We start from the raw sequence: 71,270 nt of genomic DNA on the forward strand, positions 1-71,270 counted from the left end.
AACACCAAGACTTTGAAATCTTTCCTGCCCTGCCGTATCCCATATCTAACAAAGAAAACGCGTATTAATGGTTTCTACTTGTAGAGACAATGTAATTTAAACAACAATCAAAAACCTACTTGCAAAGTTACAAGTCTGTCATCCAACTGAATTTCCTTGGTCACAAAATCAGCACCGATTGTAGCTTTGTACTGTTGACTAAACTTGTTATGTACATATCTAAACAAAAGTTAATTCCTCAAAATTGCAATCATTTTTTTTTTCTTTCTCTCTCTCAAAGAATAATGTATAATCTAATTGACCCATTATTATTTTCTATAAAATAAAGTGGGAAAAGACTACATTGTCCAGCAACAATCTAGAACATAAAACATTTGATTAAGGATACTGATTCATCAAACAAGTTTTCCCCACCCTGTCATTCACAATTCCAAAACATAAAATGAGTATATTCAACAAAACCCTAGATCATCATCATCATCATCATCATGCTACTATAATAATAATAATAATAAATAATAATATTAATAACGAGACGAACCCACTATCACCAAGAATGACAACTTTGAGAAGTGTTCGCCTACGCATCACAGACATGCTTCTTTGCCCGGAACCAGCGTTGTTCTAAAAACTAAAAGAGAGAGAGAGTTAGTTATTTGTTATGTGTCACCACTTTCGAGGTCGTGACTGTTTATTTCTTTTTCCAATTTTCTCTCGTGATTATTTTTAGCCGACCGTCTACTTTAATGCGCGCCATGTTTGCCAGCGAGGTTTCTTTTTCAAGATGTTGGGTTGGGCCCAACAGTAATCAGGCCCATAGGGGTAGCTTGGGAATTACGGTACGAAACCCACGTGTAATGCAGACTGATAGTTCAACTGAGAAGTGAGAATTGAATCGAACATGGGTCACGTTAGCCCATTCTTGATGGGCTAAAACCGAATTTTTGTTGGTCTTGGGCTAATATTTCAGATCCGTGGTCCGGACTTTGTCTTGTAAAATCAAAACTCAACTCAGTTTCAGGTTGGGCTCGGGTTTGAATATCAAATAACCAAAAAACCCGAGCGTATATATTTCATTCATTCTATTTTGTTATATTGTTTTCTTATAATGATTTATTATTGTCAAAAATAAAGTTGAGAATATCAAATTTAGAGAGAATAATTAAATCAATCAGATTAGTTTCCATTTCAAATAATCAAATCTCTTTGATTTAGTTAGAATATTAAATTTCGGTGTTATTTACATTTTAATTTATCTATTTAACAGTGAGAATACGTTGAGTTTTTCACTGTTTAACATGGAAGTCTGAGAAACTTGACCAATCCGAACTGGACTTGGGTTGAAAATTTAAAGACTTATTAAAGCTTAGTTCTAGAGACTTATTAAAGCTTATTTCTAGACTCAGATTAAATCTCAACCCGACCCAACCCCCAAGTTCCACCCCTAGGAATGAGGGGACAGATGAAAGTTCCTTACTGTCTACTTTCAGTCCAAGTCAGTCATTATCAATTTGATACGTTACAAACTTTATTACAATTTTAACATGGCAACTTGGGCAGGTACATTGAATACTTGAAAGCGCATGTTTACGGGGACTGGGCTTCGGGGATAAGTCATAAGAATATATAGAGAAGAAAACCATGTAAACCTCAAAAACAAGGTCAGCATCCCAATGAGTGGTTAATGTCTCACCTTAGGTTCGACACAATTGCTCATTCGAGCTGCCCACGAACTTTGACCAGCTGGTACTGTTTTCATGCAAATCTCGGTCGTCTCCAAGTTCCATCGCTTCTTTCTGTTGGAATCTTGAATGAAACTGTGTCCTCATGGGTTTGAACCCATGACTTTATGTCTCTACTACTCTCTAATGTGGGGGGCTTTAGTCCCATATTGGTTACTAAACTTAAGTTACTTGAGTTTATATTGTTTTGTGTCCTTATGGAGGGATAGTGTAGAGAGATATAAGGAGGTGCTCGCGCGCATACAAGGCCACCTTGGTTTGGGGGCTCTCAGGAGGTGGGAGCTCCAAAAAACCTTATATTGCAAGGATGAAAAAATATATCTGATTTCTCTTCTCAAAAAACCATGTCTAAGAGTAGTGAGAATTTCAGGGGTTGTCATTTGCTGGTGACTTATACCCTTCTATTGTTGTATCTTGGGAGGCTGGCAGCTACGTTACCAGCGCCGTTTAGTAATTAGTATTAGTAGTATTTAACTGCGCTCGTCTGAGGTTTATTTTTATATATATATGCATGTGTATTGTGTACCAATAAGTTGAGGTGTACGTACTTAATCATTTTGATATGAAGCCAGAGAATTTTGAGGTGGGGCCATGGGGATATATAGAACCCGCCGCGATTTGTGTACTGTTTACCGTCTCCTCAAGTGCATCGATCAACATTATCTGTTTCTTCTAATAGAATATATATATATCATTTTGTCACTATTGAACATCAAGTTTAATTATAAGAAAATGTGAAGTTCAACCGTTGTATGTCGTAAAGTGGTAAGATAATAGAGGTTCGTTGACATTGGATTTGAATTTACCAATGACTTCAACCCCAAATTGTTCAAAATAATTATACTTATATGGCGCTTATTACTTGATAAATGAAGTAGTTGTTGAGACTCATTTTCAGTTGAATTTATTGAAAGGCTCACTGGAAGATTGTACGTCTTCTCTAGAAGCATGTTAATTACACCATATGCAAATTAAATTATCGAGTATTTAATCCTACTATACAATCAGCTCTAGAAGCAACAATGTTTACATATATAAAACACAATATGCAATTTAGGACCTTCAAGGCTACGATCAGTTGAATATATAATAATCTCTGTAGTAGGCGTCAAGGTCAAACAGCACGAGGTTTTGTTGGTTTTTTGTTTTTTGTTTTTTTTTGGATTAAAGGTTGTATACAACTAACTATAATTGCGAAAAAAGACATCTTTTTTTTAATATATCAGAGATCTATCAATAACCGGTATTGATCAATAACATTGTTGATTTTAAAAATAGGCAGCAATGAAAAAACCTCGCGCATGAGGGCCTTGACGTACATTTTCTTATTAATTATTTCTCATTTTAAACTCAATAGTATGTAAAAGAATGAATTCGAAAGGCATAGAATGGAGTCTGGTTTTGCTGTCACAATTTATGGTATCCGGTGTCCCAGCTGTCCATCTAATGGGAGAAGAGCAATTAGGGACTCATCAATTGCAATTAAAATTTTCTTACAACATCCTTCAAATAATTATTAAGAACTTGCATTGGCTTATATTAAACGGAAAAAGATTGAAGAACATCACGAACGCTGGAAACTCCTTATGATTTTGCTAGTTCAAATCAAATTCTCACAAGAGATATGAATATGCATCGACCAAGCTTCAATAGTTTTTCATTTGTATAGTTGAGGAATTTCAAGTTATATTGGAGACGCATATACATGCATGGTTTGATTTTTATAAAAGATTTACAAATTTTGAACGTGTAAAGAAGAATGAGTTTCTCTGCGATTCTACATGCCAATATATCAACAGATGTTGCACAAGAATTCCAAGTTTAAAACAGCAATGCCGATTAATAATGCTACGAAGTAAATTTCTTCAATCACTCCCCATTAAATTTCTAATATTCCCATACTATTTGTTGTGATGAATATAATTGATGCATAATTAATCCCTTTTTAGGGAAGAAGAATAAGTTTAATCGGAAAGTTTTCATTTTTTTGGAGGACTCTCAAATAGAAAAATACGCTAAACAAACTAATTAGATATTTAAAGATATTCCTAAGAATATTTTAATTGCAAATGAGTCACTAATTGCTTTTCTCCTATTGGCCTGGACAGCTTGGACACAAAAAATTGTGAAGCAAAACTGGACTCCATAGAATGCTAATCCCACTCCAATATGCATGCATTCACACCTAATTTAGTCTAAACAGTTTTATATTATTATCTGAACAACAATATATCTTTCGTAAAGCTTGAACTGTTGAAGTCCCCCACCAACATCAATTTTGAAAGTTATTTGTTTTTGTGGATGGCAATTGCTACCAGTGAAACTTCCTCCTCGGTACGCCTAGTTAACTAAAGGACAATGCTATGTATCACATGGTCTTTGATGGAGTCAAGTTCTAATATGTAAACACCTTTCTTAGAACTTTCCTGTCACTCTCTCCCCAACCAAATTCGATGATAAGTGAGTGAAGGGTACGTTTGGAGTCAATAAGATGGATTTCCTATATTTGCTAGTTATGCATACATGACACATATCAACCTACCTTTATGGCTCCATGCCTCCATATGATTTAGAATCAAAATTCACTTAAGATCTTATATTTGCAGTGCCCAAGTCAGTTTACTCAGTTACATGCATCTTATATCTAACTTCTTTAAAAAAAACGTCCAACTCTATAGTAATTTTTCATCACGTCATTAATTTTATTTGCCTTTTTTGTCCTTACTTTATTGCTGTAATTACATATTTTGTCCGGTCAATTGGATTTTTTAATTCCAATATTGCCCCTAATAATTTTCGATTATTTCAAATATTCTAAAAACAAAAGGGTGTAATAATGGATGGTATGGAAGGGTTAAAACGTAAACATACTATATCTCATATCACATCATCTCATTTCTTTTCTATTTCCCATCAATATCTCATTTCTCTTTCTCTCTTTCTCTTTCCTTATTATCACATCTCTTCTCTTCACTATTTCTCCTTAATATCTCATATCTCTAATCTCTCTCTCTCCTTAATATCTCATCTCATTTCATTTATTCATTTTTTATCCTCATTATCTCATCTCTCTCTAATCCGAAATTTCGACAATTCCATCAGAAATTCCACACAAAATTTCAATATACTTTAAAATTTAGAACTTATTTTTTATTTTTTTTTTTTTTTTTATCCCGAACACATTTAGTCTAAATTAGTGTGTTAGTGGGACTTTTTTACATCTAGAGCAACAAATCGGGCCAGGAAATTAGATTTTTATGTTCGATTCAAATTTGAATTTTGGAATCGGGTTTTTTTTATTATCATGATTGATTTCAGTTTCGGATAGGTAGTATAAAGTAAGTGCAAAAAAAAAAAAAACAGTCGCATCGCGCACGCCAGAAGACAATTAAATTTCGACAATTCCATAAAATTCCAATATGTTTTAAAATTCGGAAATTATTTCATATTTTTTTTTATTCCGACAAATTTAACACGTTTAGTTTAAATTAGTTAGTGGGACCTCTTTACATCTAGAGCAACAAATCGGTTGGGAATTAAAATTTTTATGATCAATTCAAATTTGAATTTTGGAATCGGAGTTTTTTTTATTAACCCGATTGATTTCAGTTTCGGATAAGTAGCATAAAATAAATGCGAAAAAAACAGGCGCATCGGTTGCAATTTGGTTGGTTGGCTTATTTTGACTGAGATTCGGTTGCAATTTTTTAAAATCAACATTGCCACATAGATTGGGCTTTTGGTGGGCTTGCTTTCATGATTTGGTTGATTGTGCAACTCTCAATTTCACGCTCATAGAGCGTGCCCAAAATACTAGTTATATATAACGCCGGACCCACTTGATAGATAGAGTGAGACCTATTGATTTTTGCGATGATAATACCTTTCAATTTAAAAGCAAATTCTGTTATGTTTCCTTGACCCCTTTCAGTCCAAACATTCTAAGAATAATTTTGGTAATTTTGTGATTCATTTTGGCAGTACGCATAATATAAAACTACATTTCATTAATGAGGAAGCTATTTAATTTGGAATTTTAATGCTCATTTTAGTTGGAGCAGTTTTAGTTATGTTCATTTTGCTGCTCAAATCATGCTTTGTGTGCTGCCAACTTAGCAAAAATTCACATGTCTAAATAAAAGTAAAAGAAGTCCGAGGGCTTTGGATGTCTTAGAGGGTGCTTCTTCTGCCAATATATCCCTATATAGAGAGTTAACTACCTAAAAATGTAATGAACTACGGCAAAAATTCGCAACAACATTTATAGGTGGAGGCATCAACTTCAAATTTGCCTCCACCATTCAGAATTTTGGAACAAATATAAATTTCTAAGTGGAGGCAAATTTGCAGTTTCGGATGCGGATGCGGATGCGGCGTGACACTACCACTGTCGTGCGCCACTTCTAATGTCACCTGAATTTTTTTTTGACTTTGACCAGAACCACCGCGACACTACTAATGTCACGTGACATTTTCACCATCACACGACACTCCCACGTATTGTCACGTGTTCCAATGGGAAAAAAATTGGCAAAAAATGACCAGAATTATATCTCCATATATCTACACTAATTTCCTTCTTAATTTTACATACACTCAATACTAACATTCTACTCAAACAACTCAACCATTTCACATCAATTATCAACAAACAATACACACATTTCCAAAAAAATAGATAATCAGTGTATGAGTTTTTTTCTCTTTAATCTTCATCTTCGTCTTTTCCGCATGGAAGACTAAGTAGATAGTTTTGATGAGGACTTTGTTAATGTTATTCCTCTTATCAGGTACAGTTTGGCTTTACTTGCACAAGCGCATGCTTCGAAAGAACCACACGGTGATTCAAAGAAAGTCGAAAAGTGAAGCATATAAACTATGCTTTGACTTTGGAAATTTTGAAGGCCAACTACTTCATTGATCGTCCTATTTTTCTAAAAGAAAATTTCAAACTACGCTTTTGTATGAAGAAACATTTATTCCTTCACATCTTCAACGATCTCCATACTCATTTTAACTACTTTTGGCCTAAAGTTAACAATGTTTGTAAACCTGAGATAGATCATTTGATCAAAGGGGCTGCGACTTTGCGTATTTTTGGTTATGGTACGGTGGCTGATCAAGTTGACAATCAATTATATATTTCCAAACAATCTGGAAACCGGGTTCGAGGCATTTCTGTGACACAATTATCAAATTGTGCAGTCCAGTATATTTGCGAAGGTCAAACATTACAGACACATAATGCTTGCTTGCACAATTTGTCGAACATGGATGGCACGGCCTAGTATGTTGGGAAGCATTGATTGCATGCATTGGGGATGACATAATTGTCCAACTAGATGGCAAGGTGCTCACAGTGGTCGTTCTGAAAAACCATATGCTATATTTTACGTTCTTACAACTGAAGACCTATGGATATGACATTCTTTCTTTGGGATGTTAGGGTCACACAATGACATCAATGTGTTGGATAATTTGTCGGTGTTTGAGCATATGATCAATGATACTTCCTTACCCATTTATTTTGATGTAAATCACTATAGCTACAGTATGGATTAGTATTTAGCTAATGATATATATCTTGGTTATGCGACACTTTACCAACAATTTCAAAACTTAATGCTCCAAAGACGAAGTGGTTCGCAACGATGCAAGAAGCTACAAGAAAATATATTGAAAGAGCTTTTGGGGTATTACAATCTAAATTTGGGATTTTGGCAAAATCTTGGAAATTATGACATGTGGAGACAATGAGTACTGTTATCAAAGCATGTATCATATTGCACAATATGATAATCAGAGCTAAGAATAATAATTATGAAATGAGGAGGTACATTCCTAATCTAGAAGGGCAACCACGTCCACAGATCTCACATACTTGGGAAAGTTACATTAAAGGGACTCTATGAGTTCAATAAAAAGTTATGCATGGTAGACTTAAAAATGACTTCATTGAGCATCTATGGAGCATTAAGGGTGACTGACATTGAGTCAACTATTGTAATTGAATTTTGTAGATGTTTGTTTCCTCTTAATCATTAATAAACAGTTTTATGGTGTTTATATATATATATATATATATATATATATATATATATATATATATATATATATATATATATATATATATATATATTATTTAACATAAATATATTTATAGAAAATAAAAGTTCATTCATATTAAAAATAACACATTACATATATATTTATAGAACATAAATTGATTACATTAGTTTTAACCACTCTTAACCTTTTCCATTACAACACCCAACCATTCACATTTTCCACATACTAGACACTTAAATATATCAAGACATTTTATTTCAAGGTTCACAGACTTTTTCAGTTCTCTGACATCATCATAACCATTTGGGCATGGTATATATATATACCAGTGTATTTCAAAAATCTTATTTCTTCACCATCTTCGTCACGTCTTTTATATATGAATATATAACCTTGACAATGTGGTGTTTTATGACACTTTACATTTAGATGCTTGCATGATAATGCAAGGTGTTTTCTTGAGGTGCAAATTTGACACCTCTCTTGATCGAGTGTATCAAAATAATATGATTATTGTTGAGTTGATTCACCAACGTCGATATGTACGTTGGATAGTTTTTTGCAATGATCGCACCAACGTCGATATGTTGGATAGTTTTTTGCAATGATGAAGAAAAAACTATGATAAAATAAAATGGTTGTAGAGATAGTTTTGGAATTTGAGTGCATAGTGAGAATGACATAGTGAACTAAAATTTGTGTTTTTCACTTGATAGCGCACGACACTATTAATATCGCACGTAGTAGGTCATATGACAAATTTGTGACTGTGTTTTGCCTCTCTCTAGAGTTGGTCGTTGTTTGTAGATGTTTACCTCAAACATGATAGTTTCTAGACATAGCATGCACACCGTCAAATTAAAACTAGACGGTTTGCCAATCTGGTTGTTAAATGCCAACGTGGACATTCGACCTCAAAAGTTCAACTCAAATTTCGTCATTGCAAATCTGGTCTTTACTCATCAAAACTTTGCAAAGAGTTGTGCGTCTCTTTATAATACCAAACAGGGCATAATAGAGAACTGTATATCTTGTTTATGCAATCAATTACAATTTCCTTTTATTCTTAAATCGTACAGCCGCCTTCATTGATGTTCATATAGAATTCATATAGGACCAGTTAAAAGATCCATTTTGGCTTGTGGTCACAACTCACACCCGATAAGATAAACTTTATGTTCCAAAACTAGTGGTATTTGAACCCCACCCACAAATGTTGAAAAATAACGGGGGAACTCCTACCAAGTTTAACTGAGGCCGCTATAAAAAAAAAATTTGTAGAAAACATCTAAATTCTTCTTCTTTTTTTTTTTTTTTTTTTTTTAAATCTAAATTCCTCTTTAGATTTAAGGAATTAAAACAATTTCCTCTTTTAGAATTAATTTAAGGCACTAAACAATTTGGTCAAAGATATTTGACATATAAATGATTGTGTTAAACTTTTGATCAATATAATGAGTGTGAAGAATACCAAGTGTCGGGGTAAAACGTTAACCCGACACTCCCGATATAGTTGTGCTTTCGAAAGTTCGAAAGAGATGGGGATTAAGTTTTTTTGAGGAAAAGAGACTGTACCAACGTTCGGTTGTTTTCACGTGCCCAGGTGAAAATTAGGAATCAAATCTTTAAAGCGTGGATTCACGCGAAATTTTGAAGAAGCTTCGTATATATAACAATCTCCTGCCTTGGCGGCCAAGAAAGTGATTCTCGGAGATTGTCTTTCTTGATTATTCCCCAAGATTTCATTCTATCCTTATGCAAGATCTTATCACTAGGGTTTCTTGCTTCCGCGGATCGAATTACTGGATCCGAGTGATCAAGACGGATTGGGTCCATGAACTTGGGCGGTCCGGATGGGGCCTGGACCTGTTATAAACTTTGACGGATTAGAGAATCGGATTATCCGTAACGTTTTTAACAGCTACCAAGCTGATCCGCCGCTGGGCCCATACCTAGTCCATGGTCCGAGTACACTCTAGACCGGATATATGACGTAGGGTTCGCTGGTCCCACACCCGGTCCATGGTGCAAGTCCACTTTAGACCGGAGATATGATGTAGAGTACACACACCAAGCCTAAGGTGATAGTTTATATATCAGGCCTCTTGTGTGAACTATCAAATTTCTAGTAAATACATATTTGACAAAAATAAGGAGTCCATGCATATATGAAATTATAGTTGGCAATTCGTAATGCGCAAAAAATTCGATACGGAAAGTAAAGTATTCGAATAAAATTCGAGCTTCAATAAGAATTTGTTTTTTCAATTCGGATTAAAAAAAAACGGAAATGGCAAAAGTTCAGTTCATAAGTAATTTGAGTATAATACGAAGCTAAAAATAAAAAAAATACGATAAAATTTGACAGCAGACTTATAGTGAAAATACGATAAATTTGCGAATAATTCGCAAATTATTTGCCGAATTGCTAATTATGGAATCAATGTGGGAGTTAATTATTCAAAAATTAAAGATTCCTTGCCGAATTAACGAATAATTCCGTATAGTATCATTGAAAAATACGATTTTTTTAAACGTTTTCCGAATTAAACTATAAATTTGAGAATTATTCACCGAATTGCTAATTATGCATGAAATAAATCAACACCAATTAATAGGTTGACCTTACTCATTAATTAGGGGTCGTCATATAGACACCACTAGTTTTTCAAAGGGCACCACCCACTAATCACAAAACAAACGAGTCATAGAATTATGAATGAAATAATATTCTCTTAAAATAATTTATTAATAATCAAAACACAATTTTACTTTTATGAAATTTTACAATATTCAAAATCAAACAAGAAATATTTATAAAACTTATCACTAATTGAAGATACTCATTGATTATTTTATTTTTTTACAAATTGTTTGAATTATAAAGTTTATCAAAATTTAGAGGAACCCCAACACAAGAACAAATAAGTCTCATAATAATTACAAATCAAATCCATAATATTTTATCCATGTTATCACATTTGAAATCAAAGCAAAACTTTTAATGAAATTATTGAATCGCTCATTTGAATATACCCATTAATTCAATTTTATAGAAAATAATTGAAATTTTGAATTTTATCAACATTGAAAAAACGCATTGATTTAATTGAATGTAAAATAAAACCAAACTAATTAAAATTAAATAATTATTTTTTATAAAAATAAAATAAAATCTTATGAGATGCATATTCAATTTTTAAGTAGGACCCATTTAGTTTTAGGGCCCATTTGGTTTTGTTTTGGATGCATGTCCTTCATAAAATAAATGGTGCCTCGACGAAAACCCATTAATTAGGCACTCAAATGTTGCTCAACCATATCAAAATAGATCATCACTAGGAAACTATCAAGAAGTTCCGCCCATCAACAAAAAAAAGGACAGAATCATACGTCACAATAGAAGGACGATGAAGTCAGTTAATTGACATGTCACTACCAGAAAGAGACATGTGGCAAAAACCAGGAAATTTCTCTGGACCAATCCAACTATAAGAAACTCCTTAGGAAAGTGCCTTAAGTAGAAATGGTAATATTATTAAAATGCAAGGCTCACACTTGATCAGCTACAAAACCCTACTCATACTCCCATCTCAAATCCCCCCATCCCCAGGCCCTAAATCTCCTCCCACCACAGACACACTACACCAGGCCACCATGGCTGATTACACTTCTCAACCAACATATATCCCTCAAGATTTCAACAACTCCAACCATACTTACACTTACCTAATGGATCATTTGGACTTAATAGATTTCGAAGTTTCTGATTTTCTGATACCTGAAGCTGGTTCCGAAGAAGATTCAACATCGACACAGATCGATTATGGACAGTCCAATCCAGTACTATCAGAGAAATCAGATGAAACTATGGCGTATGACGGGGATGACAACAAACGTACAACTAGAAACATGCAAGTGTTTACACTGCCTATCTTAATCCTCTATCTATTCTTAGAAGTTAGAACAATCTTCTTTTCATGAATTGTTCTAATTTTAATTTTGCTAACTTCGGAGTTGTATTATGTTTGCAGAAATGTGAAGAGTGGGATGAAGAAAACTAAGACAGATGTTGGGGTTAGGATTGCATTTAGAACAAAATCGGAGCTTGAAATCATGGATGATGGATACAAGTGGAGGAAGTATGGGAAGAAAGCAGTCAAGAACACCCCGAATCCAAGGTATTAGCTAGATACAAACTTCCGGTATATTTTTTTATCTGTAATCATCTCATCTAGTGCATATATATATGATCATCACTCCAAAGTCCAAACAATAATGAAAAAGAACATGTAAATATCATTCTTGTTCATGCATATCATACAAGAATTTCATAAAATAACGCCTATTGTGACAATTAAATCTTCAAGTGATGATAGCTAATTACTAAAGGGTTCTCTTAATTGATTCTTAAACTCCGTGAATTGGAAATAAACATTGTGTTAATTGGCCTGAAATAAGCAATCAAGATCAAACTTGGTTACTTATTTCTATAACATGATTCTGTGTAATTTTTTTCTTTCAAATTTGTTAGGGCAAAGATCCATAGTATTTATATAGATTAAAGTTGAAACAATTTTAAAATTTTCGGTACTATGATTATCCTATGATTATTATTAAAACCTTCATAAAAAATCTCAAGATCATCAAAATATTGTAATTTGATCGTTATATAATTTGTATGGTACTAATGGCGTGAAGTCCAGTTAGAGTTCCACTTGAATTATATTATTAACATGGATCACATTATTAGTTTACAGTATATGCATTTCTGATCTATAAAAGTTAGATCCAACAAAGGTTTAACTCACCCTAATGGCCTAATTCAAAACTGATTGATCGATTCCATCTGCTTCAGGAATCAACTTTACACGTTTGCATTCCAAGTATTGTTGTACTGTTCTTCTAAAGGTTAATTGTTCTTGTGAGATTTCTTTCATCTTATGGGGACATATACCGATCTTCTGAACACCAAACCGTCATAATGAGACCTTTTATTCTTTGAGTGTGTGCATGCGCTCCACAAAACCCAAGGACAGCCTTTGAGAATTACTTTGCACTTGTTGTTATATCAGATAATAGTGTACATTTAGTGTTGAGGTAAATTAACATTAACACTATATATCTAGACTCTTTAATTTGCTTGGAACTAGTTTAGCAAAATCCAACTAACAGCGGATCGGAACTTGTTTGTGAATTGTGCAGGAATTACTATCGTTGCTCTCATCAAGGGTGCCATGTTAAGAAGAGAGTGGAAAGAGAAAAAGAAGACCCAAGTTATGTGATAACAACTTATGATGGTGTGCACAATCATGAAAGCCCTAGTATTGTCTATTACAATGAAATGCCTTTGATGGTTCCTAATGGATGGACTTTGCAAGCCTCTCATCAAGCCTCTTGCTGATGATCTAGCTACATCTTTCGATCTATTTTTCGTAAACAAGGGTTAAAATCTCTCAACCATTCTGGCGTGGAGCATTTTTTCTCCTCTTGGGGATTTTTTAGTGCTTCGTTGGAAAAGATGAATTGCCTGCCAGTACGTATGTACCAGGGGCGGATCCAAGGGGGCGGGGTGTGTTGCAGGCCCAATTTTTCCGTTGATAAAAAAATATACTAGTTATAATAGTGTATAATTCACCCCAAAAAAACATTTGTAGTATATGTTAATTATAGCAGCTCCCTCTTGAATGGCAATCCTGGATCCGCCCTTGGTATCTCCTTCTCAGGCCAAACCATCCAAAACAGCAGTGATTTTAACCCTTGTTCATTTGCGCTTGTTATTTTTATTTTTCCACAACTTTTATGTATTACTCTGACATACATTTTATGCATACAGTACATACCGGCAACTTGTATTAATGTAAAGAATCGATATGTATTTTATGTGGACAAAATTAGTCTACTATATACAGTACTAAGTGTGTCATGTGTGAACACTTTTGCTTATGTCCCATCTATTTCTTTCCCTCTCCTGGAGCTATCATATCGTTTACAAATGCACAGTAGTAGTTAAAGTTAGTTTTCAAAAAAAATATGACCACCACCATGTCTGCGTTGCACCATATCAATAATTTATTCTATGGCCTACTTTGAAAACATACTTGACTTGCATCAATCTAGAAATTAAATTGGGCTTTTGTGTGGGCTTCAGTAATCTACTAGACGGTATACACGACGGGCATTTTGCTGATTCGAAACGGAATTCTCGTGCCATCTTTGAGACTTTGAACACTTGGAAAGTCTTGAAGAAAAGTCAACATTCTTGGACCTGGAAAAGCAAAGAAAAAAATCGTAATTGAACACGAGCCACATAAACAGACCTTTAAGTCCACACACAGAACCAGCACCATTGAACAAGAACAAGAGAAACAAACCCACCCAGTCATTAAATTAAATGGACTTATTAATGGAAGTGACTAGAAATTGAGTTTCCTTGAGAAATTTTTTCTTTTAATATATTTTAAATGGCAGATGTTTTTCGAATATCACCTTTTCAGACAGCAGTTAGTCATACTTATACTTGTTCTTCTAACTCATCTCAACTTCTACGTCTCTCGATAAGGAAAAACAATAAAAGGGTTTGTTCTACTACTGTTTCTGCTGTTACTAGTGCTTCTTTTCCTCTTGTTTTAAGACGGCAGAAGCGCTTTTTGTCTTTCAAGGTATCTTATAATTCTTTCATACTTGTCTATTTTTATTTTTAATTTCATAATTGTAAATGTTGTATTTCGTTTAACCTTACTATAGTAGGCAATTCGAAGGAAGGAGATGGGTTGATTGATTGGGTTTGATCGAGTTCGTCCAAACGAACGGCCCACGTATCAAGTTCTCTCTCTGAGGGAGACTTGAATCAGGTCAGACGTAATTCCTGTCCATTTTATATAGAAAATTTTGGCGGTTCTTCTTCTTCTTTAGCGTCAAGTCAGATCCTAGTCTTTAGGTCATGATGGTGAGTTATGACAACTGAAGCTGCGGCCTTGAATGCATCAGTAAAAACGTATGTTAATAGCTGTTATGGAACATGGGGTGAGCGAGCAATATGGAGGTTGCTCTAGGATGAGATCGTCTATTCGACTCGAGTCACTTTGAAGTGAGGTCATGGAGTGAGTGTATGAGATCGTTAGGTGAAGTGAGTTTGCTAGTTTTCTGTGAAGCGATTTGTCATGAGTTCTTCGGGGGAATGTAAAAGTGTCTTATGATAGTGTCAGTTCGTGACAGTTTGGTTCGCTATAAAGCGAGCTGTTATGAGAGGGGAGTGTTTTCTTGATGAGTTGTGTTGGACACGTGTATATATACATTGGTTATGTATATTAGCCCCTCACACAACCCCTTTTCATTAGTTCATTTCTATTCATTGGGGCGAGCTGATGAGAGTTTAAGTTCACATGTGGGAAACATATAAGATAATGACTAGACATCCTTTACTTGTGAGTGAGTGATTCGGACTTTGTCATGGGGAACGAGGTGGTTGAAGCTATTGTGAACGAACTGAGAGGTGTGTCTTTTAGCTCGGATGAGAACTGGTGGTAGCCTTGGGGCAGTTCGAGTGCTGGAAATAATTTGACGCTGCGTTCTGTTAGCAAGCGTCCTGTGGGTGAAAATGACCGGGAACATTTTCTGTGCCCAGGAGGCTCTTTCTTTGATCTGGAGGAGGTGATTGTGGCAGTGTGACCGCCAAATTTGAAAATGAAGGTCGGTGATGTTGCTGATAATGTGGGGACCGTAGAAACTTGTGATGGGAAGGTGGCGATGGATGGTCCATCTCTTTCTAAAACTATTGACCTTAGTGAGTTTGACTTGGATGTTTTTGAAGAAAAAATTGACGATGGCTGCGGAGAAGTTTGGATTGGCTTCGGAAAATAGCGATCTGGTACGTCAGCTCGAGATAGAGCGAGCTAAGTTGGTAAAAATTGAAGATTTTGCAAATAGATGTAAGTTGGCAGCAAAGTTGAATAAAAATCTTTATGAGGCTTTGTTTAGTGAGGCGGAAGGTTGTAAGTATGTACTTTTTGCGATCTTAGAAGTATAGTTTCCGTAGTTTGTAGTTTTGTGTTTGAACACGCCTAGCTTTAGATCTTCCTGTGTATGAGTGAACAATTTTTAGGGTTGGTGACTCTTCTGTAGACCGAGTGGCAATTCCATCATTGGGTTGCTCCTAGCTTCAGATCGTCTTGCAAATGAGTGTGAACCGATCGACCAGGTTTGGGGGTGGCCAAGAGATCGAGTGACCGTTCCAAACGGTAGTTTCTCTGGACGAGGTCGTCCACCCAGCTTAAGTTACTTTGGAGTGAACTCGTGGGGCGAGCACGTGATGAGCAGCTCTGGCTTCAGATCGTCTTGCATATGAGTGACCGATCTATAGGTTGGGTGGCGCTTTAGTAGACTGAGTGTTTATTCCATCGTTGGATTGCTCCTAGCTTTCGCTTTCCATTGGTATGATACCATGATAGTTCGATCCTGACCTGGTCCTAAAATTATAGGTCTCCAGCTGGCGAAACTATTTACCCAGCTGGAGTCACTTTGGAGTGAGCTTGTGAGGTAAGTTCATGTTGAGTTGCTCCTAGCTTCCGCTCTCTATTAGTATGATACCATGATAACTATGATAGCTTGATCTTGAACTGGTTCTAGAAATATAGGTCCCCAGTTGGCGAGACTATTTACCCAGCTAGAGTCACTTTGGAGTTGTAAGTTCAAGTTGAGGTAAGTTCAAGATATCATGATAGTTGATCTGAATCGGGTCATAGAAAAAAGAAATGCGACCTTGAGCTTGTGAGGTAAGTTCAAGTTGAGTTGTTGTTAATACAAACTAATGGTAGAAGATCCGAGACTATTTACCGGTCACCTTGGATTTGGTGGGGTGTTTTCTGAAAAATCGGTGCATTTTTGTTTACTAATGGTGAAGATCCTCGGATTAGTGTATGCATTTGTTTTTGTGCTATCACTACTATTTAGCGTTGATCTTGGTGTGGGCATATGACTGGTATCGATCTGCTATGAGTATGTGAGATCGGGGGTTGTTTGTGGCCAGGACGTATTTGAGCGTACTGTTGGTTGATTAATACGCTTCGTACTATGTGGTTTGGCGACGTCTTTCTTGAGTAAGAGTGAGTTTTGAGTTAGTTACTGTGTTTTTCGTATGGATGGAGTTTCTTGGGTGCATCGTCCTTGTGTAATGTTCGTCTCCCTTGTTATGGGGGAGTCGAAGTGTGACTTCGTGGTTATTGCAGTTCGTTAGTCGTTCTTACGTGTGTGTGGAAGCGAACTGGTTTGACATTGTGAACTAGGTATTTTTCTATATTGAATTGTAAGTACGGAGCAAAACATGTTCCATGGAAGAGAGATAACTTTATTGATGAATAGAGACGTAAGACATTGACGAAATAAAGAAAACATGTTGAATTGACCTTGAGAAGGCATAGTACTCCTTTGCTCAGATGATGGCGGTGCTTTGCGAACTGTGTGTACCGTGCTGGATTAGCTGATGTGCACTGCCATACATCGTCGTTGTGGTAAGCGACTTAACTGTAGGTCGGTGAATCTGGACGATATGAGTGAATCCATTTGCGAACTGGGAGTGTGGAATGGGGGGAGTCATGTTCTATTATGGTCTTGACTGTTGGGACGCGTGTTTGAGTAAAAGCCCCAGTAGTTCGACCTCTCTTTTGTTTTTGTGGTTTGCCACTGTTGGCGTACTGGTGGATGTAGTCCCTTTGTTCTAGACTTCTGCTAGATTGTTGCAGTTCGTTGTCAACTAATTCCTTCAAGAGACCTTTGCTGATCAGGTATTGTATGTAATTTCTCAAGCACTTACACTTGTCGGTGTGATGGGAGTGAATTTGGTGGAATTGACAGAACAGCTGACCGGTGACGGTTGGAAAAATGGAGTGTTTCTGATGCGGTTGAAAATGTGGCTTAACGATCTGGAAAGTTTTGCAGATTGAGTTGCTCCATGGGGGGTAACCAGTTTGATTTGTGGAATTGCTAGATACTCATATAGGTAGCCTTTATCGAGAAGGTCTTGAATGTGGCGTTTCAAGTGCTAACATTCATTGGTGTGGTGGTTGCAGAGTTGGTGATAATGGCAGAAGCGATTGCCGCCTGGTTTCTTGGGGAGCTTGTCTGCTCTCAGGGGGAGGGGTTGAAAAAGTGGAATGCGTTTGATTTCCTCGAGGATTTCTTCCATGGTTTGGATAGCGAGTAGAACTGTCTGCTCCCTCGTCGTGTTCTTTTCTTCTGGTGGTTTAAAGCTGTTTTAGGCTTGGGTATTGCGTTCCTCGTGCTATATTTGTTTTTATGGTTGTGATGGTTCTCTGGTTCGTATGGAACTGGAATGTACGGCGTACTCCTTGTGGTTGCGCTGGTGGTCTTCTGAGTCATCTTCTGGCTGGAGTGGTTTGTTGGTGTTGAGGTCGTTGATGCCAGATGCAGGGCGCCCAGTTAGGAGTGAAATTCTCCTCAGGGTTTGGTTGTCTTCTTCTAAGTTTGAGATTGTTTGTTGCATTGTACTCACAGCAGAGATAAGTTGCTTGACTGAATCCATAAGGATTTCCATGCTTCGTGGGTTTGAGAAAAACGACTTGATCGTGTTGTTTTCTTTAGGAAATCGACCTGCAGACAGTGCCAATGTAAATGTTGTATTTCGTTTAACCTTACTATAGTAGGCAATTCGAAGGAGATGGGTTGATTGATTAGGTTTGACCGAGCTCGTTTGGACAAACTGCCTACGTATCAAGTTCTCTCTTTGGGGGGAGATTGAATCAGGTCAGACGTAGTTCCTGTCCCTTTTATATAGAAAACCTTGGCAGTCTTTCCTCTTCTTTAGCGTCAGGTCAGATCCTAGTCTTCAGGTCATGATGGCGAGTTGTGGCGATTGATGAAGTGCGCAACTGAAGCTGTGGCCTTGAATGCATCAGTAAAAGTGTACATTACTAGCGGCCGTTATGGAACGGGGTGAGCGAGCACTATGGAGGTCGCTCCAGGACGAGGTCGTCCATTCGACTCGAGTCACTTTGAAGTGAGGTCATGGGGTGAGTGTATGAGGTCGTTAGGCGAAGTGAGTTTGCTAGTTCTCATTGAAGCGATTTGTCATGGGTTCGTCGGGGGAATGTAAAGGTGTCTTATGATAGTGTCAGTTCGTGACGGAGAGACAGTTTGATTCGCTATGAAGCGAGTTGTTATGAGGGGGGAGTGCTCTCTTGATGAGTTGTGTTGGACACGTGTATAATATACATTGGTTGTGTATATTAGCCACTCACAATAATTATGTTTGTGGAGAATTTTTATTAATTTTAACTACCAATAATTCTAACAGGTTTTCATTTCTGTCATCAAATGTACAAAAGTAGATTGTATAGGTGTTTGGAATGAGAGTATGTATTGAATCTGCTCAATATTTCCATGTCCCTGTAGGTTAGTTGAGATTATTGGTATGCTGCATCTTTACAATCTTATCTCACTGCTTCATCATGGGCACTAGTTCTTTAAAAAAATATTAGTGATAACTAACTTCTTTAAGCTTGCATCTTTTCTGGCAAATAATATATTCAAGTCCTCTAAATGGTGAGAAATAACATGGTAAGAGTCAATCTCAAGTGGAAACACGATTTGCCTAGTTAGGAGGGGGAAAAAGAAGAAAAGGCGGATTCTTATTCCATAGGGAAATGTGCTTCTTGAGTATTGGAGACGTGGTCTAATGTTCATGAACATACAAACTCTGCGTACTTTCTCATTGCACCTCTATTAGCTGACTTTGAACATTGATACAGAATATTTGGGATTGTTTTCTCCTTTGTGTTATCTTGCTTAATTTGATTGAGTTGATATAAAATTTCGAACTGTAGAGTTCTGGCTTAAGTTAAGAGGAGATGACTGTTGCTTGTAGACTCGTAGCTAATATTTTGGGTTCAGGTAAAAATTACATGATGTCAGGCAGACAGGCACATGATCATTGATGTCAGATTATGCGGCTTTATCTAATTGGGATGCAATCATATTTGACAGTAGAAAGGTGTACTGTTGTTAGAAGGACAGTGGCAATGTGGTTTAGGTCTTCCTGGATACCTATTGTTTTGTTTCTTTCCCTTTTCAACTTGAATCTCCATGTTCAAGGATGATACCTTTTGCCAATGATTGGGTTAGTTATGCATAGAACTATTCTTTGAGAAGAGGGGAATGAGTTCTAAAAGTAATCGGTATATTGTGATCTTCAAGTGGGTCATGATTTCAAGAGGTGATAGGTAGGTGATGGGTCATGTTTTTGAAGTAAAACTACTCTGTTGCAGAATTAGGAGAGGCTATGTACTGTTGGCTACAACTTTTCTGTTTAGTAACTCATAACTATATGAATGCTGTAATATTTAGGTGATCATAATGTCTGAGTCTCAGTTTTTCTTCTATGCTTACTTTTCGTCTGGATGACTTTCTTTAAAAGATAAGATGGAGCTTTCATTTCCACTACTCAAAATTGTTAAATTTGTTAAGGTCTTATAGCTTTGCTGAGCTTCCATATTATGACCCGTTTTATGATTGTGTGACTGAGCTTCCATATTATGACCCATTTTATGATTGTGTGACATAGAGATGGAGTTGTAAGATCAACCACCTTTTTGTATGAGCTATACTATGGGAAGTTCGTTTTCATAGTCTGATTGAAAATTCATGGAACACGCCAAATCACTCATACATGTCATCTCATGTGTTATACTGTTTCTTTATTGGATCCACAATAGGTACATGCTGCCGTTGCTGAAACTGAAGGGCCGAAATGGTGGGAAAGAAATGCAGGCCCGAATATGGTTGACATTCATTCTACGGAAGAATTTTTGAATGCCTTAAGCCAAGCAGGGGAGAAGCTAGTTGTTGTTGAATTCTATGGCACTTGGTGTGGATCCTGTAGGGCTTTGTTTCCAAAGGTGATTTTATTTATTTTTTTGCTCTTTAAAATCATCATTTCAGATCTCAGATCCTGATCTGAAAATTCTCTATCTAAATCTATGGAAGCTTTGCGTAGGATCATCTACATCTTAAAATCGGCTGCCATCCTGGATGCCTCCTTTTGAGAAACTTATACCACCTTAGAGTGACGATCTAGTGCTCAAGTGACAGTTTAAGACCACTAGAACTACCTATAGCCTTTATATTTTCTACAAGATCTTTTATCTATTTGTTTTTTCCTTCGTTTGATTTAAACCTTCGCACATGTTTTTATTAGGTATCAAAAAATTAAGGGTTAAAAACATGTTACAGAATACAGATGTTTGTCATCTGATATTGACGTTTTCAAAGATAGGTTGCCTCAGATTCTACATTACTGTGTGATCATTATTTAGTTTCCTATCTTAGCATATACCTTTATTCTCTCTTCCAGCTCTGCAGGACTGCTAATGAGAATCCTGACATCGTATTCCTAAAAGTGAATTTTGATGAGAACAAGCCAATGTGCAAAAGTTTGAATGTTAGGGTACTACCATATTTCCACTTTTATCGCGGCTCAGATGGCCAGTTGGAATCTTTTTCGTGTTCACTTGCAAAGGTAAATAATTTTTGTAGTCAAGTTTTCAGTGGATTTATATCTTTATATTGTCACAGTTGAAGTATTCCTGTGGGTTCCGACACTATGGATACTGCAGCCTTTGTGTTAAGAACACACACGTTTGCCCAAACCATGGTATTGGAATCTTAAGAAATATATTCCCACTTCTCCATCATAAAGGCACTCTCCCACTCACAGAAGACACACTTGCAGATTTGCGTAGTGAACACTTTTATTCACCATGTCTTGCAAAACGTTCTGCAGTTTCAGAAAATAAAGGATGCTATTGCAACACATAACACCGCTCGTTGTAGCATTGGTCCACCTAAAGGTGTTGGAGATATTGACCTTTCTGGTTCTTCTTCTCCTGCAAAGGATAAAACGCCAGAAGCAAGTTCAAGATAGCCTGTTTTGTCATTCTTTTACCTCTTCAATTCTTGGTGATTGGGGTCTCCATGTACTCCTTATTAGAGGGCCTTCTACTCCTAACTTGTAAATTGCAGTTCTATTTAGAACAGAACATATTTATTCTTTGGCATTTTTATCATTATTTGTTTATTATGGAGTATAATGTTAAAAATGTTAATCGGGAAACAGGAAAGAAAGATTGAGGGTCTGGTTTTATGATTGTTCAGTTGTATATCTCTGCTGTTTTAGTCCTTTTATATTTTGGTTGATTCATTTGTTTGTATTCCTTAACAGTTAATGCTGTATTCCGAAGTATATTGTGACAAAATCACACAACGTGTTCTCATCTTGATATTGTTGTTCGATTTGTGTTGGACGAGTATTTCCGAGCACTGTAAACATTGTAAACAATGGTGCAATTTATTTTGTTCATAACTGAGCAAGGATTTTTCAAAGTACACTGGCGACCAGTGCCTAGGGCTAGGTGCTAGGCGGTTTTTTTTTCCTAATATATATAGTAATACACAAACATATACTACAAGAAATGAAGAAATTTATTTATCATAACTCAAAAAATAAACACAAACAAAGATATTTATTACAAAAATGTTTAATAGTTGAGGAATATTGACTTTATATAAAAACATACTTTTTATTATGGTTGTATATAATTTATATTATACATAAGTCTTTTAAACTCATTCAAATCTTAAGTCTACTCAGGCCTTTATTTTTCGACATTTAATCATTCCAAAAAAAAAAACCTGACTGGACTGCCTAGAGGCCGCCTAGACCCATCTAATCGGTCGGCTTAGTCGGTTCACCGATTTTTTAAATGATTAGGGCCTAGCGAGTCGGTTGGGCACAGCCTAAACGGCCGCCTACACTGATTTTTAGAACAGTGCTGGCGACCAAAGTTTCTAAGCCTAATAACACTGGTAAGCAGTCCAATGGCAAGGCCCACCAAGGTCAGATCCGGTTTGTTAAAATAAAATTCAATTAATATAAGTAGCCCAAATTATTAAAGATTATATATATTATGAGATCTCATCTCGACGAATTTGTTTCAAGGAAGTTATTAGAGAGAGATGTTTTGGAGGGAAAGAGATTCTTCCTCTTCTTCTTCTTCTTCTTCTAATGTTGGGCCACCTTGTGGGCAAGTTAGAGTTCTTGTTGTTGGAGATTCAGGTATCATCATCATCCCCTTCTTCATTGTCATTATTATTTAATGTGACTTTTGTAATGTTATTATTGTTTCATTGCAATATCAGGTGTGGGAAAAACCTCTCTTGTCCACCTCATTGTTAATGGTTCTTCTGTCACTCGTCCTTCCCAAACTGTTGGGTGTACAGTCAATGTAAAGGTAACTTTTTTAAGCTTTTGAAAATTCAAGTTCTAAACTAATTTTAATCTCCTCATCTTTATCCAGCATACAACTTATGGTAGCTCCTCAAATAGCATTAAAGGTGATGCAGACAGGGATTTCTTTGTTGAACTTTGGGATGTGTCTGGGCATGAACGTTACAAGGATTGCCGGTCTCTTTTCTATTCACAAATTAGTGGTGAGGAATGGCCTTCCATTCTGTGGATAAAGCGTTGAAGCTAAAGCTTTACCTAAAGATCACTAGTTTAACACCTAACTAAAATTGCTATGCATTTTAGGAGATGTCTGATTGGTTAATTGTATGTTTGTTCTGTAAAAGATTATTAATTTTCTTCTCCTGTTGCCTGATATTCCATTGCAGGAGTAATATTTGTTCATGACCTCTCTCAAAGAAGGACAAAAGCAAGCTTGCAAAAGTGGGCAGCAGAGGTTGCTGCAACTGGTACATTTTCTACCCCTCTAGGATCTGGTGGTCCTGGTGGTCTTCCTGTACCATATATTGTGATTGGTAATAAAGCAGATATTGCTGCAAAGGACCCAGGAGGAAGCAGTGGAAATCTTGTTGATGCTGCACGCCAGTGGGTTGAGAAACAAGGTTTGCTCCCTTCTAGCGAGGAACTTCCTTTGACAGAAAGCTTTCCAGGCAGAGGAGGCCTTCTTGCTGTAAGTACCAGTTTCTCAAATCATGTATCATCATCGATTCATTGACTTTTTCTTTCTTTCTAAATAATGTTCCTGCAAAACCTTGTGTTCTTTCTCTTACTAAATTGTTGACAATGTTTTATACTATTATGTGAATTTGGTCAAATTTGATGATTTCGAATAAATCAGTGTCCAAGCTATTTTAAAAGTTGTTTTTACTATTATAAAGTTCTTGGGTATAGAAAAGTTTCTCTTAGTCTGAACTGAAGAATGTCAAATTACCTATGTTACATGGACACACCATATTTTAAAAATAATCCGTGTTGGCTACGTATTGACGTGTTCGTGTTGGACACGACACAGACACAGTGTATGTCATATACCTCAATTTTTTATATTTGCCGTGTCAGACACTTCGCATTTGTGTCAGATCCGTACACAACTTATCCATGTCAATGTAACTTAGCAAGTTACTAGCTTTGGAGTCATCATAATTCAGTATCTTACTAGATTAAACGACATTTCTAAGATATCCTGAAGTATTCATTATTCTGTATCTTCCTAGCTTGATGTTGTTTCTATGATGTCCTCCTAATGGTGATTTTATCCCAAGCAAAAATTGCCGATTCAAGTTACTACACTGCAATTGAAATCTATGGTAGGAAGTTTGATCACAGGAATACCACGAAAAGGGGTATAACACCAGTTCCCTTCAAGTTTGTAGATGTGTATTTTGGATATCCTTGACCTAAACCAACTAAATCAGAATTTGTCCGTGAAAATTTATTTCTGTAGATTTTTCATAATTTATCCTAAACTTTCAGAGCCATTTCTCATGGATGATTTTCTTATTCATGAGCCATGTAGCTCAAAGTGTTGCTTAAATGATATTTAATATATCCTTTTGTCAATTCAGAAAGAAAACGAGTTTGTCTTTTATACTCAATAGTCAGATTGAGTTGATAACCTGTTTGCTGTTATGGCTTACCATCTACAGGCGGCCAGGGAAGCAAGATATGACAAAGAAGCTGTGATGAAGTTTTTCCATATGGTGAGAATTTCTTGGTACTTGGTTGTCAGTTGTCACAGTTTATTGCTTTAGGATAATTACGGTTGTAGGCTCGTAGTTAACATTGACAAACCCTGTTGATCAGTTGATCAGGAGACGATACTTTTCGGATGAGATGCACTCATCAAATCCATGGTCTAATACACCTGCTCCTAAACCTGTTCATGGTTCTGGTGAAATTTTGAGTGATGATGATCACCACTTCTACAAGACCCCAAGGTTTGCTCTTATTCTATTTGACACTTTCATTTCCAGAAAGTTTTTTATGTCATACTTTCATTATCTGTTGAATCAAAATTTTGAAGCCACAAAAGGTTTTATTTACTGAAATACTTTACTCTTTTTGTCAGTATGGATAATTGCATACTCTCCTGCAATTTTGTTCACCAAGTCCTTTAGAGAAATTTCATAGGAAACAGTTACTGAACCTGGTGTAATGGTGTTATTGACTTCACGGCCAGTGTATATATAGACCATGTAAGTGTATTAACTCAAGATATGGAGAGGAAATTGAGGTAAAGATAAGCGAGTCTAAAAAAATGTTGATTGACATGTATCATGTATTTTATACATTACCCAATTAGACCAATAATCGATATTGTTCTAAGGAGAGTATGGTTCCTGCAAGATAATGATTGAAATGTGATATATATTATATATGTGGGGTATACATGTACTTGTCAGAAAGGAATGGATATGGTCCTTCTTTGGAGTCTCAAGGAATAGAAGTTTGTTCTCTAGCTTGGTTTTGATCAATATAAGTAAACCTTGACCTGGTTATATCTGTGCAATCCTTTAATTTCATAATACTAGTAGCTAGTAGTACCTGTACTGTGCATGCATAATTTTGTTGTTAAGGTGGTGCACACACACACACCTCTCTTTCTCTCTCATTACTGCATCATATGCTCGCTATTCAAGCTTCTTTGATTTCACTGGTGGCTGCAGTTTCATTGGTGACCCATACAAATACAATGCACTCCCTCCACTTCCTGCTCAACGCAACCTCACCCCGCCACCTACGCTCTATCCTCAGCAGCCGGTATCTGTGTCTGAAAACTATAGCCTCCCAAGATTCGCCCTGTCTGGGTCTCCAGAAATCGGAAATAGATCAAAGCGCACAGATATCAACGTCTAATTTATAGTGATCACCTGGTTGGACTAAGGTTGTTGCAAAGTTTTTTTCACGAGGATGAAGATTAGCTGGCAACGATATGGATAAAATGGATCACATATATCAGTGTGGCTTATTTTTTTCTCTCCAGTTCCCTGCTTGTAATTTGCTCATTATGCCATTAAAAGTGCTTTGTCCCTGCAAGTGTTCCAAAGGTGTAAGATTTAAGTGTATACCGAATGATTGTTCAAAAAAAAATGAAAGAAAATTCTTTAGAGTTTGTTTTCTTTTTCACCTGTAGAATTAGTGAATATATGGTCTAAATTTTCCAGTTAAAGAGACTCTTTATGGCCTTCACATGTTTTCTGTTTAGTAAGATACTTTTGGATGCTGGTTAGAGGGCCAAAATCACTTTAGCAAACAAAAGATTACATAAATTGGATGGTTATTTTATGATCGTTTAAATTGAATATACTCGTGTTAATAAGTTATGCGATTACAAGTCCTTTATTATAAAACCCTGTGACGTAGAACAAAAGAAATCTCTACAGAGCAGCACCATTGAATCCGATTTTAGTGTTAGCATGTTCTTCCAGAGAGTTGGCCCGAGTTCTGCAAAATGACAACCCATTGACGCCTGAGCAAGTAGAGGTCTAGAGCCAGATCCTGAAACCAATAGTGCCCTACTACACTACCTGGAGCAATGGACATCCATTCTGCACAGGAGCGGACTTCATTCAATAGAATTACTTGAGAGCAAACGTCTTATCCTGCATCAAGAAGACTTTAGCAGACAAAAGCTTAGGTAAATTGGATAGTCATATACCTATAGTGAAAATATTGTTCAGGATTGAAACACTCAGTTCCAGCTCCTCATAGTCGTCCAGCTCAGCTCAAGTAAACCTTTCCCAGCTCAGCAGTTATTAGGTATAAAAACTCCTAAGTCCTAATAACACATTCAAACAACTTAGCCTTCAAATAGAAATGACCAAAGCATTGTTGATTTAATTAACAACGACTAAAGCATCAAGCAACAACATGGCTAGATATTTTCATCCATGGTAAAAGAGTATTTGAATTTTGAAACCTAAGACTGACAACCCAACCAAGACATTCCAAGTGTGCGGTCTGAAAGAAGTCAAAGAACTGAAACAAAACAAAGACACTTCTAAAGTACAAAAACCCACCAACATTTTTCAGGTGTCAGCTAAAACCCTAGCACTCTTCTCTTCTCTGCTCTCTCTCTCTCCTGCTAGGTTTCTAAGTTCCAACACTAACAGCCACCAGTCCACCACCATGGAACAGAACACTGAACTCACTAAGAACATGAACATCAGCGAGAAGAAGAACAATGAAAAGGTGGCAGAGTGCAATGTAGGGGTGTTTTCCAAGCTCCCAATGGACGCCGCCTTGGACATCTTCTCCAGACTTCCTCTTGAAACCATCTCAGAATGCAGATGGGTTTCCAAAACTTGGTATGGTTTTATCCTCCACCCTCGTTTAGCTGAAATGCATTTTGCTAGAAATCCTAGTCTTCCTTGTGCCCTTTTTTACAGTAGATATAAAACGGCTTACTTGATAGGTCCTGATCAATGCTTTGTTAACCATGAAACATCGGTGACTGGTTATGAATTTAAGGAACTTAAGGAATTTAGGGACAACTTTAGGTATGGTAAGAGCTGGAACTGTTTTGAAGTAGTTGGTACTGTTAAAGGCTTGATCTGTTTCTCCCCTGAGAAATGCGAGTACGTCTCGTCACCCTATTATATCTGCAACCCCATCACAAGAGATTACTTTATGCCCCCAAAGTCTCCTAAGGTTGATATTGAACCACTTGCTTCTGGGTTTGGTTTCGATTCACTCAATAATGAGTACAAGCTACTTAGAATATTGAGGAACTCCTCAGAAGATGGAAATGAGGTTGAAGTTTTTACTCTGGGTTCGGATAGCTGGAGAGAGATAACGATCAATGTTCCATACATTGCAGGAATGGGAAAGTATAATTTGCTTTTAAATGGATGCCTTCATTGGGTAAACCATCTAAAGATTGAGTCTAAATGTTCAGTAGCAATCCTTTCTTTTAACGTGGCAACGGAGGAATTCAAGCTAATCCGGATGCCTCCTCTTAGCAGAGAAGGAGGCGGGATGCTCAGATCTTTTGATTTGATCGTGTTAGGTGGACGTCTTTGTGTTATGGATGGTGGCTTTATGACTGACAAGGAAATATGGGTGATGAAAGATTATGGAGTGCATAGCTCTTGGGCCAAAGAGTATGTTTTTCAACAGGAATTTATGCTTTGTATTTGGCAAGGGTATCATCAAGTGTTAGAAATGAACAACGGTGAGCTCTTGATGCTTAATGAAAATGAAAATCTTGGTTATTATGACCCAAAAAAGAAGACTTGTAAGACTATCAACATTTGCAATCTGAAGAATGAAAAAGTGGAGCTGGACACCGACTTTCCAATATATCTGACTGGAAGCCTCATCTCACCAAAGAGTATTGGTCGTCAACAAATAGGTAACAATATCATACTATTATCAAATGCACTCGCTTATAGTGTACATAGGTTTTTTTTCTGAAAGGATGTTGTTCTTTTCCTCAATAGATTGTGCTGTCGTTATGGTATTTTTCCTACTCAAGCTTGACGGTAAAGGTCCATTTACTTGTGATCCTAATTTGGAAATAGACTTAGGCTGTGCGTGGTTGAGTAAATCACAATTTCTTTGTTCTATGGTTTGTTTTTCCTACTATATCTCTTTAATATACATAATTGTACTCTTCAATATGGTCATGGGTTATGCTTTTGCGTAACAGAGGTAATCAGGGTGAGACTTAATAAGAACCTAGTATTAATGTACAGGAAATTTGTTATTTGACTAGTAGAAGTGAAAGATAAAAACATGAAGCAAATTATCAAACTGAAGGGATTAATGAGTCGGTGGAGCCGACAAGCAGGTTGAAAGAAATTATAAGATTCTTGCAGAGTATAGGTGTGTATAACATATGACATAAGATCACTTGCCACCCTACTTTTAGCCTTCACCTCTAGTTCTAAGTCTGCATATATGTTTTTTTCTTCTGTTTGTACCCAAACTGAAGTGGCATGATGTTTTTTTATAGGTATTCTGATGTATCCTATTTCTGTGTTTGTAATCATACACTTCCAAATCTCAATTCAGTGGGAAATTTGCTTCTCATTCCTAGACGGTTCGTTTTTGTTGTATGTGAGGACTCTTTATTTGTAAGTTGTAACTGGGGGGTGCTATCCTTTTCCCTTTGGATATCTTGCTATATTTCGGTGTAAGAAAGAAAACTCTCTTTTACTAGCTAAAAAAATATTTTCTTAAGTTCTAGTAAAACATTTAAATCAAACAACTTAATTCTAGTACTACAAATTATTTCAAATTTAAATTCATCCTTATGATTGCCAAACTTACTGCTTCAAAATATTATTGGTGTTCAGTAATTTATAGGAAGGTGGTTATAGCTTATAAGAATCAATTTGCAGCGGAGAAATACTACATTTTTTTTTTACTTTAAACACATTTTTCGTGAATCTTCAGGAAGTGTTACTGAAGGGAGTGGATCAGGAGGCATATAGCCTAAACCAGCTTTGCAACATTTGCTAAAACCAGTTAAGCTTCTCGTCTTCTTCTTACTTCACAATTACAGCTATTTTCATTTATATTTATTTGATCTTTTCTTTTTGTTAATTCAATTTTGTGCTTTGTCTTTGTATGCAGTAATGTCATGTGCATATAGGAGGATTGCAGCGTGGAAATATAGCGTGGTAGTGTGTGTCTAGTAAGATAAGTCGGTAAAGACGGGTTATGTTATTTCGGTTTGTTTTCGCTTGTTTGTTTCATGTTGAACTCAGTCCTTGTAATTAATCAAAGTGCTCATCAGTGCACCAGTATATGTGGATTTTGATCCTTTTTGTTTTTTTTGTTTTTTGAGTTAACTAGTATTATCCCTACTAGATCAGCCAATTAGGATTTCCCCCTTATTAGATGGAAAAAAAAAAAAATCAACTTGGGTTCAGGGCCGGCTCTACCCGATAGCATAATAAGGCAGCTGCTTAGAGTCTCACCCAAAGAGCCCCCAATATATTTTAGCTCACAGTCCAGTATGAGTGTTTCTACAGCAACTCACACTTTTGAACCGAATTTGTGAACACACTGACGTGGCAAACAGAGAGACCTTGATTTTCAGTACTTCTTTGACCAATACACACGCACCCCCTGCCTGATGAGTGCCACGTCAGTGTGTTCACAAATTCGGTTCAAAAGATTCGGTTGCTATAGAATTTTGGGTCCAGTATTGCTTTATTAGCCAAAATAAAATAAAAATCTTATTATTATTATTTTTTTCATTTATTTTAATCCGTTAGATAAACGTTTTTACATTGGAAATTTGGAAACTAGAAAATCACGTTAAACACCTTCGTTTACCTCGCATTTTCGCCTTCTCAAAAAAAAAATACACACAAGTCTCTATAATTTATTAAAATTCTTCATCACTCTATAACAAATAATCAAATATGGGGCATTGAAGCCAACACTTCAATCTTACCTCTATTCTTCTTTTGTCTTTTTTTTTGTTTTTCTCTATAATCTCTCATTATATATATTGTTTTATTTGGTGTAGAATTCTTCTTCTCTCTCATGTGCATTTCTTTGTTAAATAAATCTATTGAAGTTTCAAGTTTATGAGATGACTATTTAATAAAGAAAAAAAAAATTGGAATCAATTTTTATGATAATTGTTATATTCTAAATTCTTTGTTAAATAAATTGAGGTTTGCATTCATATGAAATAACGTAAACAAATCCATAAGATGTAATAATATATTTTATTGGTATATATTAATATTATAAGGTCCCATATTCGAACTTTGCTTAGGGCCCCTGATTGCCTTGAGCCGCCCCTGCTTGGGTTGACCGTTGGGGGGTAATATTCATTAACCCTTGATTTTTATTTTTATTTTTGTAATTTTGCATTTGCCAAACCATCTACTACACTCTTGAGGTGATCTCGTCTATTTCGAGTATGTTAAATTAGATTGATGGGATAGGATGTTTCATTCCATCTCAGTCTAAAAGTTTAAAATCACTTATGCATTGGGCAATCCCTGACAGCTTTTCACTAGCAAGGTAGCTATGAAGGGAAATAGTCCTATGTATAGGTAACAAGTTGTTGTTTGCATTAGGAATGCTCTTACTCGACTGTTACTTTTTTATTTTTTATTTTTGGGTTTTTTAGTTTTTGGCCCATGTGATAATAGAGTAATTAGACTTTGGCCCAGTAATCAAGTGAGCGGTAGCGAACGTTTTTGAGTTGTGGGTTTGGAAGGTTGGGCAAATTATGTGTTTGCCCCCCTTCCCCCTTCTTCACAACTTCACTCTCTCTCTCCCCAACCGATCTCTTCCCCGCCACTACTCCCCCATTCACGCATACCCCTCCCATCTTCTTCTTCTCCTTCACTTACTCCCTCTCTCGTGACTCTCCTTCGCCCATAACCCTCCTCAACCAAACCCAACTCTCGCTCTCTCTCTCTTCCCCAACTCTCTCTCTATTCTTTTTCTTCTCCACCCTCCACTCACGCCCCCACCCAGTTATTCTAGTTCAATATTAGGTTTTGGCCCATCTAAAGTTTCACACCATCACTTTTCACATACAAACTTCTCAATGGTCAACAAGGTCAAAGGTTAGTCAATAGGCCAAGACCTTTGTACTGTAATTGAAAATGATAGAAGCTGGGTACACTATAGAAAGGCCCAAATATTATTAAATTTGGACAACATAAATCATTCACGTACAAAGGATAAACCCCAAAAAAAAAAACACTTAAAAGTTAAAACCCTAGCTCGTTTTGCTAAAACCATGGAAAATGAAGAGAATATTGGAATCACCTATGAGAAGAAGAAGAAGCTGGAGGAGTGCAATGAAGGGTTTTTTTCCAAGCTCCCAACCGACCTCGTCTTCGACATCTTGTCCAGACTGCCTCTCGAAACCATCTCAGAATGCAGATGGGTTTCCAAAACTTGGTATGCTTTCATCCTCCACGCCTGGAGCCAGGGGGGCCCAGGGTACACCCTGGCGTACCCTCAACTTGACCAAAAAAAAAAAAAAAAAAAAAAAAAGTAGTTATCAACAGTATCAAGCCTATCAGTTACGGCACAAGTGGTAAAGGCTAATGAGAAAAAAAAAAAAAAAAAAAAGGAAAAGGTGGCATGTGCTAGAAATGAAACAAAAGGGATGCATGTGCTTATGTCATGTGATGTGTGATGTACTTGATGTACAGATTTGACTCGTTTATCTAGTATACCAAAAAAGCAAATAGAAAATCCAATAATACTTGTACTCCTGTTTATCTCGTATTTATCCACCCATATATAAATCCAAACAGAAACCATCTTGTATCTATTAAAAAAAAACAGAAAGAAAAAAAAAATCCCTCACGTACTCTACTTCTCCTCTCCTCTCTATTACTCTATATTAAAATTTAAGTCTTCTACTCTTCTACCCAAACAAACAACTTTACACCACCGGTTTTGTGGAGGTAACCAAGTAACCCTTATATTATTTAATTTTATGTCGTCTTTTTATACTGATTCCTAAACCATATTATTTAGATTTTTATATGTTTGTAATTATTATTTTATTTTGTGAACATCATTGGTGGTTTATTTTAATTCGTGCAATTTCAATTAAATTGATTGGTGGTTTATTTTAATTGTTTAAATAGCTATGCTAAAATATTTGATCAAAGAAAAGGCGTTGCCCGTTTAACCAACTGGTAACACAGATCATGTTGTTAGTGTTGAAGTAGGATCTTCTTCAAAGCAAAATCACCAAGAAATTGAGGATGGTGATGTTGAACAACCTACGTCAAAGCGGGTTCAACATGGAAATCGTGAAGAACTTGACTTGTCTAATTTTCCTGGAGACCCTTGATTGAGGAACAAGATTTCATATTATCATCCTAATGATCATGACTCAGTGAGAAGAACAAATTTGCTTAGGGGTCCTTGCTAGCCTAATCATACTTTTCCTCGAAGGACAATAGGCAAGAGGAACCGTTGCTTTCAGAAAAAATGGTATAGAGAGTTTAGTTGGTTGGAATATAGTATTCACAAAGATGTCGCGTTTTGTCACTATTGTTATCTCTTTAAACCTTATCAGGGGGCACAAGGAGGCGGAGATGTTTTTTCTCACAAGGGGTTTACTAATTGGGAAAGGAAAACCAAATTAAAATGAGCGTGTTGGAGGACCAAATAGTGCTCATAATATTGTTTACAGGGCAGCATAGGCATTGCTAAATCAAAAGCAGCATATCGAAACATTTCTTGAGAGACAATTTGACCAAGTTCGAAGAGATTATCAGATACATCTAACTGCAATAACATATTGTATTAGGTTTCTTTTGAGCAAGGTTTAGACAAGGTTTAGCCTTCCGTGGCCATGATGAATCAGAGGAGTTGATTAATAAAGGCAATTTTCTTGAATTTATACGATTTTTGGAAGATCATAACGAAGTCATCAAGAAAGTTCTTGATAATGCTTTTAAAAATTGGAAATTGACCTTGCCTGATGTACAAAAAGAGATTGTGAATGCAGCTGCTGTGGAAACTACAAATGCTATTTTAAAAGATTATGAAAATTCATTGTGTAATGCCCGTATTTAAAATATGTATTTATCTATTTATTAATTAATTACTTTAATTATTTATTTAAAATTGGTTGGATTGGATTTGGGATATGTGAGCTTGATTTCTGGGCCTGAGTCTGTGTTGGGCTTGGGTTTCAAACCCAAGTATATATTCATATTGTTATGGAGAATAGGGTTCTTAGATAATAAAATATAATAAAAATGGAGGTAGAGATAGAAGCTGGATTGCTAGAGCGTTGGGGAACGACGATTCGGACTAGGAGGGATTCATCGAGCTGTTAATAAAGGTGAGTAGTTACATTTTTTTCTAGTTCGCGTGTATAAGAAAAAGCTTTACTGTTCAATATTTTTCAGCTCAGTATTTGTCTAGTTTATTCGTCAGGCCCCGGTGAATAGTTACAAATGGTTCCCTGGTGCCGTATGGAGTGATGGATTATTGAAACTCCAAATTTTAGAACTGCTGGCTCTCTAAAGTGACTGTTATGACGACGCGAGCCATCATAACAACAACAAAAAAATCGTTAGGTTTATTGTTTTAGGTGCAGGTGATTTGATTTGTTTTGGTTGGTGGAGTGTTGTGTTTGTTGTTGTGGGTTGTATTGGCTTTGGTTGACTGAGGGTTTGTGGTAGTGAGTGTGTTAGAGTAGCTGAGAGTGCTGTGAAGGAGGAAGCTTCAACAGGCGTTAATGGCGGAGAGATTGAGTTTTGGATCAGCGAGGGTTTTGAGCTTTGAGGGTATCAAAGTGTTGGTTTTTCACCCTGACCAAAACCGCTGGGATGAATGGGGAGGAGTAGGAGAATTGGTGGTCGGAAATCGGGGCTGGAACGTGGTGGAGGAGAGCTGATGAGGGAGGAAGACGAACCTGGTTCAGTTCTAATTTGGTTGGGACTTGGGCCTTAGCAAGTTTAAGTTGGTTGGGCCAGTTCTATTTTGTTTATTTGGGCCCGGTTTTAGTTGTGATTAGTTGGGCCTTAGTTGGTTTTCCTTTGGGCCAGTTCTATTTTGTTAGTTTTGGGCCGAAATTAACCTTTTGTTTTGGGCCAGATTAGATTAGTTTCCTTGGGCCAATTTGGTTAGTTTGTTTGGGCCAAACCACATTAGTTATTTTGGGCCGTTCTATTTTATTTTTTGTTGGACCGAATCACTTAATATTGTTTGGGGCAAGTTTCTAATATTGTTTGGGGCCAATTCATAGGACTTAATATAGATCCAAATTGGATCTTTAAATGGGTAGACTTTTGGGTTTTGGTTTTGGGATTTGATTATGGACTGTGGACTGTTTAATTGTGCTACGTTTTATATTGTAAATTGTATGGACAAATCAAATGATAGAATGTTGTGGAAGCCTGTATAAACTTGGTTGTCATGGTCTAAGACAGATGTGACGTTGATAGTTTGTATTTTTGACACGTGACAAGGGTGAAATTTTAGGAGATATAATATTCCTAAAACGCTATAAAAATGTTATGCGATACGTTTGGAGCTATCATGACGTTATGGAGTATGCTGAAATTATTGTTCTGTTAAATGATATCATATGTTAGGATATCGATTAAATGCAATATCTTTGAGAATTTATATAAACGCTCCATTATTATATATGTGAGATGCTACTATGAGGTAGTATAGTATTGGTGAATATTTTCCCACGGGATTGTGGATTAGTGCAATAATATATTGACACGTGAAAGAATGAAAGGTGTTATGAGATGTATTGAGATATTTATAAATAGTGTGGCTTAGTGCAATAATTAATTGGCATGCACATGACATAGTGAAATTATTATGAGTCATGAATGTATGACACTTGAATAAATTACGTAACGAAAATCCTAGAATCTAGCTACCACAACTCATGAGATTTGGCCCTAGTGATGGGCGTATGTGATATGATTGGCCCTTCTGGCGTTTCAGTGAATCTGAATAGCCCTATGGGCGTAAGTAATTTGATTAGCCCTTCTGGCGTTTCAGTGAATCTGAATGGCCCTTCTGGCGTAGCCGAATAGTGGCTTGATTATTCCGTTCGCAAAATTAGAACGAGACGCGTGATATTTTATGTTGAATAGTGGCAGTACTTACATAATGGCTTTCGTGTGAGGGTTACCTGGTGTGCGACATCCCGCTCAAGGTAGTTACGCACGGAGTGGTTCATTATGTAAGGGGAGGCATGTGGATGTACATGTTCGGTGTTGGGAAGCGATTGTGGTAGCCAGGAAAACTAGGTAAGACATAGATACGACGTGATTTTAGGGACACACAAAGAAAGCATTAAATAATATAATTATGGTAATATGTTGGTTAATGATATATCTTTATACAGATGATTGTATATGGTTTTGCATAAGGGTGGGTCAAACTAATTACTTGTGCAGAGACGACCCACTCTGTAATTGAGCATGAAATGCGGTAAGTATAGAATTTGTTTGGCTGGTTATTAGTTTAGTTAGAACTTAAGGCGCCTCGTGGAGGAACTAAATGCCTTTGTATTATTGTCGGAAAGCTAAAAGCCTCGGTGGAGGAACTACCGCCTTAATTATGGTACTTAAGAATGTAAGTATTAGTTCTTTGGAAGTTAAAAGCCTCGATTGGAGGAACTAACTACCTTATGGATTGTGTATGTATATGTATAAGTATATGTTGTATTTTAGAGCTACTCACACCAACATTTTTATAATGCTGACCCAATTTGCATGTTTCCTTATCAGGTGTGTTCATTAAATGAACATAGTTGATAAGTCTTGACAGATTTAGTGTTGAAGAAGGTTGGTTGCTGCTTGTGGTTTGCGTTAACATTGCATTTCAGGATATGTTTTGTTTTCCCTTGAGGTGATATAGATTTTCAGTTGAGACAAGGTTATTTGTATTTTCATTTGTAAATTTAAATAAAGAGTTATTGAAAAGAGATTTGTAACCTAATCTTATTTGTAAATTTTTTGTAATGAATAGGACTTTTGTTTAAGTTAAAATTTTGTATTGGTTTTTAATTATCTGCATATTTAAACTGTTTATAGGTTTTTGGGAGTTGAGAGTACGTCACACCTCGAAGATCGAAGAGTCGGGAACAAATATTGTTTTTCCAAATTCTGTCAAAATTCGGGGTGTGACACATTGTTTGTTATTTTAGTCGATGAAGCACGTGATATATCAATTAAAGCTAGAGCAAATGACAGTTGTTTTGCGTTATGTCGACAAGAAAGGTTGCGTAATTGAGAGATTTTTTGGAGTTGTACATGTTAAGGAAACTAGTGCAGTAACACTTAAAAAAGCAATTGATTAGTTGTTCTCTAAGCATGGATTAAGCATATCTAGATTGCGTGGATAAAGATATGATGGAGCCAGTAATATGCAAGATGATTTGAATGGCCTAAAAACACTTATAATGAAAGAGAATGAGTCTGCATTTTATGTTCATTGTTTCGCTCATGAGCTTCAGTTAGCCCTTGTATCAGTTGCAAAGAACCATGAGTCAATTGCTAATCTTTTTAGTGTTCTCTCTAATGTGGTAAATACTGTTGGAGCATCATGTAAGTGACGAGATATGTTACGCGAAGTAATGAAGGCTAGAGTTGTTACAGCCTTACAAAGCGGAGAAATTTCAAGTGGCAAAGGGTTAGTTGAATCAAGAGACTAGTCTTAAACGATTTGGTGACACTCGATGGGGATCACACTATTATACACTTCTTGGCATGATAAACACTTATGGTTCAGTATTTGATATGCTTGATAATATAGCGGAAGATGGTTCAAGCTCGGAACAAAGAGGTGAGGCTTACGAATTATTGAGTTCAGTGCAGTCTTTTGAATTTATCTTAAATTTGCATTTGATGAAAGCGATATTAGGAATTAGCAATGATTTGTCAAAGGCTTTGCAGCGTGAAGACCAAAACATTGTCAATGCTATGGCTCTGTTAAAATAACAAAGGTATGCTTATAGACGATTAGAGATGATGCATGGATGGGATAGTCTCCTGATTGAAGTTTCTTCACTATGTGCCAAACATGATGTGGTTGTTCCAAATATGGAAGAGAGGTATGTGGCTTGAGGGAGGTCTTAACGAAGAGCGGAAGAAAGCACTAATTTACATTACTATCGTGTTGGATTATTCTATCACTGTATTGATTTGCAACTTCAAGGGTTAAACGACCGGTTTAATGAAGCAAACATAGAATTACTTCTTTGCATTGCATGTTTTGATCCTTGTGAGTCGTTTGATGCTTTCGATAAGCAAAAGTTGATCCATTTTGCTCGACTTTATCTCGATGATTTTTCAGAGATATATCAGATGGAATTAGCGGATCAGTTTGAGAATTATATCACTAATATGCGTTCCGATACTAAGTTTGGTAAAGTAAATGGAATTAGCGGCATAGCCAAAAAAATGGTTGAGACGAAGAAAGACATAGTGTACCCACTTATGTATTTGTTGATTTTACCTGTTGCTATTGCTACCGTGGAGAGGGCATTTTCTGCTATGAATATTATAAAGAATCGTTTGCGCAATCGGATGTCGGATGAATGGTTGAATGATTGTTTAATAACATACATTGAAAAAGAAGTTTTTGATAGCATTGATACCGAATTGATCTTGCAATGCTTCCAAAAGATAAAGAAGAATGACAAAAAAGAAAGCCACTGAGGACAACTATGAATAAGTACTTGTTTAGATTGAATTATTTTTTCTTTTCTTATTTTTTTTATATTATATTTATTGTAATTATTTTATATGATTTTTTTATGTTTGAAATATACCTGTTTTGTGACTGGGTTTGAATTTTTAGTTAAAAAAAAATAGTGTATTTTTTTTTTAATGCTTGGTTTCTGGGTGGCTCACCGTCACTTATTTTGCTAGGATTGCTAGTACTAGTGTTCCTTGTGTCCTTTTTTACAGTAGATATAAAAAGGCTTACTTAGTTGGTCCTGATCGATGCTTTGCCAAATTTGAAACATCGGTGACTGTTTCTGAATTTAAGGAACTTAAGGAATTTAGGAACAATTTTAGAATTGAGTGTGGCTGGATCTGTTTTGACGTTGTGGGTACTGTTAATGGTTTGGTTTGTTTCTCCCCTGAAAGCTGCCATTACAAACCAGCACCCTTTTATATCTGCAATCCCATCACAAGAGAATATTTTATGCCCCCTACTTCTCCTAAGAAACATATTGTACCTATTGCATCTGGGTTTTGTTTCGATCCTCTCAATAATGATTACAAGCTACTCCGAATATTGAAAAACTCTTCAGGAACGAGGTCCAAGTTTTAACTCTCGGTTCGGATAGCTGGAGAGAGATACCGATAATTGGTCCTTACTTTAATTACATGCTAGACCCTGCTGTTCTTTTAAATGGATGCCTTCACTGGGTTACTTATTTAGGGAATCAGTCTGAACGTCATGTAACCATCCTTTCTTTTAATGTGGCTAAAGAGGAAATCAATGTAATCGAGTTGTCTCATCTTAGTAAGGAAGAACGCTTTTTCGATTTGTTGGTATTAGGTGAACGTCTTTGCGTCGTGGTTGATCATGCCTCTTATTGTGACATCGCGATATGGGTGATGAAAGAATATGGAGTGCATAGCTCTTGGGCTAAAGAATATGTTTTCATACTGGAGTTTGCAGTACTATTTGGCAGGGGTATCATGAGGGGATACAAGTTATGAACGGGAACCGCTTATTGCATCATAAGCAGGGAGATGTTGGCTACTATGACTCGAAGAAGAGGACTTTTAGCTCTATCAAGATTCACAATCTCCAGAATGAACAAGTAGTGCTGGAAACTGACTTTCCAATATTTCTTACTGGGAGCCTCATTTTACCCAAGAGTATTGCTTATAAGGAGAGGTACACAATTTTCTCAATAAGATTACTTTATTTATGGAATAAATAGAAAAAAATGAGTAATTTATTCATGGACAAATAGTTGTATGTTCTTAGGATAAACTAAATATTGGACCTGGGCATACGCCCGGGATCTATTAAATATTTTGTGTGCTGAAAATATTTTACAAAATGTCTCACACAAATTTTCGAATCAAAATATATTTTTATTGAAAATAAACCGAAATACGTTAATGAGTAGCGATTATGGTGCATAAGTATTTAGAAACTAAGGGATCAAATTGAGATAGGCTCTTCACTTTGTGGCTTAGGATATTAATCTATAATTTTCAAATCGAATTATCTTAAAGTTGATTTAGCTTGTATAATAGTTTTCTTAGATGTATGGTGATTTAGCGGCAAATTTTTGAATCAGAATATATTTTTATTGAAAATAAACCGAAATACGTTAATGAACAGCGATTATGGTGCATAAGTACTTGGAAACTAAGAAATCAAATTGAGATAGTCTTTCCACTTTGTGGTTTAGGATATTATTCCGTAATTTTCAAATGGAATTATCTTAAACTCGATCTAGCTTGTATAATAGTTTTATTAGATTTATGGTGATTTAGCGGTAAATCATCACCGCTCAGCTTACATACTAATGTGTACAAATCACTAAAACAGATTGATATATTGTTTCCATATCCGGCCTCAAAGAATACACTACTCCCACTTGAAAAGATTTATTACATGAATGTGTCCTACGAACGGGTGCCGTTATATTAAATTATTCTAAAAAATATTAGCAACTATGCATAGCTATGAGATATGAAAATTATATTAATTACTCATTTAAATTTCTTGTACCACTCTCTATAAAAAGGAAGCATCAAACCTTGATAAAACTCATCGACTTATTTTTATTGTTAAGTTTAATAATAGAAGTTTGATTGAAATTTTGTGAGAATGCCCAATGTGGCGAAGATAATATTGAAGCTACTTGAATAGCAAGACATTCCCAATCACAATAAAATAATTATGATAAACACTACTTAAAATACAAAACTATATTTGTCGAGACATTTATTCCCCTTACATATAATAAAAATATGTTTTAGGGTTATTAGTTCAATGCATTTGTATCAAGTTTTGTGATTTTCCATTAATTATTTTTTGAGGTTAGTTTAAAGTAGTACGTTGCATCCAGTTTCCAAATTCCCATTAATTATTCTTTGATGTTAGTTCAATGCAGTTGCATTAAGTTTCTGATTTCCCGTTAATTATTATTTGAGGTTAGTTCAGTGCAATTGCATCCACTTTATGATTTCCGTTAGTTATTCATTAAGGTTAATTCAATACAGTTGCATCCAGTTTTCAATATTTTGTTAATTAGTATTTGAGATTAATTTATTACATTTGCATCCAGATTTCAATCTCCCGTTAATTACTCTTTGAGGTTAGTTCAATACATCTGCATCCAGTTTCTAATTTCCCGTTAATTGTTTTTCTAGGTTAGTTCGATAGTTTACAATTCTATACAGTTTGCATACATGTAAGAGTCTGTTTTTATAAACTCACTTTCTTTTTGGGTTCCTAATTACTCATAATTACTCATGTGAGAAGGCTACAAAAGTGGACATTTATGCTTGAGGTCAGTGCGATACAGTTACATCCGACTTCCGATTTCCAATTAACTATTTTTTGAGGTTATTTCAATGCATTTGCATCCAATTTCTGATTTCCTGTTAGTTAATCTCTGATTTTAGTTTAATGTAGTTGCATCCAGTTTTTGGTTTTTCGTTAATTATTCTTTGAGGTTAGTTCAATGCAGTTGCATCCAATTTCTGATTTTATGTTAATTGTTCTTTGAAGTTAGTTCAATGAATTTACATCAAGTTTTCGATTTTTCGTTAATTATTTTTTGAGGTTAGTTCAATGCAGCTACATCAAATTTATAATTTCCCGTTAATTATTCATTTAGGTTAGTTCAGTGCAATTTCATCAATTTTTAATGTTTCGTTAATTAGTCTTTGAGATTAGCTCATTGCATTTGGATCCAGTTTTTTATTTCCCGTTAATAACTCTTTAAGGTTAGTTCAATACATCTGCATCTAGTTTCTGATTATTTATGCTTTGAGGTTAGTTCTATGCAATTATATCCGGTTTCTGATTTCCCGTTAATTATTTTTTGAGCTTATTTCAATACATTTGCATTTAGTTTTCGATTTCCCACCAATTATTCTATGAGGTTAGTTCAATGCAATTGCATTCAGTTTTTTATTTCCTATTAATTATTTTTTGAGTTAGTTCAATGCATTTGTATATAGTTTCCGGTTTCCCATTAATTATTATCTGAGGTTTGTTTGATGTATTTGCATACCATTTTCGATTTTCCATTAAACATTTTTCAAGGATTTGCATCCAATTTCAAATTTCCCTTTAGTTATTATCTAATGTTAGTTTAATGCAATTGCACCCATTTTTCGATTTCTAGTTAATTATTTTTTGAGTTTATTTTATTGCATTTGCATAAAGTTTCTAATTTCCCGTTAATTACTCTTTGAGCTCAGTTATGAATTTGAATCTAGTTTTCAATTTTCTTTTAATTATCCAATGTGGTGTGTAATACCAACTTCTATTGATCCATCTGTAGTGTCCTTGCAAACATGACATAAAAAGTAAATTATGCTTGATTTATTATGTAGGATCATCGAAGATTATCCAGTTTTTTATTTCTCATTAATTATTCTTTAAATTATGCATGACTCATTATGTGGAATCTTCAAATATTATCTACGAACGGGTATTGTTATATTAATTATTCTGAAAAATATTTGCAAATATGCAGAACTATTATATATTAATATTATATTGATCACTCAACCAAATTTCTTATAACGTGAAAACCTCACTCTCCATTAAAAAAAAAGAACTCACCTTTGATAAACCTTCAACTTTATTTTGTTGTTTAATAATAGAAGTTTGATTGAAGTTTTGTGACATTGCCTAATAAGGTGAAGTTCATATATATTGAAGCTACTTGAATAGCAAAGAGTTCCCAATCATACGGAAAGAAATAAGATAATCATCATTTTAAATGCAAAACTATACTTATCGAGACATTCTCACAACATATAACCCAACTATGTTTTGAAGTTAGCTCAATGCATTTGCATTCAGTTTCTGATTTTCCGTTATTTATATTTTGATGTTAGTTCAATGTAGTTGCATCCAATTTCCAATTCCCGTTATTTATTTTTTGAGCGGAGGATATCGAATAATTGGCTAGACAGTGGATCTGTATGTGCCACGTAGTAGAGGACACGTGGGAGTAGCACAGTGGATGCATGGATGAAAGCAAGATCAAGGGTCAAGCATGGAGAGTGGAGGACCGAGTATAGCGGAGAAGAGAAAACCTAATAGAAGGAGGAACTGAGAAGGAAAACTAGAGGAGAAAGGAGAGGAAGTATTAGGTTAATAGGAGTGTTTTTTTGTGTGTATTTAGAGGGGAGACCCTAATTTCCCATCTAGTTTGGGAAAATCCTAATTGACTCATCTAGTTTGTAAATTTACATTGATTTTTTATTTGTTAGTCTTCCGGAAGAATTACTGAAGTAGTATGCAGCCTTTGCATAGTTTGGAAACCAGTTAAGCCTCTCATCTTCTTTGTACTTGACAAATACAGTTATTTCATTTTTGTTTATTTCATTTCATTAGGGGGTTTTCTCACTTTTGTGGCTTTTCTGTGTACAGGAATGCCGAATGCCATACCCTGATAAGCATATATATAGGTCATCGGAGAATTATGACAAAATGTTGAATGCACGAGATTTCAGCATGGAGTGTGGTAGTACGTACTACTTAGTGTGTAGTGACATGGTCGGTAAGGATATGGATCCTTCGAGATTTGTCTATGTTGTTTGTGTCATTTTGAACTCTAACATGAATGTTTACTAATGAACGTGCTCTGTGAATTGATGGTTAAGTCAGGTCAACCATGTAGTCTACCTAAAGTATCTAAACAAAGTAGTATTCAGTAGACAAAGAGAGCAATTGAAGTATAAACTTGAAAGTTTTGATTTTTAGAGTATTGAAGAAGAAAAAACCCAAAATTAACCAAACCCCATCTAAACAAACTCCATTAAAACAAACCCCACATTATAGCAAAATGAAGCAAACAATTCACATTAGAAAGGTCTAAATTTTCACTACCCTTCACAAATCATATAACCAACACTAAGAGAACAAAAAAAAATCAAAAATTTAAACACCCCAAACCCCAAACCCCAAAACTGAAAACACACGAAGCATAATTTGCACTATACCAAACCCCAGTAGTCATAATTTGCACTATAACAAAACCCAAAATTAGTAACAATTTAAGTCATAATCAAATAATTAAAATACCTGCCAATAGGAATTCCGAGATAAAAACTTAAGAAATTGTGAGATACCCGAGCAACAATATGGAAATTTGGATACCGCCAGCGGGGAAGATGAGAATAAATATTCTCAATTGAGAGAGAGAGAGAGAGAGATATATATATATAGAGCGAGAGAGAGAGAGATTTCTTGGTGGTGCGAGACATTGAGGAAATCATAAGTTGCAACTTTTTTTTTTGCTTTTGGTTTTGTATCGTCGGATCGGACAAACTGATGAAGTTTTGGTTTTGTGTTGATTTATTTTTCAACTTTCCTTAAAACATAATCCCGCGAAATATCTTAAAATTTTGGCCAAATAACTAAAATGGGGGGAAAAAAAAACGACAACATTTATCAGCGCCCACTTACCCTAAAGAAGACCAGCGACGTATACGGAAGCGTGGCCGATGTAATAGAAAGCGTAGCCGATGTTATAGCTGTTGCTACCTTTTATAGGGTTGCTGATAAATATTATCATTATCGACTCTTAAAAACGTAGCTATTGAACTTTAGCAAAATATAAACTATTTTCTTTAGAAAATAAAACATGGAATATCTTTACCAACTGTTAAAAGCATAGCAATTAGTGCCCCACAATGTACACTACCAAAATTTATTTGCTACCCTTAAATTCGTCGCAGATGCTGTATATCAACAATAGTTTGAAAGCGTCTGTAATAATATGGTCGCAAAAGGTCCCATCTCTTGTAGTGCCGGGGTGTTTCATGATATTCAGATGCCGCAAAGAACTCCACAGATATTTGATGAGGATGACCTTTGGCAATTGGAGCATGATTTTCTCGGGGGCAAGATATGAGCATACCTATTCCACCAGTAGAAGCCGCAGTGGTAGCAGATTTGTCAGTACAGTTTGAGCTGTTAGCCGAGGTTATTATGATTTGAATTTATTCATGATTTATTATTATTATTATTCATTATAACCCCTAACATGCATTTGTTTTGTTAAACAGGATGAAGTAAGGTCGGAGCTCCTTAACTACAACACTCTTAGTTATGCCATGCGTGCGTCCTTCATGGAGTCCTCTCATCCCAGTTTTGAGTACTTACAAGAAAAGCAATTGAACTTTGCAGTTTCAGAGACGTAGACAAGAGTTGGAGAATGCTGCAAGTGCCACACCTCAATCTCAACCTCAACCAGAGAGGCGACAACAACGTAGGGGGGAGAGCTCTTCGACCGAGCCTTCTCGTAGGGGGAGGAGGTCTCAATAGATATTTTTTTGTAGTTTGTAATAACTGTGCTCCATTACTTGTCTTATGGCGTTTGGGATTGTTGTTTGTAATGACTTTTGATTTAGCAGGTTGTTTTTTTGATGAGTTTTGGATATGAATATATCATTAAACAAAGGAGGTTATGTCCTAAAAATTTCAGAAATTATAAGTTAGTTTTTTTACTGAGTTTCTGTGTTAGACTTGGGTGTTGTTCATGATTGTTGTTTGCCTTATTTATTATTTTCAAAGTATATTAGCAGGTTTTGGATATGAATATGTCAATAAAACAAATGAGGTTATGGCAAAAAAAATTCAAAAATTATAAGTTCGTATGTTTCCAAAGTATAAGTTCGTATGTTTCCAAAAATTTCACATTCGTTTCACTCATTTCATTCGTTTCACTCATTCCAAAAGTTCGTAGGTTAGGCTAGACCTCGCATTTCACTCATTTCCTATGTCTTGGTTGAAACAACCAATTTTGATGGAATATCACTAATTTTTGTAGGTGGTTTGGTTATGACAAGAAATAGTGTATGGGGATACCGAGATGGAATGTAACATCCCGTCTAGTTCATGGTTCCATCCCACTGCGCCTTTTACTATTCCATACATTGGATTTGTGGATGGTGGGCCATAAATTGGAATTCTTGAGGATACATTTGGATAGACATTTGGATACAATGTGTTGTCACTTGGAGAGTGAACAAAAATCTGATAAAATGTGTTGTCAATTGGAAAGTGGTCCAAAATCGAACTATTACATGTGACCTTATCACATGTGACCTTACCTTTCATATTTCGTTTTACTCTTCTTTCTTTTAGATCAAACAAACAAACAGCCATCTTCTTCCCCACAACCAAGCTAAAAATAGAAAAAATGTCTAGAGAAGAAATAATTGCATTTAACCAAAGGTTATGGGGAGGATCTAGTAGTAATAGTTCGTCTTCTGGTTTTACCGGGTCGTCTTTTGGTACTTCCGCTGAAGATGACTACATGGAAAGAGTAAGAGATGAGCATAATGATATGATGAGGCGAAGGAGGAGGATGAGGTTGCAACTATTATCCACTGCTGGGGCATTAATGACTCAAGCAGCCATTGAAATTGAATATGTGGATACAGACAAACGCGGTGGATCTGTGAAGGGCAGAGAGTACACGTTTAGAGATGGTGGTGATTTCAGTAAACAAAAGATAATGAGGGATTACTTCACAACACCTTGTAGGTGGCCTCCTCATAAGTTTAGACGAAGGTACAAGATGACAAGAGAGCTTTTTATGTATATGTTGAAAACTATTGCAGCATTCGACGATTACTTTAAAGACAAGGTGGATGGATTGGGTCGGCAAGCAATTTCTGGGTTACAGAAAGGACTAGCTGCAGTTGCACAATTAGCAACTGGTTGTTCTTCTGATTCAACGGATGAGTATTTACAAATTGGAGATTCCACAACAAATATATCTATGAAGCGTTGGTGCAAGGCAATAATCACGGCGTTTGAGGAAGAGTACTTGAGACGACCAACTGAGGCAGACACTACTAGGATATTAGTTGAAAATGTGGCAAGGGGTTTTCCAGGAATGCTTGGATCAATCGACTGTATGCACTGGGTGTGGAAGAATTGTCCAAGTGGATGGGCTGGAACACATGTAGGGTACAAGAAGGAACCAACTTTGGTACTTGAAGCCGTTGCAGACAAACACTGTTGGATCTGGCATTGCTTCTTCGGCTTACCAGGTTCACATAATGACATTAACGTGCTTCATCGTTCTCATATTTTTGAATCATTAGAGCAAGGTGAGGCTCCTGCTGTTGCATTTAATGTGAATGGTAATGACTATGATATGGGATATTATCTTGCTGATGGTATTTATCCAAAATGGGGCACATTTGTTCAAGCCATTCGTTATCCAAGAAATAAGCATGAAAAGATCTTTACTCAACATCAAGAAGCTGCAAGAAAGGATGTTGAAAGGATGTTTAGAGTTTTGCAGGCACGATGGCATATTGTTAAGGCTTATGCGCGTTGTCATAGTGTTGTTGTTCTTGGAGACATAATGAAGGCATGCATTATAATGCATAATATGATTGTTGAGAATGAACGTGAAAGTGGAGTTTCGAATTGGAAAGGTCAGAGGAAAGAAACAATATCTACGCTCTTTCAAGAAGATGATGGTTTTCATTTTGTCTATCAGATGATTGAAGCAAGAAATAAGATCAGAAATGAAGTTACACATACTAATCTTCAAAAGGACTTAGTTGAGCATGTTTTTAATTGGACTGGCATTGAAGAAACAGCAGATCCGGTACCAATTTATGATCCAAATTGGTCGGATCCAGAGGAGGGAGAAGGAGGCAAAAGTTAAAATGGAAATGAAAGTGTATTTCCTATGTATTTCCTAACGTGAACTATGAAATTCCAAAGTATTTCCTATGTATTTCCTAACGTGAACTATTAAGTTCCAACGTATTTTCTATGTATTTCCTAATGTATTTCCTATGTAATTCCAATAAGTTCTTATGTGTTTAATGAGTTGTGTTTTAATGAACTATATTACAATGTATATTAATTTTATTGGTAATTGTATTTCTATGAAAATAATTATATTGGAAAGAACATACATAGTGCATTAATTAAAAAAAAACAGTGAGATAAAAATACATAGTTCATTAATTAAAAATATAATGAAATTAAAATACATAGTGCATTAATTAAAAAGACAGTGAAATTAAAATACATAGTGCATTAATTAAAATACATAGTGCTTTAGTTAAAATAAAATACTAGATATTACATAAGCTTAGTTAGAGCTAGAACCACCTCTAGCCCTTGCCCATTTAGCACGTATTTCAGCTTGTTGTTGCTCGATTAAAAAAGCGATATCGGGATGGAAGACACTTGTATCGGTCGCTAAAATCTTAGCTTCATATTGCATCTTTAGAAGTCGATTTTTTTCCAATTGAACTTGATTTTTTTCCATTTGAATCCGATTTTTTTTCTTCTCTTGCCATCACAGTTCTTTGACCATATGCAAGTTCCCTTTCCCTAAGTTCTAAGCATTTTTGTGTTTCATTTGCATCCTGTGAAAATATATCCTCTAAACATGTAAAGTAACCCTCCAACATAACAACTGATTTTTCTTGGTTCCTCTTGGACTTGGCTTTCTTCGATCCAAGAGGACGCTCCATTTCTTGAAGACGCTCTATTTTTTGAGAACCCTCCAATTCAACTCCACCAACACTTGGTGAATTAGAAGTTGAATCTTCACCATCATTTTTGCGACCTTTTCCCTTTGTGGGGCGGCTTGACCTTGCCTCAAAAACGTTACTCCACTTTGGATTATCCTTGAGTATAACATAACAATGATCAAGTGAAAAAGCCGTTTTTTCTTGTAGTTGGTACGTCATCCTTGCCTCGGACAACTAAAAAATAAAATAGAAATAATTAGACTAAAATAATCACTAAGACTAAGATAATTAAACTAAAATAATAATTAGACTAAGATAATAATTAGACTAAAACTAAAATAGAAATAATAAATACACTAAGATAATTAGACTAAGACGGAAATAATTAGACTAAGACTAAGATAATCAATAAATTCCAAATTAACAACGTTGTAATTACTCGGCTTTGTATTGTTGTACCACTTGCATGTCTAGCCTCCACTGCATTCACAATTGCCATGAACTTGTTCATCATTTTTGAAATATATTTCCATCTACCGCTAATTGAATCGGAAAACCTATCTGACCCACGTGCTTGATTGGACTCATTTGTTACACGATTCTAAAATCCTTTTGTATTTTGGAAAGCACCAACAATGGAGTCTTCACTAATTTTTATCCAAGCATGACATAGAGCTTGATCTTCGGACATGCTAAAGTGAGTTTTTGCTTTTGCTTGAGTGCTACCACTTGCTTGAGATGCTTGAGTTGATGCCATTTGATATTTTGTTTTTTTGAAGAACTGATTTTAAGGAAGAAGAAATATGATATATGATTGTTGGAAGTGTGAGTTAAAATGAAACAAATATTGTATATATACCAAAGTTTTTTATTTTGACCGTTTTTTACCGTTCTGACATTCTGATCGTTGGTGAACTAGCCGTTAGGACTCCAGACGGGATGTTTGATTCCGTCTGGAAAAAATGATATATAGCAAGAAGGGATGTTGGATTCCGTCTGGTGAGTTTTGTAATCTAGACGAAATCCAACATCCCGTCCAAAGTTAACAAGTCAGCCACTATCTCGGTGATGAGTTTCACCTTGAAATCAACTGGGCAAAATATTCACCGAATAATCACCTCTGCATTGCAGAGCAGTTTTTCCCCAAAACTGGTGACTATAGTCACAAACCCCTTGAAACCCCCTGCATTGCAAATGCTCTAAAGTTGAGCATGCTCCCCTATTTCTCTCTCTCAACTCTCAAGTCTTAATTAGGGCTGTCAATGGGCCGGGCTAGGTCAGAAGCCTGATTGGATCCGAACCGATAATATATTAATATATGGACTTAGACTTCAAATTAGGCCCGATAGCCTTAATGGGCCAGTTCTGGACATACCTATGTCCGGTCTGTGAGTGGCCTAGCCCGACATTTTGATACTTGTCGTTTTGATTTTTATTTGTTTTAAGCTTGATCAGTATTAGTTTAAGTTTAACACAGTTAGAAAAAAAAAAAAATTGTGCTTAGTTGGATAAGGATCACTACACCATAACAGGATATTTGTAACACACACCTTTTTTGCTTTGTAATAGTTTTTAGCCGTTGGTAATTTGCTAACGCTTTGTAAACGTTGGGAATATGGTAAAGTGTTACTTAAATTCAGATGAATTTTAAGAATTAATTTCTAACACTTGAAAACCGTGTGATAAGTGTTAGAAATCCAAAAAACCAAAACAACTTTGAAATTTCGAAAATAGGGAAACAAAAAAGAAATCGTGAAATAGAAAACCTTTCTTTCTCTCTCACAGCCGCTACTACTTTCTTCCTATTAGGGTTTTCTTATCTTTTCTCTTACTGCTTTCTTTGTCTTCAATAACAAACAAATACACTTTGAATTTCGAGAGGTGAGCTGCAATCTAGTGTATGTATTGAGGATTTTAAAGGAAACTTCACATCATCTATGACACAGTTGGATTTTGCATAAACCGATTCGGTTGAGATGGATCCTGCGTGCCGCCACCACCAAACATCGATTCCGGTAGACCAAGCCCACCAATATACCAGCAGCCCTGGCATCTATACCTTACCGAGCAGTGGTATTTTGTCTGTTCACCTTTTAATTCAACAACCTTTTCATATATAAGCTACTGGGAATGAGTGGTACGTTTGGATAGTATGACAGATCGAGTGAAATTTGAGTTTGGTCTCTTCGTCAAGTTAGTCAAAAGGTTAGAATAATTCTCTCTCAATTAGTTAATTTAGGTTCGATTGAATTAGTGTTAAATTTCGTTAGATTGTGATATATTTCAAAGGCTTGAATTGGGTAATTGATTTTGATAGTGGGAATTAAGATATAGTGGTTTGGCGTAATCACAATTGTGGAGTTTACCTTGCTGACTTGGTAAGAAGCTTAACTATTCTAATTTGTTAAGGAAGAAAAAGAACTTGTGCTGAATTTTAGATTGTTATAGTGCATTAAATACTTGTCGCACATAAAGTTCTTTATCACTTGATTTGAAACAAGTACCAAGAATGTGGTACTAGAGAGCTAATTTAGCTCGTGTAATATAAATTGTGGGTGTTGTGAGGGAGTAATATTCACATCCAATGAATACCACACACGTATCCAGTATGTGCAGAACTAACAACCAACCTCGTATCGTCGTCCTCAGAGCTCGCTTCATAGTGACTCAACTCCGGCGAGCAACCTATTCAACTCTCACCCAGGGTGACGTCACCACTAACCGACCTCTTGTACTCGACCTGCGAGCTCGCTTCAAAGTGACTCGAGTCGAGCACACGATCTCAATAAGAAGCGACCTACATAACGCCTACTCCTCTCACAATGGCTCATAACGTAAGCCTTTATCACCACCATCAAGATCATAGCTTCAGACATGCAGCTCATTGATTCTTCATAACTCGCCTTCATGGTTCATAAGTGACCTGAAGATCTGGATCTGACCTGAAACAAGAGAGCAAGAGGTGCGGGCTCTTACCTATATAAAGAGGATAAGGAACTACGTCTGACCAGATTCAAGTTCCCACCCCCCAGAGAGAGAACTTGATACCTAGGCAGTTCGTCCATATGAACACGGTCAAAACCAGTTAATCAACCCATCTCCCTTTAAATCACTACTTTAGTAAGGTTAGACGAAATATAACCTTTACATTGGCGCCGTCTGTGGATCGAATGTAACGCCCGTATTTAAAATATGTATTTATTTATTTATTAATTAATTAATTTATTTAAAATTTGTTGGATTGGATTTGGGATATGTGGGCCTAATTTCTGGGCCCGAGTCTGTGTTGGGTTTAGGTTTCAAACCCAGGTATATATTCATATTTTTCGGGAGAATAGGGTTTTTAGAAAAAAATAAAATAAAATAGAGGCAGAGATAAGAAAACTCGATTGCTAGAGAGTAGAGCGCAACGATTCAGACTATGATAGATTCGTGGAGCTTTGTATTAATGTGAGTAGATTAGTTTTTCTATTTCACGGTCTAACTTTACTGTCCAAGCTTTCCGCTCATGTTTTCTGCCCATTATTTTGCCATTATTATTATTTGTAATGTCGTTGTTAAAATGTATTGTTGTTGTTAAACTTGTTGTTGTTAGACTTTATTAATGTCGTTGTTAAAACTCGTTAAATGGAAAACTTGTTAACTGGTAGTATTAGGGAAACTCTGGGGATGGGGCTGTTGAAGCTCGAAAGAGCGTCAATGGCGGCGCGAGCCCAAGAAACGTCCTGCTTTTGTCTGGTTGAACTATTTTGTTGTAGTTTGAACTTTTATTGTTGTGGTATTGTTGAATAATGTTTGGTTGTGATTGTAAAGTGTTGGGTATATGTATTGAAGTTTGGTTGGGTGTTGTCGAAGCGTGGAGGTCGGTAATGGCAGTGCGATCTAGTGTGGAGGAAGGGTTCGATCTAATTTATATGGAAGTTGTTTTGGTTATCCGAGAACTGATTGTAGGGGGTATGTTTGAGTGTTGTAGAGTGGGGGAGGGAGCTGTCGAAGCTTGTAGAAGCCGTTAATGGTGGCGAGAAATTTTCAGATCTAGTTTGGTTGAAGAATTTGGAATTTAAGAATTGAGGTTTTCGATTTTGTTAAAGTAGTGGGGGTTTTTCCCCTCATCATTTTCGATTATGTTTGGAGGGGTGGCGATTGGAATTTGCGGTGGCCAGACATGAGTTAGTCTGGTGGAGGGGATGACCGAGATTTGGATCCGGTGTTCCCAGTCTCACCTATTCTAACTCTAATTCGGTTGGGCTTGGGCCTAAACCTTTGTTAGTTGTTGGGCCGGACCAGTTAGGTTTAGTTCTATGGGCCAGTTTCTAATTTGGTTGGGCCGGACCAGTTTAGTTTAATTATTTGGGGCAAACCCATTTGTGTTTTGAGCCAGTTTCTAATTTGGTTTTGGGTCGGTCCTTATAATTAATATAGATCCAAATTGGATCTTTAAATGTTTAAACTTTTGGGTTTTGGTTTTGGCCTTTGATTGTGGACTTTTGACTGTTTAATTGTGTTACGTTTTATGTTGTAAATTGTATGGACAAATCAAATGCTAAAATGCTATGGAAGCTTGTATAAATTTGTTTGTCATTATCTAATTAAGATTGATGTGAGTAGTGTGTAAAGCATATAAATATTGGCACATAACCAGAGGGGAATTCTTATAAGACTTATATATATACGTTTTTATGAGAATTAAACTACATACAGACTTAGATTCATGGACTTTAGTTTTGGGCTTTTGATGGTTGATTAGTTTGACTTCACTTGTGATTTGTATTCGAATAATTATGCATGATATTTGGAATTGAGTTCACATAGATATATTGAACGAATACATTACATGATTGATTACTATTATGAGTTGCTACTTAAATGAATTGTAGTATTTATGAAGACTTGATATATTCCATATGGTATAGTGCAATATATGATTGACAAGTGAAATAATAAGTTTTGAGATTTGATATAGAGATGCTTGGTTATCGTGCAATGAATAGTATTGGCACGTGATAATGTGGATTTTTATTATAACGAGAAACGCGTTGAACTTCGATACAATTAAGTATACTGGCATGAGATAGAACAATAATTATTATTGAGATTTTCCAAATATGGTGGCTTAGTGCAATAATTTATTTGGCACGTGATAGAGTGAAATGGTTATGAGATACTAAGGTATGACACCTGAATAAATTATGTAACGGAAATCCTAGAACCTAGCTACCACAACTCATGTGATTTGGCCCTAGTGATGGGCGTATGTGATATGATTGGCCCTTCGGGTGTTTCAGTGAATCTGAATGGCCCTTCTGGCATTTCAGTGAATCTGAAAGGGCCCTTCTGGTGTAGCCCAATAGTGGCTTGATTATTCCATTCGCAAAATTAGAATGAGACGCGCGATATTTTATGCCGAATAGTGGCAATACTCACATAATGGTTTTCGTGTGAGGGTTACCTGGTATGCGATATCCCGCTTAGGGTAGCTGCGCACGGAGTGGTTCATTATGTGAGGGGAGGCTTGTGGATGTACATGCTCGGCGTTAGGTAGTGATTGTGGTAGCCAGGGAAACTAGGTAAGACATAGATACGATGTGATTTTAGGGACACACAAAGAAAGTATTAAATAATGTAATTATGGTAATATGTTGGTTAATAATATATCTTTAAATATATGATTGTATATAGTTTTGTAGAATAGTAGGTCAAACTAATTACTTATGCAGAAACGACCCGCTCTGTAATTGAGCATAAAATGTTGTAAGTATAGAATATGCTTGGCTGGTTATTAGTTTAGTTAGAACCTAAGGCGCCTCGGTGGAGGAACTAAATGCCTTTTTATTTTGTGTATGGTTTGTTGTGTGGTTAGTGGGAAGTTAAGGCGCCTCAGTGGAGGAACTAACTGCCTTACATGTGCTATGTACATATCGATATGATTGTTTTTATTATTGGACACTAAGGCACCTCAGTGGAGGAACTACCTACCTTAATTATGGTACTTAATGATGTTGTATTATACTTTGGAGGTTAAGGCGTTTCGGTGGAGGAACGAGCTGCCTTATTTTTTGTGTAAATATATGTATAAGTATATGTTGTATTTTAGGGCTACTCACACCAGCATTGTTTATAATGCTGACCCGATTTGCATGTTTGCTTATCGGGTGTGTTCATTAAATGAACATAGTTGATAAGTCTTGACAGGTTTAGTGTTGAAGAAGGTTGGTTGCTGCTTGTGGTTTGAATTAGCGTCGCATTCAGGATATGTTTTGTTTTCTCTTAAGGTGTAATAGATTTTAGTTGAGACAAATGTTGTTTTGTATTTTCAGTTGTAATTATAATTAAAGAGTTATTGAAAGGAGATTTGAACCTAATCTTATTTGTGAATTTTTGTAATGAAGAAGACTTTTGTTTAATTTGAAATTTTTATTGGTTTTTAATTATCCGCGTATTTAAACTGATTATGGGTTTTTGGGAGTTGAGAGTGCATCACACCTCGAAAATCGAAGAGTCGGGAACAAATATTGTTTTTTTGAATTCTGTCAAAATTCGGGGTGTGACAGTTTGGTATCAGAGCATTTGGTTAGCTTAGACTTAGATGAGTCTAAGTGATTCTCGGATCGTGATTTATGGGTAGTGTTTAAGAAGTATTATTTTCAAAACTATTTCCGCTAGTCGTTTTATTTTTTTACGAAGAAAATAAAGATACATAAATAAAGAAAGTCAAGATTTTTCTTGATTATTTGTATGTGTAATGTATATATTTATCTTAGTTACTTTGTGGACTGCATATGAAATGCTTTTCATTTTCCTCATCATACGAGGAGTGGTTATATGTGTTATATGTTAATTATTAACGGATTTGATCAAAATGATGTGTGCTGCTATAATGTTGTTTTATTGTTGGTGTTCATTTTCACATGGATTATGGATTAAGTGCGATAACATGTCTGTGAACTTTGTATTTTAGTGTTATGTTAATATTCAAGAAACGAGGAGATATTTTAATCTATATTGAATGAGTTGTATTAACTGATAACTTTGTGACGTACTAAGTAAGGAACTAATTGCTTCTGTGTTGGAGGAACTATCTCGCCTCACTCGTACACTTTAATGGATGAATAATATTTTAAAGTATAAGAGATTAATTTGTTAGATGTGATTAGTTAGAAATAGAAAGAAAAATAAATAAAATATACATGTATTCCTTTTGAGATGTGTATACTTGCGTATACACGATTTCTTATATTATTGTATATAGATGAACTATTATCGTGTGTATATGATGATAATATTGTTCCACCAACATGACATGTGTACAATTGTTTTTCTAAACTCACGTTATTAATGATTAATTAAAATAGTTGTGGTAATCGGTGGTCATAAACCATATTGGAAGTTCTGTGAAGGATGTCTTAATATAATGTGGATCTTATTTCAACAACAAACGAATTTTTATTTTGTCTTATAAGTGTGTTTCGTGCCTATAAATTATGACATGATTGATTAATATTGTTAAATTAGTTTCACATTGATTTTTGCATATTCGGGTATTGTTAAATATATACCTTGATTTATGGTTCATAAATATTATAGTGAGAATATAACTTGTTGTGGGTGATATATTAGAAGTGGGTTTGTATTATGTTAAATTTTTTAAAATTCATATTATACGGTAGCAAGTCTTATTTTAATTGTCATTGTATATGGAGATTAATTTTTGAATCTTTTCACCGTTTAAAATAATTAGTAATAAGAATAGTAGCAATGAACGTCGAGTATTTCTTCTTAATTGTTTTGTTTCAGTCTATATGATAGATGAATATAAAAAAATATTTTTGAATACGTGTTATATTTGATCCAGTTGCATTTCTGAATTAGGATTCGATGGTTGTTTACATGTTCATGATTTATATAGCTTTAAATGATTCATTTTTTTTTTTTTTTGCTTTGCTGAAATGAGAATATATATGTTTGATTGTTTATCTTCTTCTCATGCTAATGGATTATAGTTGCATGAAGTTGAGTTAGAGTTCCTTAATATTTTGTTTGATGATGCAAAGAAATAACATTTGTAGATACAATAAAATAATGAAATAAAAGGGTTTCTGAGAGCATGACTAAAGTACATATAAAGTTTTCTTGTTTGAGGTTGTTATTACCCTGTGACATTTCAATAAATTTCAATTGCATAATAATTAGTGTAATTCATCCGGTCTCTACAACTTTTGCCGATTAATTAATTTTATTCTAAGGTAATTAAAATGTGTTAGTGTGTTGAAGTTTTCTTACACTTTTAGATCCATGGTTTATTATAGTGAGTAGTCGTGAAACAGACTACAAATTATATCCATTTTGTTGTTTCAATTTTCTTATGAAATACGTAGTATGTCCGTTGTTTAGATTGTCATCCATGATAATAAGAGAAACTTGATTTGTTTGTTTAGTAAGAAAAAAAAATAGTTTACTAGTAATTTTTTTTTTTTTGATATATGCATGAGAAGAAATTGATGTAAAATTGGATAAGAATGTTTTAATGCGTTATTGATTAATATTATTGTTTGTATTTTTAATTAGATATTTCCTTTTCGAATGGACTCATATGAAATGGGAGTACACTTACTTAAAATATTTGAGATTTTTATTGTAGTTTCAATGACATGAGTGATTTTTATTTTAAGTGTATTAGGACACTAATATTCTTTTGTGCATAATAATGAAAAAAACTCCATAATATTTTATGCAGGGATGAACTTATCCCATATTATTGATTAGTTTAAGTAGAATATTATTTTTCGTAGAGGTTGCTACATGTCAAGAAACTGCATGCTAATGAGAAATGATATATTTATCTTGTATTTAAGTGACAATAATAATTTGTTTTAATATAGACAGTAAAACTATAATAGATTTTATAATGGCATGAGGACATATATTCTGGAATTATTTAAAAATAATTAATACCAACGTTATCTTGCTTAAGTTTAATCTACGTACATTCTTGTGTATGTTCTAAGTTAATAACCAACGTCATTTGTTTGTATAGCTTACCTTGCTTTTGAATCTCGGGACAAGATTCTTTTGAGATGTGTATAACTGTAACGCCCATATTTAAAATACGTATTTATTTATTTAAAATTTGTTGGATTGGATTTGGGATATGTGGGCCTGATTTATGGGCCCGAGTCTGTGTTGGGCTTAGGTTTAAAACCCAGGCATATATTCATATTTTTTCGGAGAATAGGGTTTTTAGAAAAAAAATAAAAATAAAATGGAGGCGGAGATAAGAAAACTCGATTGCTATAGAGTGGAGCGCAACGATTCAGACTATGATAGATTCGTGGAGCTTTGTATTAATGTGAGTAGATTAGTTTTTCTATTTCACGGTCTAACTTTACTGTCCAAGCTTTCCGCTCATGTTTTCTGCCCATTATTTTGCCATTATTATTATTCCTAATGTCGTTGTTAAATTGTATTGTTGTTGTTAAACTTTATTAATGTCGTTGTTAAAACTCGTTAAATGGAAAACTTGTTAACTGGTAGTATTAGGGAAACTCTGGGGATGGGGATGTTGAAGCTCGAAAGAGCGTCAATGGCGGTGCGAGCCCAAGAAACATCCTGCTTTTGTCTAGTTGAACTATTTTGCTGTAGTTTGAACTTTTATTGTTGTGGTATTGTTGAATAATGTTTGGTTGTGATTGTAAAGTGTTGCGTATGCGTATTGAAGTTTGGTTGGGTGCTGTCGAAGCGTGGAGGTCGGTAATGGCAGCGCGATCTAGTGTGGAGGAAGGGTTCGATCTAATTTATATGGTAGTTGTTTTGGTTGTCCGAGAACTGATTGTAGGGGGGTATGTTTGAGTGTTGTAGAGTGGGGGAGGGAGCTGTCGAAGCTTGTAGAAGTCGTTAATGGCGGCGAGAAATTTCCAGATCTAGTTTGGTTGAAGAATTTGGAATTTAAGAATTGAAGTTTTTGATTTTGTTAAAATAGTGGGGGTTTTTCCCCTCATCATTTTCGATTATGTTTGGAGGGGTGGCGATTGGAATTTGTGGTGGCCGGACGCGAGCTTGTCTGGTGGAGGGGATGACTGAGATTTGGATCTGGTGCTCCCAGTCTCACCTATTCTAACTCTAATTCGGTTGGGCTTGGGCCTAAACCTTTGTTAGTTGTTGGGCCGAACCAGTTAGGTTTAGTTATATGGGCCAGTTTCTAATTTGGTTAGGCCGGACCAATTTAGTTTAAGTTTCAGACTAGTTTAGTTTAATTCTTTGGGGCGAACCCATTTGTGTTTTGAGCCAGTTTCTAATTTGGTTTTGGGTCGGTCCATATAATTAATATAGATCCAAATTGGATCTTTAAATGTTTAGACTTTTGGGTTTTGGTTTTGGGCTTGATTGTGGACTTTTGACTGTTTAATTGTGCCACGTTTTATGTTGTAAATTGTATGGACAAATCAAATGCTAAAATGCTATGGAAGCTTGTATAAATTTGTTTGTCATTATCTAATTAAGATTGATGTGAGTAGTGTGTAAAGCATATAAATATTGGCACGTAAACCAGAGGGGAATTCTTATAAGACTTAGATATATACGTTTTTATGAGAATTAAACTACATACGGACTTAGATTCATGGACTTTAGTTTTGGGCTTTTGACGGTTGATCAGTTTGACTTGACCTGTGATTTGGATTCGAATAATTATGCATGATATTTGGAATTGAGTTCACATAGATATATTGAACGAATACATTACATGATTGATTATTATTATGAGTTGCTATTTAAATGAATTGTAATATTTATGAAGGCTTGATATATTCCATATGGTGTAGTGCAATATATGATTGGCACGTGAAATAATAAGTTTTGAGATTTGATATAGAGATGCTTGGTTATCGTGCAATGAATAGTATTGGCACGTGATAATGTAGATTTTTATTATAGCGAGAAACGTTGAACTTCAGTACAATTAAGTATATTGGCATGAGATAGAACAATAATTATTATTGAGATTTTCCAAATATGGTGGCTTAGTGCAATAATTTATTTGGCACGTGATAGAGTGAAATGGTTATGAGATACTAAGGTATGACACCTGAATAAATTACGTAACGAAAATCTTAGAACTTAGCTACCACAACTCATGTGATTTGGCTCTAGTGATGGGCGTATGTGATATGATTGGTCCTTTGGGCGTTTCAGTGAATCTGAATGGCCCTTCTGGCGTAGCCGAATAGTAGCTTGATTATTCTGTTCGCAAAATTAGAGCGAGACGCGCGATATTTTATGCCGAATAGTGGCAGTACTCACATAATGGCTTTCGTGTGAGGGTTACTTGGTATGCGAGATCCCGCTTAGGGTAGCTGCGCACGGAGTGGTTCATTATGTGAGGGGAGGCATGTGGATATACATGTCGGCGTTGGGTAGCGATTGTGGTAGCTAGGGAAACTAGGTAAGACATAGATACGACGTGATTTTAGGGACACGCAAAGAAAGCCTCAAATAATATAATTATGGTAATATATTGGTTAATGATATATCTTTAAATATATGATTGTATATAGTTTTGCAGAATGGTGGGTCAAACTAATTACTTGTGTAGAGACGACCCACTCTGTAATTGAGCATGAAATGTGGTAAGTATAGAATATGTTTGGCTGGTTATTAGTTTAGTTAGAACCTAAGGCGCCTCGGTGGAGGAACTAAATGCCTTTTTATTATGCGTACGGTTTGTTGTGTGGTTAGTGGGAAGTTAAAGCGCCTCAGTGGAGGAACTAATTGCCTTACATGTGGTATGTACATATCGATATGATTGTTTTTATTATTGGAAGCTAAGGCACCTCAGTGGAGGAACTACCTGCCTTAATTATGGTACTTAAGGATGTTGTATTATACTTTGAAGGTTAAGGCGCCTCGGTGGAGGAACTAACTGTCTTATTTATTGTGTAAATATATGTATAAGTATATGCTGTATTTTAGGGCTACTCACACCAGCATTGTTTATAATGCTGACCCGATTTGCATGTTTGCTTATCGGGTGTGTTCATTAAATGAACATAGTTGATAAGTCTTGACAGGTTTAGTGTTGAAGAAGGTTGGTTGCTGGTTGTGGTTTGCATTAGCGTCACATTCAGGATATGTTTTGTTTTCCCTTAAGGTATAATAGATTTTAGTTGAGACAAATGTTGTTTTGTATTTTCAGTTGTAAATATAATTAAAGAGTTATTGAAAGGAGATTTGTAACCTAATCTTATTTGTGAATTTTTGTAATGAAGAAGACTTTTGTTTAATTTGAAATTTTTATTGGTTTTTAATTATCCGCGTATTTAAATTGATTATGGGTTTTTGGGAGTTGAGAGTGCATCACACCTCGAAAATCAAAGAGTCGGGAACAAATATTGTTTTTCCGAATTCTGTCGAAATTCGGGGTATGACATCGAATTTCTTGAAAATTCATCTACTCGAAGTTTCCGTTACTTCAAACCATCTTCGGAGAATCACTAATTTTCAAGCCCACGAAGCATGGAAAGCCTTCAAGAACAAGTGAAGAATATGGCTATCCAGATGGAAGCCATGATCAATAGCATCACCCAGGTCGAGTCTCAGAACCCGAACGGAATTACCGCTGAGGACGGGATCAATGAGGTCAACCAGAAGATCAATAGCCTCTCCCAGCGGATCGAACAGAACAATGGGAAGAAGGACACCACTCAGATCGTCCATAAGATGCTAAAGACGTACCGAGCATCACCTTTCACACTCGAGATAATCAATAAACCCTCCCCCCAAGATTTCATTCAGCCTCGGTTTGCAATGTACGATGGCAGCACATGCCCTGGTCAGCACGTAGCTCGTTACATTCAGAGCCTCACACTTTACAGTGCGTAGGAGTTCGACCACCTACAGTGCCGCTTATTCCCAACAAGCTTAAAGGATGGAGCTCTCGATTGATTCTACTCGTTAGGACCAAACTCCATCGACAACTTTGAAAAGCTCACTGACCAGTTCGCCAGCCAGTACGTCCACAACAGACGTAAGACATCCGACCTTAATTCACTATTCCAATTGTCTCAGAAGAGTGATGAACCAATTCACACCTTCCTGGGACGCTTCAAGACAGAGCTACTGTCCATGGAGAGTGGCCTCAAGGAGTTGTTCACCACAGTAGCTTTCTCCAATGCGATCAGGAAAAACACTGATTTATCCAGGTCGCTCATGAAAGAACACCTTGAAACACTGGCCGAGCTGTACGCACGCATGGAGAAGTACATCAAGCTCATTTGAAGGCCCTCGAAAACAAAGGCTGAAGGCGAAGGCGGTAGGAGGTCGCGCGATCTCGGATAACGCCCATCCTTCAACAAACGCCCCAGTGAACAGCGAGGACGGACGGACCCGACTCGAAATCAAGCCAAAAGAAAGTTAGATGTGCTTACAAGATCTCCAAGTTACATACTAGAGAAGATAAAGAATGCGGCCTATTACCGACCTTAGGTAAAATGGCCAGAGGACATATCAGGGAAGCCGTACTGCGCTTTCCATAAAGCAAAGTGTCATGAGACCAACGAATGCCGCGGGCTCAAGAACTACCTGCAAGACCTCATTGAGGCAGGGCATATCAAACATTATACTGATATACTCGATGGCGACCTACGCCACAAACTCATGGCTCGCAGAGAGCGAAGCCGAACTCCACCACAACCAAACAACAGAGCTCACTTTCATGCTAGAGGACATTCAAATGAATGATCACGCGTCATGAGCGTTGCCAGCAATCCTCTGAAAGAGACACCAACAGAACCATCAACATGATCACCTTCCAGGACGACTCGGTCATGTCCTCTAGAGAGAAAAGGAGAAGAGTAGGTGCCCTCCAGGAGGTCTACCAGTTCTCCTTAATAGCGGCTCCCATCCCACGCACAAATGGTCGTAGCTCAAGAGATACCACCTTCACTGAGGCCGACCTCAACAAGGTGTGCCTCCCACATAACGATGCCTTGGTAGTCCACGTCAAAATCAGCTACTGGACTGTCAAACACGTCTTGATCGATCCAGGCAGCTCATGCGATATCCTATTCTATCGAACTCTCAAGGAGATGAACATGCCCAAGTCAGTCATGGTCGATCCAATAGCCCCCCTCTATAGCTTTAACGGATTGCGCGCCGATCTGATATGTGACATCATTATACCTGTCTCAGTGGGATCACATGAAGACAAAGTCAGCATCAACACACACTTCAACGTTCTGGATGTCAACTCGTCCTACACTGCTATACTAGGACACCGTTGGATCCACAAGATGCAAGCAGTCCCATCAACACTTCATCAATTAAGTGTTGCGTTTCCCCGGCCCCAGAGGTATGATGGAGCTCCGAAGCAATCAGCTCGACGCTCACAAATGCAACCAGATCCACTCAGTTAGCAAGCCCACTGGGGCTTCACTCACAAACAAAGGAGAGATCGATAAGGCTAAGCTGGCGGAATACTTCATCTCTGAGGTCAAGACCCTAACTATGACCCCTCGAAACAAACTAGCAAAGGGAAACACTGGGGGCTCAGTCCAAAATACCCCTCTAGAAGCTAAGACCCCAGAGGTCTCCCCACCCTTTCCAGTCAAGGAGACGCCGCCAGAGACCAAAACCACACATGTCACTCAGCCCGCTGGGGTGGCTACTCAAACCAAGCCATAGGAAAATGTCAACCTTGGAACTGAGGATGACCCCAAGTTCATTTATGTAGGAGCTAACATTGATCCTACTCTCAAGGCACAACTTGTAAGCTTTTTATCATTAAATAAAGATGTTTTTGCTTGGTCGTATATCAATGTGCCTGGAATTGATCCTAATATTGCATGTCATAAGTTAAACGTTAACCCTAATGCTAAGCCAGTTCGCCAACAACTTAAAAAACTATCTCTCAGGTTAAAAAAAAACAATAAACGAGGAGATCGACAATCTCAAAAAAGTAGGCTTTATTAGAGAAGTGGAATACCCCGAATGGATTGCTAACATAGTAGCAGTCCTAAAAAGAACCGAGTTAAGCCTATGTGTCAACTTCACCAATATCAACCAAGAAACCCCTAAAGATGGCTTCCCCTTACCAAGAATCGACCAACTCGTGGACCAAACCGCTGGTCACGAACTCATGTCATTCATGGACGCCTACAGTAGCTACAACCAGATCCCTCTGGTAGAAGAAGACCAAGAGAAAACATCATTCGTAATAGAACAAGGCATCTACTGCTACAACATCCTCCCGTTCGGCCTAAAGAACACTGGAGCGACTTACCAACGGTAGGTCACCGAAATGTTCCAGGACATGTTAGGGGACACCATGGAGGTCTACATAGACGACATGGTTGTAAAAAGCAAGAAATCTGGAGACCACTTAGATCATCTCGAACAAGCATTCTCCAGACTCAGGCGAACTCAAATGAAACTCAACCCAGAGAAATGCCTCTTTGGCGTGTCCTCCGGGAAATTTTTAGGGTACCAAGTATCTCAACGTGGGATCGAAGCGAACCCATATCATATTCGAACGTTCTTGGATATGCAGATCAAAAAATAAATAAGCAGATACAGAAACTGTTAGGGATGGTGGCAGTTCTAAACTGATTCATATTGAGAACGTCAGACAAATGCCGACCCTTCCTATAGATTCTCAAGAAAGGCGAACAATTCTCATGGAATAACCAATGCCACCAAGCGTTCTCTACTCTTAAGGACTATTAGACAGCACCACCCGTGCTGTCAAAACCGACTGATGGCGAAACGATAGGGCTATACTTAGCTGTGTCTGACTTCGCCATCAATTCAGTTCTCTTCAAAGAGGATTAGAACGCAGAGAAATCAATTTACTTCACCAGCAAAACGCTATTGCCAGCTGAGAAGAACTACTTGCACATTGAAAAAGCAGTTGATAAGAGCCCAAAACTGTAGTTTTAACCCTTTAACAATATAGCTGTTAGACCAATTATGTGATTAATAATATAGGTTTATCACTAATTACGTGCTTTTGAGTATTTCAAGCTTTAGAGTTGAATAAATATAAATTCGTTACTAATTAGGCGCTAAAGTGATTGCTATGAAATTTCTATGAAGAAAGCTCAAGTTTTATGGAAAAAAAACCCAAGTCAAGCTGTTAAGTGAAGTCAAACTGGATTAGAAAGCTAAAGAAAAGTCAACAGAACTTCGAAAGACCATATATATGGGCTCAGACCTCAGATTTGGGCCTATTTTATATTAAAATGACCGCTCAGAAAGCTCTTTCCAATGGTCCAGACCATGACTCGATTAGAGTAGTATAAGTTGGTGAAAACTCGTGCTACAGTAACACGACCAGAATGGGAAGTCTTGGATTCAACAAATTGGGTTTTGGGCTCGATTTTTCGGTCCAAAACATGGCCCCTCAACCCATGCACGAATTTGGGGATCTAACTCTTTTATATCAAGAGACAAAAGCTTAGCTCTTAAGCTATCTAGATCAAAACCTAGTTCTAGTTCATAAAATTTAGTTTTTGTAATATAGAATTAGATTTAATTTATTAAATTAGTTTTTATAGATTAATCTAATTAGCTAGACCTAGATTAGAAAATAAATTAGCTTAGACTCCATTAATTAGTTTTATTACCTTGTTTTTAATTTAGTTATTGAATCATTAATAATTCTTCATTAGATTAATAAAAGTCAAGTTATTGTTCTTCATTATGTTTTCTTATTATTCATATGTTAATGATAGTCTAATGAATTCTAGCTAAACCTCCATTAGAGAGGTTTGATGAAGCTTGGATGAAGACTTGATGTGTTAGTTAGAATTATTGCATTTAAGAGTTCACTCTAGTAGGTTAGTTGATTCGCCATGAGAATGGGTTAAACTTCCTTACATGCTAATTATTAGTTGGTAGAGATTGCCATGAATAATTATGGATCACAATTAATCTTAATTGGTTATGATTGCAATAATCTACACTAGCATATTAGGAATTTATTTAAGTAAAATCAAATCCCCCTAATCTCTTCTCCATATTCTTCTCTATATTTTATTCAATTCATATTTAATTGCTTAGTTAAATTATTATAAGTAAATTCATATAATTAGTTTCATAATGTAAATTCATCTCTATAAATATTACTCTCACCATTGTTCCCTTGTGTTGATTAATTGATTTCTTTATGTCTTGGTAGTTTAGGAGTGGAACGATTCTGTACTTTATATATTGCATAAATCTATATGTGAGAGTAGGAAATAAATAATTGATACCGCAAGAATAAGGACAGAGTAATCTAATTGAGTTTTTACGGGTTATCAAATGGCGCCGCTGCCATCTTAAACTCTTTCAGGACAAGAATTCAATTGCTTGAATCCAAGGGGCAATCCCCATTCTCAACCCACCCACCCTTTTCATTTTTCTTTCTTTTTTCTCATATTTTTGTTACTGTTCACTGTTTTAAGCACAGGGGTGCATGCCCTCCCTTTTGCCTTGCACAAAGTACGCCTGCTCTCCCTTAAGATTGCGGGATCATAGTGATGAATACTGCGGTAAAGGTATTTCTAAATTTTCAAAAATTCTGAAAATTTTCAGGAATAATATCTAATGTGCTGTTGATTTATTGAAATATTTTCAGATTTTTCCTAGTTGGTTTACCTAGTGAACTATTACCATCTTTACACTGCTATAATTCAGCTTTCACACCATAAGTGTCGGGAAAAACTGTCGAGTAAGGTTTCTTAGGCAGTTCTAAAAATTCTAAATTTTTTACAGGAGGATCTATCATAAGGCAAGAGTTTTCAATAAAAATTTGATGAGTTTTGGATTTGTTTTGACCACCTAACTAGTGGACTGTTTTCAGTGTGTTTCTGCCGTTTTGCAAACATTTAATTTGTGGAACACCAGCCGATAAGGAGGGTTTGTAGAACTCCAATTGCTCTAAAATTTTTACAGAAACACGAAGGATCTGTCAGGAGTCTCCCGTAATATTTTGGCGATTTGTGGCTCTATTTTAATTGGTTAACCATTCAGTTTTTTGTATTGTGTCTGAAAACTATTTCACAAACTTTGAAGGATAGTAGAAGGACTGTCATAGCTCAGATTGATCTGAAATTTTACAGGCTACTTGATAGACGTCTTAGCAAACTACTATAAATATTTCAAATTTTTTAGAGCACGTTAAAGTTACTAGACATTGCCAAAGGCAAGAGCGCGACCTGCGCCGATGTCAGGCAAATTATGAGCGCTCCCCACACTCAACTCACTAGAAATCGCCTCAGGCACGAGCGCGACCTGCGCCCTTCACAGGCAAATTCTGAGCGCCCCCTGCGCTCAACTCACTAAAAATTGCCTCAGGAACGAGTGCGACCTGCGCCCTTCATAGGCAAATTCTGAGCGCACCCCGTGCCCTCTTCTAGAGCAGCCCAATTTTCATAGGTCAGTTCAAACTTCCATTTCTTCAAGTTATTCGGTATTTCTAACTTCTTCAATACATTGAGATTGCGTATACAAAATGCTATTCATACGCGTAGCAAGGAGGCATTCAGGTACTCCTTCTTCCATTACTTGCCTCTTCTGTCAGAGGAGTTTCAATTCTAGTATAATCAGGCTTATTTATCGTAAACGTCAACGTACATGCCTATCTAGAAATTTATAGTTAGAGTTTTGTTTGCATATTAATTGTCATATAATATATTTATAAAACCAATATGGCATATCAATATGTAGACCAACAATCATATGATTATTATACAAACTCTTCACTATGTTCATGCTGTGGTAGTCCTTACCATTGGGCTTCTCAGTGCCTATCATACCAAGAGTTTGGGCCTACTATAGGATATCATAATAATTTTGAACCGCAATTTTCAAACATTCATAGTAATCCATACAATCAAGAGTTTTCTAGTCATCCAAACTATACATGGAGTCAACCAGTGTCGTCTACTTCTAGTTCCGTGATGAGTGTGTACAACGAACCAAACACTTTTCCGTGCACAATTTGTTCAGATCCAGACCACACCGTCCATTCATGTACCATATTTATTCAACCTCAACCTATCCCATCCCAATACGAGATCAACTAGAGTCACTCAAACGGTAATAACTATGACTATCAAACACTATACCAACAAGACAATTCCACCATACCAGAAATTAACCACCCATCTAGTTCACCACCCTTCCCAAACCGAATTTCTCAAACTATGCTTCAGAACCTAACTATGCTTCAGAACATAGCCTAGATGATTTCCATGATTCCTTCACCTAACAAAGAACTTTCAACCTTGTCAGAGATCGACCCACAAGTAGAACAACCTATTCCTATAACCACACCATTCGACCTAGTTAAGACCTACCCTAAATTTCATGAACCATTACCTACCCATGACACTCCAATTAACCATTATGTTGACTCCACATCCTACTTGGATGAGAAAATTCTTGCAGACGACTCTTTAGGACTAGTTTTGGATGACCACTCAAATTTGAGCGATGCCTCCGAGGAACCTCCCACTGATCCATCTAACGATGAATATAATGATGACACTTTATAAGACATTTATAAAGGTGTGACGAAGGAAGAATTTGATAACTATTGACATTCTCTTAATATGGACCCTCTTGTTGAGCATGTCCAGGCCTTTATGTTTGCTAACCATACTCAGCTGGATGATTCCTCGACACATTCGAATGATGCCATTGAGGATACTTATAGTGTTTTAGAGGAAGAGGGTGAGGACATAGGGATTAACAATTCTAATCTAAGGCATGCACAAGTTAATGTGCAAGAAAAAGAGGAAGTAACTTCTTTAGCACAATGTGAATCAAAATTTAGTTTGGCAGCTGAGGAAATAACAATGGAAAAAATAGATAAATTTCTTAAAGATAAAACCACGAACTACAACTTTATGGATTCAGCTAAGCTAGATGAAGATTTCTATGATTTCTTACGAGTGTGTGAGGATCCACCAACTGATGAACCACCAACCAACCACCATCCACCTGAGTTACCACTTCCTATAATCCAACCATCTACCATAACTAAGTCATCCATTCACCCACTATTTCAAAGGAACCTCGATTTTGCCCTTGAGCCAATTGCCTCAGAGACCCTCTATAAGTTTTTCAACCCTCATGATGAAGAGTGTTTGCCTAGCACACAATCCTATAAGTACACCATTCCTGTAGTTGAGAGCCAAGCTTTGACCGAGTGTAGTGAGAAATCTAGTTTGTCTTATTTTTCTGCATCTGAGCCTCATAAAAGACATTAGGATCCATACTTCATTCCTTTCTCACCTAAAGTATCTGCTGATTCATCTTCTAGGTTATTCTAACGCTTTAACACAGCTACAACATGATGGTTTGCATATGTTCTTTGATGGGTTGCATAAGTTTTTTTTATTATTCTTCTACATGTTTGCTTCCAATTATACAACTTTATTATGTTTGGGGGGTGCATTTAGTATCATGTTTTTATGGCTAGACCCCCTAACTCTTTCAACTATTAGTTTATAGTTAACCACGCATCATCCATTTTGTGCCACCCCAGTTTCTTGCTTGTTTGGGGGTGTGCACAGTCTAGGGGAATCTGACGTAAAATGACCCCACATTAAGTATACGGGAATCTGACTTTAAAATACCCACGTTTTAAAACAAATTTTTAAAAATCTATTTTCAAAAATTTGTTTGGGGGTGGGGTGTTTGGTTTTTCCATTCTTGATCACTCAAATTCTTATTCTTATCTTTTCCTCATCTCGTAGCTAGATTTCTTGTTGTTTGTTGTGTTGATGTCATTTTTATTGTTTTTAGTACTTTGGATGTTAAGTTGTTAAATTTGAATTCAGTAGTTAATTGTTATTTGAATTTCTATTTTAATTTAATTTGGTTATTATCTAAGCATGCGATGATTTTTGCGTTAATCCACATTCCCGAATTGTTTGGGGGTGGTATTATTTCTTTTAGCATTGTTTTTATATGATCCACAATTTTAGTAGTAATTTTGCAATGATTGTTGGGAATGTTGCCGATATTGGCATGACTATGATTAGATATTATGGTAGGATGAAATTTCAAAGAGTTAGGAAGTTGCTATTCTAAATTCAACCTAAAAGATATTATGTTTGTTTTGGAATAATGCATATGGGTTGTTTCCGTTTTAGATTTTGGAAATATTTTGTTTCGGCAATTGCCTTAAAGATTTTTGGCAACTTGTCGATTCATTTTAGAAATTAAAATCCTATATAAACTTCCTTCATCCTCCACACAAAACCCACACATCTCACTTTCATCTCTCACCTTAAACCTCCAAAATTTTCCTTTTATTTTTCCCTTCATCCTGCTCAGAACACATGGAGCGCGACACGAGCCCTAGCAAGACCAATTCTGAGCGCGCCCCGCATCCAAAACACTGTAACTCAATTTAGACCTGAGCGCAACCCGCCCCCTTCCAAGGGTAAATTTGAGCGCCACCCGCGCCCTGACCTTCGTAGCCACAAAAAATTCTGATTTTTTGTCAGGTTTTCCAGGGTAGTTTGCAGCAATTCTAAAGTGCATTTATTGAAATGAACTCTCCTACACTCATACCGAAGCAGTCTTTTGAAGACTTGTTCCAAAGTGACACCTATAGTGCGTGGTTTCGCGAGGTAATCATACAAGTAGGCTAGGAACCGCTAATGATAAGACCTGATGAACTTTATTCTTCTACACTTCCATCTTATTTTTATGATAATTGTAAGTTCTTTGATAGACCGGATGGAGAACAAGTGTTCTCTATCACCATTGAGGATGAAACGATGGAAATTACCAGGTTCTTGTTAGCCTTTGCTCTCGGACTTGCTATGCCCACTGAAATACAATACTCATGGGCCTTTTTGGTAGATAATATGTACCTCTATAACTATGAGGATTTGCATGAGGATTATGGGGCATGAATCTTTAGGATAGAGGACCAAGGGGACTATAACGTAGCCCTTGGTAGCCTGTCCATGAACATGTGCACTGTTATGTTTTGGATAATGCTAAACATTACAGGGGAATGGCGTTATTCTTCAGCAAATGACGAAACTTGTGATATTTTCCTTGCTTTAGCTGGGGGATGTATGCTTTATGATATTCCCCAAACCTTAATGTCTAGTTTAACACGAGCCCATAGCATGAGGCATAAGTATCTTCTTATGCCTGTTTTAGTTTGTCGTATTATGCTATGTTTCTTCCCTATTTTTTGTGCCCGTTTCACGGATTGGGTGGGGGTCGATATTGTGCTACCCACCAACTGCATTATTCGTTATTTCCGTGTAATGACTTGGCCGAGATGGAGGCTACAGCCTCATTTGGTTGCGCCTTACACCCCATCCGACTAAGTGGCGCTAAGTAGGTTAGCGATTATAGATGATAAATGGCGTGAAGCCTAGCAAATCATCATGGCGTGGCAGGATGTGAATGAACCTCATTTCTTTATAGAAGAGGTTAACAATGCTTAAATGCTGGAGATAATGTAAGTTTTTAGTTTCAGTTAGTGTCTGCTTATGTCCCAAGCAATTTAATTCTTGTTAACCCCATAACGGGTGGAACTCATATAGAGTTGCGTCTGTTTTTATTTTTTCTATATTAGTATGTTTTAACTTTGTTTTGCAGATGTTCCAAATTTCATGCATTTCTATGGTATTTTTCTACCCTTTTTATTTCAATACTTGGAGGACAAAGCCTGTTTCTTGTTTGGGGGTGGCATAAAAACACATGTAATTAAGGCATCTGTTAGGATATAGATATGTACAATATGCACTTGTTTTCTAGTAAAAATTTAAAAAATAAATAAAAAGTTATGTTATACACTTAGGAATATTGGTATGATTTCTTTCTCTATGCTCTTAATAATCTAAAAATTTCACGTTAGCTTTTGCTTTAGAATAGTTTTTAGAAACTTAGGTTAATATGTAGATAATAATCTTTGCATCTTTCTATAAATATATTGCATGAGTATCTATAATTGTTTGGCAGTAAGTT

General features: G+C 36.2%; 6 protein-coding genes across 10 annotated transcripts in view; 5 read left to right on the forward strand and 1 right to left on the reverse strand.

Moving 5' to 3' along the window:
• The window catches only part of LOC147504596 (ras-related protein Rab7), a 3,841-nt gene extending 3,086 nt beyond the window's left edge, over positions 1 to 755 (reverse strand). The window contains exons 1-4 of the mRNA XM_086557400.1: positions 542 to 755; positions 389 to 415; positions 120 to 219; positions 1 to 45 (exon numbers count right to left, since the gene is read on the reverse strand). The exon at positions 1 to 45 is cut by the window's left edge and continues 102 nt beyond it. Coding sequence (XP_086413526.1) covers positions 1 to 45; positions 120 to 219; positions 389 to 415; positions 542 to 597 — 228 coding nt within the window. The 5' untranslated portion in view covers positions 598 to 755. The remainder of the gene's footprint in view (positions 46 to 119; positions 220 to 388; positions 416 to 541) is intronic.
• Positions 756 to 11,338: 10,583 nt separating this feature from the next.
• LOC147504597 (uncharacterized) lies at positions 11,339 to 13,757 on the forward strand. Its single transcript, XM_086557407.1, has 3 exons — positions 11,339 to 11,725; positions 11,846 to 11,992; positions 13,017 to 13,757. Exons 1-3 carry the CDS (start codon positions 11,355 to 11,357, stop codon positions 13,213 to 13,215), a joined length of 717 nt encoding a protein of 238 aa, XP_086413533.1. The 5' UTR covers positions 11,339 to 11,354; the 3' UTR covers positions 13,216 to 13,757.
• Positions 13,758 to 14,089: 332 nt separating this feature from the next.
• On the forward strand, positions 14,090 to 21,984 carry LOC147504598 (thioredoxin-like 2, chloroplastic). The gene is made up of 4 exons (XM_086557408.1): positions 14,090 to 14,473; positions 20,540 to 20,722; positions 21,178 to 21,342; positions 21,607 to 21,984. Exons 1-4 carry the CDS (start codon positions 14,276 to 14,278, stop codon positions 21,745 to 21,747), a joined length of 687 nt encoding a protein of 228 aa, XP_086413534.1. The 5' UTR covers positions 14,090 to 14,275; the 3' UTR covers positions 21,748 to 21,984.
• A 784-nt stretch (positions 21,985 to 22,768) lies between these two features.
• Positions 22,769 to 26,239, forward strand: LOC147504599 (Ras-related small GTP-binding family protein). 3 transcript variants are annotated; one of them, XM_086557405.1, is made up of 8 exons: positions 22,774 to 22,938; positions 23,022 to 23,113; positions 23,180 to 23,312; positions 23,496 to 23,576; positions 23,676 to 23,797; positions 24,774 to 24,827; positions 24,931 to 25,064; positions 25,794 to 26,239. In XM_086557405.1, exons 1-8 carry the CDS (start codon positions 22,839 to 22,841, stop codon positions 25,981 to 25,983), a joined length of 906 nt encoding a protein of 301 aa, XP_086413531.1. In that variant the 5' UTR covers positions 22,774 to 22,838; the 3' UTR covers positions 25,984 to 26,239. The 3 variants fall into 3 exon arrangements, with proteins under 3 accessions (XP_086413532.1, XP_086413531.1, XP_086413530.1); XM_086557406.1 differs by lacking the exon at positions 25,794 to 26,239 and adding an exon at positions 25,196 to 25,629 and having other exon boundaries at positions 22,769 to 22,938; positions 23,496 to 23,797; XM_086557404.1 differs by having other exon boundaries at positions 22,776 to 22,938; positions 23,496 to 23,797.
• An 843-nt stretch (positions 26,240 to 27,082) lies between these two features.
• Positions 27,083 to 29,896, forward strand: LOC147504600 (F-box protein At3g07870-like). 3 transcript variants are annotated; one of them, XM_086557403.1, is made up of 5 exons: positions 27,083 to 28,480; positions 28,569 to 28,610; positions 29,084 to 29,204; positions 29,527 to 29,597; positions 29,707 to 29,896. In XM_086557403.1, exons 1-4 carry the CDS (start codon positions 27,256 to 27,258, stop codon positions 29,537 to 29,539), a joined length of 1,401 nt encoding a protein of 466 aa, XP_086413529.1. In that variant the 5' UTR covers positions 27,083 to 27,255; the 3' UTR covers positions 29,540 to 29,597; positions 29,707 to 29,896. The 3 variants fall into 3 exon arrangements, with proteins under 3 accessions (XP_086413529.1, XP_086413528.1, XP_086413527.1); XM_086557401.1 differs by lacking the exon at positions 28,569 to 28,610 and having other exon boundaries at positions 27,152 to 28,480; XM_086557402.1 differs by lacking the exons at positions 28,569 to 28,610; positions 29,084 to 29,204 and having other exon boundaries at positions 27,151 to 28,480.
• Positions 29,897 to 36,979: 7,083 nt separating this feature from the next.
• On the forward strand, positions 36,980 to 37,553 carry LOC147504601 (uncharacterized). The gene is made up of 2 exons (XM_086605276.1): positions 36,980 to 37,160; positions 37,345 to 37,553. Exons 1-2 carry the CDS (start codon positions 36,980 to 36,982, stop codon positions 37,551 to 37,553), a joined length of 390 nt encoding a protein of 129 aa, XP_086461402.1.
• The last annotated feature ends 33,717 nt before the right edge of the window (positions 37,554 to 71,270 follow it).

Source organism: Coptis chinensis, chromosome 4 (genome assembly GCF_015680905.1).
Source record: "Coptis chinensis isolate HL-2020 chromosome 4, ASM1568090v1, whole genome shotgun sequence".
Taxonomy (NCBI): Eukaryota; Viridiplantae; Streptophyta; class Magnoliopsida; order Ranunculales; family Ranunculaceae; genus Coptis; species Coptis chinensis.

Bases quoted from the DNA above. Each gene is read 5' to 3' on its own strand.
- LOC147504597 (XM_086557407.1), top strand. From the start codon at position 11,355: ATGCAAGGCTCACACTTGATCAGCTACAAAACCCTACTCATACTCCCA. The intron at 11,726-11,845 runs GCAAGTGTTTAC...TTATGTTTGCAG, and splicing joins AAACGTACAACTAGAAACAT to AAATGTGAAGAGTGGGATGA. The intron at 11,993-13,016 runs GTATTAGCTAGA...TGAATTGTGCAG, and splicing joins AAGAACACCCCGAATCCAAG to GAATTACTATCGTTGCTCTC.
- LOC147504598 (XM_086557408.1), top strand. From the start codon at position 14,276: ATGGCAGATGTTTTTCGAATATCACCTTTTCAGACAGCAGTTAGTCAT. The intron at 14,474-20,539 runs GTATCTTATAAT...GATCCACAATAG, and splicing joins AGCGCTTTTTGTCTTTCAAG to GTACATGCTGCCGTTGCTGA. The intron at 21,343-21,606 runs GTAAATAATTTT...AACGTTCTGCAG, and splicing joins TTTCGTGTTCACTTGCAAAG to TTTCAGAAAATAAAGGATGC.
- LOC147504599 (XM_086557404.1), top strand. From the start codon at position 22,839: ATGTTTTGGAGGGAAAGAGATTCTTCCTCTTCTTCTTCTTCTTCTTCT. The intron at 24,828-24,930 runs GTGAGAATTTCT...CCTGTTGATCAG, and splicing joins TGATGAAGTTTTTCCATATG to TTGATCAGGAGACGATACTT. The intron at 25,065-25,793 runs GTTTGCTCTTAT...TGGTGGCTGCAG, and splicing joins CACTTCTACAAGACCCCAAG to TTTCATTGGTGACCCATACA.
- LOC147504600 (XM_086557403.1), top strand. From the start codon at position 27,256: ATGGAACAGAACACTGAACTCACTAAGAACATGAACATCAGCGAGAAG. The intron at 28,481-28,568 runs GTAACAATATCA...TTTCCTCAATAG, and splicing joins TATTGGTCGTCAACAAATAG to ATTGTGCTGTCGTTATGGTA. The intron at 28,611-29,083 runs GTAAAGGTCCAT...GTTTTTTTATAG, and splicing joins TTTCCTACTCAAGCTTGACG to GTATTCTGATGTATCCTATT.
- LOC147504601 (XM_086605276.1), top strand. From the start codon at position 36,980: ATGCAAGATGATTTGAATGGCCTAAAAACACTTATAATGAAAGAGAAT. The intron at 37,161-37,344 runs GTAAGTGACGAG...CTTATGGTTCAG, and splicing joins AAATACTGTTGGAGCATCAT to TATTTGATATGCTTGATAAT.